Source organism: Oryctolagus cuniculus, chromosome 6, assembly GCF_051225735.1.
Source record: "Oryctolagus cuniculus isolate XC-2025 breed Fujian yellow rabbit chromosome 6, ASM5122573v1, whole genome shotgun sequence".
NCBI classification, from domain to species: Eukaryota; Metazoa; Chordata; class Mammalia; order Lagomorpha; family Leporidae; genus Oryctolagus; species Oryctolagus cuniculus.
Window position 1 is genome coordinate 115,773,964 of NC_142872.1, and position 60,948 is coordinate 115,834,911.

A 60,948-nucleotide genomic window follows, 5' to 3' on the forward strand; every position below is an offset into this window, starting at 1 on the left:
CTGGGAAAAAACTCCAGAGGCACAGGCAGTCAAAGCCAAAATTAACAACTGGGATTACATCAAATTGAGAAGTTCCTGTACTGCAAAAGAAACAGGAAAGTAAAGAGACAACTGACAGAATGGGAGAAAATATTTGCAAATTATGCAACTGATAAAGGCTTAATAACCAGAATCTACAAAGAAACCCCACAACAACAAAGCTAACAATCCACTTATCTCTGCTCATCCCAAATGAGCACAGATTTTTGTCCCGGCTGATGCAGCTGCCTGCTAATGTACCTGAGAAAGCAGCAGAAAATGGCCCAAAACCTTGGGCACCTGCACCCACAGGGGAGAACCAGATGGAAATCCAGGCTCGTGGTTTTGGCCTGGCCCAGTCATTTGGGGAAAAACAGCAGATGAAGATTTTTCTTTTTCTCTTCCTTTCAAATATAAAAATCTTTTAAAAAAATGACAAAAAGGCCTGCAGCAGAGCTCAGCACCCTTTAGCTCCAGCCCCTCTCACTGACAATACTGGGGTTTTCTGTGCCCTCCCCATCCAGAGAATTACTCTGGGCTCTTGCCCCTCCCAAGAACAACTGCTTGAGCTTTAGGCTTTGTTGCTGTCTTGCTCTGGGCTCTGTCCTGGGCTATCTATGCTCCACCTAGCCCATCAAGTAGCATGCTCACTTGGGGCTCCAGCCAGGACTTGTGTCAGGACCAGCACAGCAAGCACACTGCTAGCTCACTCAGGGTTCTAGCCCAGGTATTCTGTGCTCTTACCAGTCCAGCACACCATTGACTTGCTAGGGAGTCCAGTCCAGAGTTGCTATGCCCCACTCAGGTCCAGCTTTGGTCTAAGGGATCCAGCCTTTCCCACAGAAATAGGCAGGTTTCTATATCCCTCCAAGGCTACTACTTGTTTGGAGCTCCAGGCTGGGATTCCTGTACCCACTGCCTACCTTTGATCTGTAACGTGCCCACACCACCCCTTACCCCTACAGCTCAGCACATGGGCGTGGTCTGGGAGTACTTGCTCTTCTGTCCCAGGGCCAAAGTCACTCTCACAGATCCAGCCACTCAGAAAGCATCTTGGGGAACCCACCTCCCCTAACCGCCATTAGTGCTGTTCTTGGGGCTCTGTAATCAGTCAGTGGCTGGGAGTATGTGAGCTCAACCTACTCCTGGAGCCACAGCTGATCTCATAACACCAGATCCTGACTTTGGTGTTTGCTAGGAGTCTGTATGCCAGGCCCACTTCCTGTAGAGCAGGACCTGCTCACAATACCTGGGAAGCTCCTGACTCCAGTCCCTCCCCCAGGAAATTACAGGAGACCCATATGACAGGGATCTCAGCAACTATACTGGGCCGCAGGATCACTCCAGATCTCTAATACTATTATCAATTGTAGCATAAAAAGATAGAAGGACATTATACTATAAAGTCCAGCTGGAACTAAAGCCAAAATAGTCTACAAAACTGATACCCTAAGGCATATGTTAAGGCAAATCTTCAATCCATGAAAACCATGTTAAAAAATGCTACAAACTGGTCCCCCAGAAGTACAAAAATCAATATAGGCACACAAGAAATACAAATAAACAAGGCACTATGATGCCCAAAAGGGAACAAATTAACACTTTAGCTAATGAAAACATGAAGGGAGACTAGTTCCTGGCTCCTGGCTTCAGCCTGTCCCAGCCCTGGCTATTGTGGCCATTTGGGGAGTGAATCAGTGAATGGAAAATCAGTCTCTATCATCTCTCTATCTCTATCTCTGCCTTTTAATTAAATGAATTAATCTTAAAAGAAAATCAAATGTTACTCAAAGAGACAAGAGAATACAGATAAACAAAATAATGAAATCTGTGCATGATATGAATAAGAAATTTGGCAGGGAGAAACTGAAAAAGAACCAACAGAAATATTAGAAACAACTCAGTGAATCAAAAAAATACAAATGTTGGGGCTGCTGTTGTGGTGTAGGGGATTATACTGCCACCCACAATGCCAGTAGTTCAAGTCCTGCTTACTCTCTCTCTGTAACTCTTTCAAATAAATAAATCAATCTTTAAAAATATAGTTTTAATGATAAAAAGGTTGGAGGCTGAGGGTATGCAATACCTAATATTCTTCTCCTCTTGAACACAATAAAGGCTGACACTCCACCAAGAGAGTATTAGAACTCATAAATGAATTCAGCAAAGTGGCAAGATACAAATCAACATACAGAAATCAGCAGCATTTTTATACACTAATAAGGATCTTGCTGAGAAAGAACTTGAGAGCAATCCTATTCACAGTAGCAACAAAAATATACACATATACATGTACCTTGAGATAAATTCAAGGATGTGAAAGACATCTACAATGAACATTACAAAACACTGATGAAAGAAATTGAAGAAGACATAGAACAAAAAATATGGAAAAAACTCCCATTTTCATGGGATTGGAAGAATTCATATTATCAAAATGTCGATACTACCCAAAGTGGTTTACAGAGTCAGTGTAACTCCCATCAGAATACCAAGGATATTCTTCATAGAATTAGAAAATAAATCCTGAAATTCACATGTAAACAAAAAAGACCCCTATAGCCAAAGCAATCTTGAACAATAAACACAAAGCTGGAGGCATCAAAATACCAGATTTGAAGACATACTTTAGGTCTACTGTAACCAAAGCAGAATGGTAGTGGCACAAAAATAGACACATGGAACAATGGAATAGAAGCTTCAGAAATAAATTTATGTATCTATAATCAACTTATCTTTTTTCCCCCAGAAGTCTATTTAAGGTATACAAACTTCATGCATTTCAAAAATACAACTTTAGGAACACAGTGATTCTTCCCACTGTACCCACTCTCCCATACTTCTTCCTCCTCCCTCTCCTATTCCCACTCTTATTTTTTACTAAAATCTATTTTCAAGTAACTTTATGCACAGAAGATTAATTCTATACTAAGAGGTCAACAAGTAATATATATACATATACATATATATACATATATATGCATATATACATATATATATAATAAAAACTGTTCCTCAACAGTTTTTTTGATTTCTTCTTTGACCCACTGTTCATTCAGGAGCATGTTGTTCAGTCTCCATGTGTTTGCAAATGTTCTAGACATTCTTGAGTTGTTGATTTCCAGCTTGGTCCGAGAAGATTCATGGCATGATTTCAATTTTTTTTTTAAGTTTTCTGAGGCTTGCTTGATGGCCTAGCATGTGGTGTATCCTAAAGAAAATTTCATGCACTGGTGAGAAGAATGTGTATTCTGCAACTGAACTGTAGGATGAAAAGTTCAGTAGATATCCATTAGGTTTATTTTGACTACAATGTCGATTTACTGTTGTTTATCTTGCTGATTTTCCGTCTGGTTGATTTGTCCATTGCTGAAAGTAGGGTATTAAAGTTCCCCATTACTATTGTATGGGAGTCTGTGTCTCCCTTTAGATCCATTAACATTTCTTATAAATAGTCAGGTGCCCTGTAACTAGGTGCATATACATTTATTATAGTCACATCTTCATATTGAATTGATCCCTTAATCATTGCATAGAGCCCTTCCTTGTCTCTTTTAACAGTTTTTGTGTTGAAGTCTATTTTGTCTGATATTAGGGTGGCCACAACAGCTCCTTTTTGGTTTCTGTTAGCATGGAGTATCTTTTTCCATCCTTTCACTTTCACTCTGTGTGTATCTTTGTTGGTGAGATGTGCTTCTTGTGGGCAGCAAATAGATGTGTTTTGTTTTTTAATCCATTCAGCCAAGTCTGTAACTTTTAAATGGAGAGTTGAGGTCAATATCATTCAAGGTAACTATTGATAAGTAATGACTTGGCCCTGACATTTATCCATAAATATTCCTATTGTTTACTTTGGATTTCCTTTATACTTTTACTGGGAGATTTTCTGCCTTCACCTTTTCCCATCATGATGTTTCTGTATGTATGTAGCACATTCTTGAGCATCTTTTGTAAGGCTGGATGAGTGGTGACAAATTCTTTCAATTTCTATTTGTCATGGAATGTCTTTATTTCACCGTCATTCATAAATGAGAGCTTTGCAGGGTACAGTATTCTAGGTTGACAGTTTTTTTCTCTTAAGAATTGGAATATTTTTCGGCATTCTTTCCTAGCTTGTAGGGTTTCTGATAAGTCAGCCTTGAGTCTAATTGGAGATCCTCTGAAAGTAATCTGGCACATTTTAGAATCTTTTCTTTATGTTTTAATGTGGCGAGTTTGACTACAATGTGTTGTGGTAAAGATCTTTTCTGGTCATATCTATTAGGAGCTCTGTGTACTTCCTGTACTTGGACGTCCCTTTCTTTCTCCAAATTAGGAAAGTTTTCTGTAATTATTTCACTAAAAATGCATTCTAATTCATTCTCTTTCCACGGCTTCAGTAATTCCTAAAACCCATATATTGGGTCATTTGATAGCATCCCATAAATCTCCAACACTGTTTTTAGCTTTCTTTCTTTTTTGGTCTGACTGTAAAATTTCCAGAGATATGTCGTCTAACTTGGATATTCTTTCTTCTGTCTCACCAAATATGTCATTCAGGCTTTCCACTGCATTTCTTTATTTGATCTATTGAATTCTTCATTTCCAATATTTCACTTTGATTTCTCTTGAAAATCTCAATTTCATGGGAAAAATGTTCATTCATGTCATGTATGAATTTCTTTAATTCATGGATTTGCTTTTCATTACTTCTAAGTAATCCTACAGTTTTCTGAATTCCTTTTCTGGCATTTCATCAATCTCTTCATTTTAATGAACATTCCAGTATTGAAGTATTGTTGTTCCTGTGGTGGCATCATGTTGTCTTCCTTATTCTTGTTCCATGAGTTGCTGCATCTATTTTTTGGGCATTTGTGGATATTTTTTGGCCTTTCTTTTTTTTCCCCCTGAGATGGACTATGCCTCTGTGGATGAGTAGAGTGCTCTTTCTATGAATACCCTGAAGCATATACTGGGTGTTGCCAGGGAGCTCTCTTTAGTGCTCCAGTATGAGGGGCGTGTCCAAGGTCACACCTAAATTGGGTATGATAATATCTTTTTAATCAGAAGGGAGGTTTGTTAAGCTCTGATGGCATAGTCTCACGCTCACCCCCTCTCCTCCAAGGAGACCAATGCCTGTTTCCTAGCCCCAGTGGCTATAATATCCATTCAGTCGTCTGCCACCAGAACCACACAAAGGATCCCTGTAGTTCTCAGTGTGCACACAGATCCTGCAACAATGACTCTCACCAGGGAATCAGGGAGCCCCAAGCATGTGGAGCCACACACAGTGACTACCCAAAGACCCAGCCACACCCTGTGCCCTCACATGCAGCCATAGTGTTTTCACAGTCCCAGCACACAAGACTCCCACAGTGATGAGCACCCAGAACCCTGTCAATTCTTAGCCAGACTCGGGCATCTCTACTCAGCTGGTTGCTAGGAGAGTGGACAGGAGCTAGCACAGCTGTTATGTATGTCCCAAATGTCACCCACCTTCTCGTGGCTAGTTACAGGACACTGATGCCAGGCGATTTGGGAAGAAAACTGCCCCCCCCTTTTTTTCCCTCTAGGTTGGCAGGTACACTGTCCCCCACAGGACTCCCAACCAACTCACACCAGGCTATTCCCGCAGCTTTCTCACCAATGACTTGGGCTGCTACAGTCTGAACTCACCTCACTCTCCAAAGCTGGTGCAGAGGCTCTCAGCTGCTGGGGTCCTGAGTTGTGCGTGTCCACACCCTCCACACAGATCCACAGTGTCTCTCTAATGTGTGGAGTTTCCTCTGCCAATTCCTCCTTAACTCTTCCCTGAGATTACACTCCCTACACACTTTTTTTTTAATGATCTTTCCCTAAACTAGAGCACTAAGCTCCCTCCCTTTTATGCCATCTTGATGTCTCTCTGTTCTTGAGTTTTATGTAACCAACTTATCTTTACCAAAGATGTTTAAAAAATTCCCTGGAGAAAAGACAGTCTAGTCAATAAATGGTTTTTTTGAAAACTGGATTTTAAGATGAAATTTTTTGGAAGTCTCATTTACAAAATAAAAAAAATTAAATGTCTAAAGGATAAATTAAAATTTATGTAAGCTTGTACACTGAAACTCTAATGCTGAAGAAGAGCTGAGAGCACAGATCAACAGGACACAAAGTCCAGAAGTAAGACACACCCATTATAGTTAACTGACTTTTCACAAAGTTACCAAGGTAACTTAATGAGGATATTATTTATTTATTTATTTATTTATTTTGGACAGGCAGAGTGGACAGTGAGAGAGAGACAGAGAGAAAGGTCTTCCTTTGCCGTTGGTTCACCCCACAAAGGCCGCTGATCCGAAGCCAGGAGCCAGGTGCTTCTCCTGGTCTCCCATGCCAGCACGGGGCCCAAGGACTTGGGCAATCCTCTACTGCACTCCCGGGCCACAGCAGAGAGCTGGACTGGAAGGGGAGCAACCAGGACAGAATCCGGGGCCCCAACTGGGACTAGAACCCGGGGTGCTGGCGCCACAGGTGGAGGATTAGCCTAGTGAGTGGCGGCGCCGGCCACAATTTTTTTTTTTTTTTTTTTTTTTGACAGGCAGAGTGGACAGTGAGAGAGAGAGAGAGACAGAGAGAAAGGTCTTCCTTTTGCCGTTGGTTCACCCTCCAATGGCCGCCACGGCCGGCTCGCTGCGGCCGGCGCACCGCGCTGATCCGATGGCAGGAGCCAGGAGCCAGGTGCTTTTCCTGGTCTCCCATGGGGTGCAGGGCCCAAGCACCTGGGCCATCCTCCACTGCACTCCCTGGCCACAGCAGAGGGCTGGCCTGGAAGAGGGGCAACCGGGCACAATTATTTTAATAAGTGATATTAGAATGACTGGATATTCTTATGAAAAAAAAATGAACCCTGACCCATACTTCACATCATACTCAAAAATTAATTCAAGATGGGTCATAGACATAAAACTTTAGACAGTAAAACATACAATATGAAATTTTGAAGTTAAATATCTTAGGATAAAAAAGATACCAAGCTGATTAATTTGCCTATCAAAATTTCATTGTCAAATCATAGACAATACTCTCAACATAGGTATTGATAAAAGAATTGTACAATTATAGAACTGTAACTCAATTACAGTATTTTTTTAAGATTTATTTATTTATTTGAAAGTCAGAGTTACACAGAGAGAGGAGAGGCAGAGAGAGAGGTCTTCCATCCGATGGTTCACTCCCTAATTGGCTGCAACAGCTGGAGCTGTGCCAATCCAAAGCCAGGAGCCAGGAACTTCTTCCAGGTCTCCCACGTGGGTGCAGGGACCCAAGCATTTGGGCCAATTTTTACTGCTTTCCCAGGCCATAGCAGAGAACTGGATGGGAAGTGGAGCAGCTGGGACTAGAACCGGCACCCATATGGGATGCCGACGCTTCAGGCCAGGGCGTTAACCCACTGTACCACAGTGCCGGCCCCTCAATTATACTTATTAGTGCAAGGTGTCTGGCACATAACACATCTTCCCAGGCAGAATCAATTAATTCACAAGCTTTTATTGGGATTCCGCTCCCGGGCGAGGTTCCCTGGTTCCAACAGAGCAGGGGCCGGGGAAGTTGCGCGTCAGAGGTTGTGAGGGCTCCTTTTATAGATACAGGGTGTGGGGGTTAAAGGTTGAGGCAGGTCTGATCCTCACTGGTTGACCTTTAGGCACCCGTGGGGACCTTGACAAGGACTGTTCTTCCCCACAAGTACAGGTAGGGACTCTCCATTTCCAGAAGTATAGGCCTTCTCTCCCTGCAGATCTCAAAGCTACCGATTAGGTAAATGCAAATTAAAACCAAAATGAGATATCACCACATACTCTTTGAAATAGTTAAAATGGAAAAACACTTACAGTACTGATGTTTGTAAAGATAGGAGTTACCAGAACTCTCATTCATTACATTTATACACTGATAAACATCAAAACTAGTGTAGGTACGTAGTCTTGAGAGGAACTATGGGCCTAACAGAGACCAATATTAACCTGTCCATTATATTCCTAACCTGTAAAAAGGTGACCATACACAAGGGTCTTAAGTTCATGAAAAATATATATTATAGAAAAACTATGCAAGATTCTAAAAAATTTTTCACAAGAGAAATGTTTTAATTCCATTTTCCATGAATTTCTTATAGCTCCCTTCTTTGTTCCATCAGTTTACTGGATAATTATGAAGCAACAGTATTAAGAGATTCAAATTATTCCATTTCACCAATTAAGTCCTGTCAATTTTATTTCTAAGGTGTTCCATGTTCTTTCTGTGGTCATGCCACTATCATAAATTGTTTATATTATTTCAATGTATTAACTGAGCTTGATGCCTGAAGTAGGAACTGTAAATTAGCTCACATCATCCCCACTTCCCAGGAAGGCTGAGAATACTTAATTAACTGTATTTCCTTAACTCACCCATGATTTATAGGGTGACTGTGAGACTGGAAGCCAGCTTCCTCTCCCCTTTGCTGTTTCGGTTTACCAGGTAAGTAATAGAAATACGGTTCCCTGCTGTACTGTTCCATTCCTCATTCTCCAGACAAATGAGTAGCTACAGCGATTCATGACTGCTCTTTGGCCCATAGGTATATAAATGTATTTGTGAGCACAGAGCTCCCAGGAGGTCTTACAGGCAGGAGCTACTTCAGCAGGTCTGTTAAAAATGCTCTGGGACTTTTTGAAGGCCCACATTAGCACCTGCTCCTAGTCTAACAATTTTAAGCATCTAAATCCTTGAATTAAGTCCTGTCGCTCAAAATATGGGTTTCTCTATTTCTGCTTCAACTAGAGTTCAAAGTAGAAATGTCTTAGGCCTCCATTTCCTTATATACCTTGAACAGAATTAACATTGATTTGGAAGTGTTCTGTCAGAAACTGCCAACTCCCCTACTGCCTGCAGAATAAACTTCATATCTTGTGGGTTGGCATTTAAAGTAGCTCAATTTGCTAACAAAGCTCATGCTGCTCCATTCTAAAGTACTGCCCCCCTCGTTTTTGGAATCAGCCTCTACACTGATAAAAAAAAGAGATTCAACTCCATGTTTTGGGCAGTGAAATCCCTCCCATTGTCTTATTAATGAAAACAGGTTGATTCAAGTTTTATGGTCATTAATTTAGATACTAGCCTGACAAAAAGAATAGAAATGTTCAAAAGGAAGTTATACAAACAGCCTGGTTCAACTCGAGAGAAGATCAGATTTTACCCAAGTCTCAACTTGCTGCAATCTCTTAACAAGGAAATTTGAGTCATGACCATAATTCTGATAACCAGACCTACATTAAGTGGACCAACCAAAAGGATTCAATTATGGCATTAGGAAGAAGTGTGAGACAAAGATACTCCCAAGTATTTTTACTAATAAATTAAAGAGGATGTGATCCAGAAAGGCTGCTGGGGAATGGGCAGCTGTGATTATCACTAAAGGGAAGGGCACCTGTTCCTTGACATCAGGAAGGTGGGCTGACCCATGGCTAAAGCCCTAGACTAGTAAAGGGGGCATAGTTCCTCTAATGAAGCAAGAGACAAGGCAGGATATTCCTCCTCTTCTTTCTCCAAAACCATACAAGATTAGGAAAAGAACTCACATTAGAGCCAGAGGAAAAGGCATATAATGCTATTCAAGTAGGTCTGTGACTGAGTTGTTCAGGACACAGTTAACAGCCTGGTAAAGACTGAGCAGTGCTGAAAGATCCACGCACAATGATAAAAAAATTCCATCTACTGAACAGTACCTTTTTTTTTTTATTTGCCAGATAGAGTTAGACAGTGAGAGAGAGAGAGAGAGAGGTCTTTCTTCCATTGGTTCACCCCCAAAATGGCCACTATGGCCAGAGCTATGCCAATCCGAAGCCAGGAGCCAGGTTCTTCCTCCTGGTCTCCCATGTGGTTGCAGGCGCCCAAGCACTTGGGCCATCCTCCACTACCTTCCCAGGCCACAGCAGAGAGCTGGACTGGAAGAGGAGCAACCGGGACTAGAACCTGGTGCTCATATGGGATGCTGGTGCCGCAGGTGGAGGATTAACCTAGAGAGCCATGGCGCCAGCCCCTGAATAGTACCTTTTATGCTAAGTAAAACTTAGAGGGTTTGTATTAACTCACGCTGTCAGTTCCCATGGAGATGAGATTTTTTTCTGATTAATCATTATATTCTTTCAGTGTTATGGAGGGCAATGCTTTGTATGTACCTTCAGCAACTTTTTCCTAAACAAAATATTTGAAAAGATAATGAAGGGTGAGAATATGACAAAGAAAAAAAAGAGCTACCATTTTATAAACCATCTTCATAAACAGAGAATTCTCTGAGGATTGGTCAAAGGTAGAAGGTATTTTAGCCAGATACTACATGTGGTGACCTGCCTTGATTGCATATGGAGGAACACCAAGATCAAGCAACAATATATATTAATTTATGCTCTAATTTTCCATGCTTGGTCTAACGACCTAAAAAGGTAAAATTATTAGAGTGGTAGAACATGTAAGACCAGGAAGCTTTAAGTTTAAATGACTTTTTTTTCAAGCCTCAGAGTTGATTAAAACTTCATCCAAATTCTAATGTTCGGGGATGAAAGTCACTTGTATATGCAAGAAAATTTGAAAGAAGACACTGATTTTTTTTCTTACCATATCCCTTTAAGGTTTAACAACAACAGAGTCTCATTACTTCTACTTTATAGGCAGGAAAACCAGGACTCAAGAATCTCTACTAGGGTATGCTCAGCCCATTTAACACCACCAGAGGGATATACAAAGTCTTTTCGTTCTCATGACAGTAGTCACAAGCTTGATGAAGTCTTCCATATATTCTTCAGTTTCTAATACTAGAACAGTATGTGGCCGACATCTCAACTACTGAAGCATTTCAGCTGGGTCCCTTCAGTTTGAGATGACAACATAATACAAGAAAAAAATAAAAGTAAAAATTATGTTGATATGCCTATGATCTTACAATTATTAAATGAAAAATCACAAAGTGCAGAATACTGTATATGTTATCCTATTACTTGTACAAGAAATTACTGAAAAATTACATGCATAGGAATTTGAATAGGTACTAAAAATCTCTGGAAACACTCACAGGAAATAGGTACCATGGATTTCTTTTTTTCTGAGGGGTATCAAATAACTAGGACTGTAGTGGTAGGGAAATTTTGGTCTTTAACTGTGCATACTTTTAGACTTTTGAACTGTGACTATATTAACAATTCAATAAATAAAAAGCACATTTAAAAGTGAGAAAAAATTGGGGCCAGTGCTGTGGTGTAACAGGTAGAGCTGCTGCCTTCAGTGCTGGCATCCTATATGGGCGCCAAGTCCCGGCTGCTCCATTTCCAATCCAGCTCTCTGCTAATGCACTTGGGAAAGCAGTGGACAATGGCTTTGTCCTTGGGTCCTGCACTCATATGGGAGACCGGGAAGAAGCTCCTGGCTTCTGGCTTCAGATTAACCCAGCTCCAGCTGTTGAGGCCATTTGGAGTGAACCACTGGATGGAAGATCTCTCTCTGTCTCTCTCAGTACTCTCTGTAACTCTTTCAAATAAATAAATAAATCTCAAAAAAAAAAAAAAAAAAACCAAAAACAAAAAAAGAAAGAAAGAAAGAAAAGCTTAATTAGATGGTATGATAGCCTGAAAACAGAAGAATATTCAAAGTCACACAAGAAAGGAACAGAGTTTTGTGCATTTTATTTAACAAATTTAGGTCACAAAATGTTTGCAACTTAAAAATCTCTTCTATATACTATATTTATATATCCCAGTTAGCCTGAAGTAAATACTTGCTGGAAATATTTTTCAATAGCTTCCTTTTAAAACCTTCAGTTATCTTCTCCTTTTTGCATTAGGATTATATCTGTTAAGGAAAGAAATTAAATTGAAGGATATTTAGATAGGGATGGTCACTCACTTTTAAAGCTAAGGGCTTTCAAACTATAGCCACACTTTAGCCAATAGGATGAAAATAACAATTTTATCCTTAGGATCTGATATTAAGTACTGACATTATGTTTTTATTTATTCCTTTGATGTTGCTTGTATGACTATTTTTAAGACTGGAACATCATCAATATTTTAAAAAAATCCTACAAAGCATTAAAATTAATGAAAGCAACAGTTTAAAAATCAGGACGGGTTTATAATTCTTACAACATAGCTTGAAACAGATCCCACATACTTCTACCCCCAGCTGCAAAAAAAAAGTATACCATTTGCACAAAAGAGCACAATGAACCTAAAATATAATTATTGGTTTAAAAATTTTCTCCAGCATCAATTAAACAAATATAATTGGGCAACATGACAATCTCATTTACTACTTAAGAAAATCATTACTAAGCCATAATAATTGTCATCTTAAAAAAATCCATATTGTCTGTCAGTATTTTCAAAATCAGAGAATCAACCAAACTGGCTGCAGAAGGTATAGTATTTTGTTCTGTCTTAAGTAAGTTTAGGAAAATGTTACTTTCAGATAGTCTCTCCCTCCTATGTTTTATTAATATCTGAGTGTCAATAATTGTCAGATTTGTTAGACCTACAAGAATGTTGAAAATGTGCTAAATCAGAATTAAATTTTAATCACCCATTACAACTCCTCTAAAACCTCCCACAAAAATCTGCTTTGAAACTCTAATCCAGCCTTCTGTTTTTCTGCATGAGCCAATTAAAATTAAACAAATGGTCTGGCATTTTATTTGTCTTAATTCAAAACCCATTCATTCATAATGCTTCTGAGAGCTGAAAAAACCTCACAAGTTTATAAGCCAAGTTCACCAAGCTCAGTAACCTGCCTTTTGCCTGAATGACCCCACACAAATTTTAAGTACTTTGTGATACAGAACAATTGCATCAACCCCAAACTGCAATGCTATATCCAGTGAACCCAGTTATGAGGTACTCAAGTAATACAAGGAAATAGCTATGTTAAAAATAAAACATTCCTCTGGTGAAGGACTAGGTATCTACATGGAGAGAAGGAAAAAAATTTAATCTCTATGAATAGCAATGAATCTACATACATTTTTGAAAGCAGAAAAGCATACGAGAAAGCTGAAATCAAACTTTACCTAAAGAGATCATCAGCAAGAGATTCTTCTTTTGCCTGCTGAATTTGTACCTGTCGAAATTAACAGAATTTCAGAATTTGCTCAAGAGTGAATATAAAGTTCATGAACATCTAGATTGATAGGTCACAGTTATCTTTGAGATTTCCACACCAGCAGGTCATCATGTCTTCCAGCTCTTGCCTCCATCCTGTCTCCACCTTCAACAGATCCTTTCTGTTTTCACTTCATGCTAAGATTATTGCACAAGTGCTTTAACCAAACAACTCTCATTATCCTGTCTCCTCTTACAGGTAACCAACACAGATTGCTAGCTCGTTGAATTTCTAATCAATGTTTCAGCAGAACCCTTTTACTAAATGAAACGTCAGTGCTTTGGAGTAAGACCACTGATGACTTGAGAAGGCAGTATTTTCCCACTGGCAAATGGGCTCCCTTCTGTTTGGTCCCAAATTGGGATGTTGAAGCCGCTGCTGAATTACCCCAGCCAGACAGTAACTGTAAACACAAAGTCATCAAGCCACTAGCATCTTAGAAAGTTGGGACTGGAAAAACCGTGTGCTGAGGACATTTTCCTCAAACCCAGCTGTGATGCCATCATTTGCCATCCAAAACCCTTCAATGACTTCACCACCCCCCTACTAAAGAAAACAAACTTTGGAGTCTGACCCTTAAAATGTAAAAGTCTCCTTATAATCTAGCACCAAGTCACTTTTTCACTTCTCATCTGACTCTTCACAAACCTGTATGTCTTTAAAACTGAACCACAAACCAAAAGCAACAAAACCCCAGAATCACCATGATTTCTTTATGACTCTTTCTCTTCTTTCGTTCATGTTTCCATCTCTGCCCAGATTGCCTTCTTTTTCCTCCATTCCACATTTTACCATCTCACAATGTGCATTTATTCAGTAATGATGTAGTGGCTACTATGTGTCAAGGAACATGTTCATCACTTCTTTAAAAAAGGAATCCTGATCTCTTTCATTTAAAAATAATGCCTGCTATGAAGAACTTACCCCCAAATTCAGCTACAGAATTCTTACTTCTACTTCTACTCCTAATTCTACTTAAAAAACCTTGTTTCTTAAATGCAGGTGCTGTTTATTTTCATTATTAATAATTTACACTTATACTTCCAGATATTATTTTAAGTTTTTATCTAAGAAAATCATTTAATCTTCATGTAAGTTCATTCCTATTTTTACACTATTTTCCCAAAGGAACAGAAGCTGTAGGTTAATTAATTTGCCAAAGGCTAAAGAACTCAAATGGAATATATGAGATTTGACAATGTCAGCTGTTAAACTGCTGCTGAGTCTTTTTAAAGAGCCTACAAGGGTACCTGTAGGAACTAGATCTATTCATATAGTGAAACATCAAAATGAAATTACATCTTTTCACTTTTTTCTAACAAGGATCACAAAATATGAATGGAAAGACACATGATTTCCATAAAGCAGCTGTGAAAAAAGCTGCTGGTATCATTATTCTGCATATTTTTAGAAGCTTTCTGGATGCTAATTTTAAATATGTAGAACAGTATAAGAAAAAAAGTAAAAAGTCTTATTTCATATACTTTAGAAAAACATTAAGCAAAACAGCATTAAGAAATAGAACTACCTCATATTACTAGCATTTTTCAATGGTGTGAGAGAACCCAATTCAGAGAGACTTTTAAAATGCAAACCAGTTTTGTACAGAGTTCAGATAATTACTATGTCTGATACGCAGAATGGAAAAATCCTAAATTGAATGAAACTTCAGGAATTGACTCCATCAGTAATGAAAACCAACACTGGTTTGCAATGGAAGTAGAGCAAGAATGACTCAAAAAGAACAAAAGATAGGGAATACAGAAAAGGAGTGTGTGTGTAGGGCATGGGTGAGGGCGTCTTGGGAAACGAGCAGTCAATACAGTAATTCCTTCATGTATGCAAGCAATAGCTAGGCAGCAAAAGTCAAGTCTTAGGGTAAATTTCACTTAGAGCACCTAAAATCATTCTGGCAAAAAGAGATTAGGTAGAATAAATCTAGAACACAGCCCTTTTTCTTTAATTCCTAATGAAATAAATAAAAATAGAAAAAAATAGCTGCAGCACTATCATTCTCTTAACTCCCCCCTTTCCAAAACCATTCAATCAAACAATATCTAGCAGTGGAGATCAATTAAGGAGAATATGACCCTATACCAAAGACTTTAAAAACATGGCTATGTAAATTAAAGAACCCAAAGATTCTGATACAAGTGATTCCTCACATTGTGCCAAACCACTGAATAGTGCTCTAGAACTGGTCAAAACTTAGAATTCTTACTAGTGCCTCAAATTTCAGGAAAAAGTAACCTGAGCAGGGAAAGTAACTACTGTCAGGCTGCTGAGCCATGACCAATGGCATGGGGAGGTAAGCAAACAGGTTGTTGACCAAAAGCAGAGGCCCGGGGACACCTGACAAATTGGGTCAATTGCCTAAATACTAAAATGCGAGGTTATTCTTTTTGTGGGATAGAGAATACTGCCTGGTACAGGAGACAGCTAGCTCACCCTTTCAGTAAGAGCTTCACACAGCACAAGCTGAGCCTCCTTTCCCCAGTTCCATGCATTCAGGCAACAGAAACTGGATGGGACACACCGTGTGCCTTGCACTGAGCAGGTGGTCATACTGATGGTGGGGCAGCAGAGTAATTCTATTCTTCAAGGACAAGCTAAGAGAGTTGAGAGTAATTCTGATTACATTCAATGTCTGCCCCTACCCTCCCCCCAAAAAAAACTGACTTTAGAATGTAACCCCTGCATAAAATGTCACACGGTGTTTTACACAACAGATTCTTTACACAGCAAAAAGAATGATGGAACAGGGACATAAGCCTCAGCCATTTTAACTCCTTGCCTGAAAGTAGATAAAATCCCATTTTACCCCTTATTTCTGCCTTCTATCAAGAGACCAGCTCAGCCTCATGCCCTGTACTGTTCCCTACCCTACCCCCTGCATTTTTTTCCAAGTTCGAAAGCCTAGGAAAAACCTGTATGGAGAAACTCACCTCTGCCTATTAACCCCTCCCTCCGGACCCTAGAGGATTGCGCTCTCTGCCTTGTGTTCAGTGTGGGTGCACCTCAGCAGTTTTCCACCTCTGTGAGTTTATTATTCTTGAATAAATTAATTTTGGCTGTGAGTTATTATCCTGCCTTCTCTCTGTTCTGTTTCCCTTTTCCTTACACATAATTTCTGGATAGGATATTTCACTTTAAAAAACTGAAGATGAAAGCAAACTGCAAAGCTACTCCACATACTAGAAGGGAAAAAAGAGATACTGGAACAGAACATGCAAAAGATAGATTAAGAACCTAGTCTGTAAGAAATAACAGCTCAAGAACAATAAATAAATAAAATTAATGAAATTGTGAAACAAGAAAAAATGTTAGGTTAGAAAAACCCCAATTAAAAAAGGAGAAATGCTAAGTAAACAAACTGAACCATAATAACATCCTTTCGGAACTAAATAAAATTATGAATAGTTAACATTGTTTCCACTGATAAAAATGCTTTGTTTAAACTTTTTTATTTTTTAATTTATTTGACAGATAGAGTTAGACAGTGAGAGAGACAGAGAGAAAGATCTTCCTTCCGTTGGTTCACCCCTCAAATGGCCACTACAGCTGGAGCTACGCTGATCCAAAGCCAGGAGCCAGGTGCTTCCTCCTGGTCTCCCATGTGGGTGCAGGGGCCCAAGCACTTGGGCCATCCTCCACTGCCTTCCCGGGCCACATGAGAGAGCTGGAGTGGAAGAGGAGCAACCAGGACTAGAACCCGGTGCCCATATGGGATGCCGGTGCCATAGGCAGAGGATTAACCAAGTGAGCCATGGCGCCAGCCCAATGCTTTGTGAATAGTATGTTATTTAATCCTTAGAGCAAGTATATGAAATAGAGGTACTATTATTTTTCTCACTCTGTACATGAGGAAATAGATGCACAAAGTTAGATATTTTGTCCTAGGCCACACATTTGGTAAGGAACAGAATACATCTGAAATCTGAATGTAGTAAAATAGCTTAAGAAAACCAGTGAATACAAAAGAAACAGAAGTTATGCCTTAAACGTAGAAAGCCCAGCAAATATAAACAATATTGTAAAAGATACAATAGAGAAGTTCTTAAAATGAAGAAGAACTATACTTGAAAATCAAAGTACTATATGGTACTCCAGGAGAAACTAATGAACTATACTTGAAAATCAAAATACTATATGGTATTCCAGGAGAAACTAATGGAGAACAATCATCACTGAGCAATTAATAGATTGCTATTAATTTTCAATCTTAAGAAGGAATACTGCAGACATGCAAGTCACCTGGAAAGTGGAAAAAGGACTATTATAAGGTAGAGGATGGGAGGCAGACAGTACAAATAACGTCTTCCCTCTTTATGGCAGGAAGCCAACAGTGCCTAAAACTGAAGCATACAGTTTGAAATCAAATATTGAGTACAACCTCCCAGTGTTTCTCCTATTTCCTTCCCTAGTCTTAGAGGGACCTCAGTAGACAGAATACATGTACACAAAATCAGCAAAGCCTACCATTTAACTTCTTTCTACCAAGCTCCCTCCCTTCTTAGTCCTCTGCCTCTCATCCCTCATCAATAAAGAGATGTCTAGAATATTGTTTCAGTTTTAATTCTTCATTCAGTCTTTTGTGTACTATCGTAATTCTTTAGTATGTACATTTATGAAATAATAAAGTCAACTGTTCTTTCAAAAGAGGAAAGGAGAATGTGACTTCCACTCTGATTTTTGGACATTAAATCCAAGTAACCTTCCTAACAACACTACTTTTATAAGCGAATTTTCCAAGAACATTTATTAAAAAAAACCAATTATAAAAGCATTTTAAGAAATGAATTCTTAAAGGATACACTACACTCACAACAAAGCAAAATAAGGAAACTTAAGAGGTTAGCCAGTACGATAGCCAGCTTCTGTCTTGCCCTGTAGATAGCTGAAAACCATGAAAAACCTGTGCTCTCTTGGGTGCCTGTAAGGTGTAGAAGTGACAAAGAAGAAAATCCAAGGAGAGGACTCTAACAAAGACTCAGCACCAGAGTGGGGGAAAAACAAACAAACAAACAAACAAAAAAACAAACAAACAAAAAAACCCTTAAAGCACAACAGAGAAACAGAGAGCAAAGAAACTTGCCTGTTGACTCTAGCACTTGGTAAAGGAAAGAAAGAAAAATCTCACTTCAGGCTTCTGCTCCCAAATACACACTAACCTACCTAAGTGATCCCAAAAATAATCACAACAGACTGTGAAGTAGACTCAAGACCGGCAGTCAGAAACACAGCTTTTCTGGATGAAATAAACCTGAACTCAGAATTCAAGAAAATACCACAGATAAAATTCCAAGGAAAATGATCAATTCACAGTGTAAAGAAAAGGGGACATAAACAAAGAGGAGACAGGATACTAATTCACAGCCAGATCAAATTTATTCAAAGAAAATACAATCAGAGGTTGACCAGCTGCCAGCATGCACACAGACCGAACATGTGGCAGAGGGCCCAGACCCCAGGGCCTGGGCTTTTTTATATCTCAGGTGAGCTAGGGATGGGGGCAAGGGGCAGTAGGCAATGAACTGCTTCATACAGGACTGCTTCCAAACCTGGGGAAGAACAGCAGGATGTGAGACTGAACTCATCTCTTGAAAGATGGCAGGCCTAGCAAGAACCTAAAATGGCTGAGACTTATATTTTTGATCCCTCACACAGAGATTACAAAATAGATACCCAGAAACAAGGCAGCCTAAGAGCAGAAAATAGAGCCACAAATACTTTAGGTATTGGTCTTATAAAGCAAAGAAAACAGTAACTTAAAAAAATCAGCAAGGAACCAGAAAATTTAGAAAGAATGTAACAGACTTTCAGTAATACAAAAAAATACATAGGCTAAACGATGACTCAATGGATTGAGGAAATAGCAACCAGAGTTGAAGACAGAAGTTGTACACTGATGACAACCTGAAGATACTACCAAAAATAAAATGCAGTGAAATAAGGAGATGAAATATATAGAAAACAGGTCAGGATACATGGGAGTGAACAAGTGAGAAAACTTAACTGATGCCAAATTGGAATTCCAGAAGATCACAGAAACAACAAAACATGAACTCTTGGGGTTCTAGTAATGTTTTGTTTCAGTTTGGATGTTGGTTATGTGTGTGATCAGATGACATAAAAGCCCTCACTCATCTGTATGCTCATGCGCATTTCTCAGTAGGTATGCTGCACAATATACAGGAAAACTGTAAATGAGATATCTTCAGATTTGTTTAATGAAATTCCTAGATTTAGAAGCAACAGTCTATCTATATTATCACCAATTTACCTGTAATAACCTACATACCTTGAGGAGTCAAGTGGGTCCATAGACAGGCTGGTCCCCTAAGATGGTGCCAATGCTTGCTTTTCTCAAAAGTTATCTTTAGCAAGATCAAACTGCTGAATCCCTCTGCATGTTTCCCCCCTAAAAATAACAAAAGCACCTATCCCACTCCTTGGGAGCTTCCAGTTTTATCATGAGAATAGTAAGCGAATGGTGATTTCACCCTTCTGAGTTCCCAATTGTGAAAACGGAGGTTAGCAATCCCCCTTCTGATTTGTTTGTTTGTCTTATCATGTGCAAGCCAGACAGGACAGACAATTTTACATATCCAGCCTTTTGATGGGTTTTGTCCCTACCTTCTATCTGATTGTTAGCTACTGTTCTCGTTTTTTTTACCCCCAAAGTGTGCTTAAAAAGACTAAGACCCTCAACAAATAGTATGAAGGAAAAAGAAAAACACAAAAAACACTGTTCCTCAACAGTCAAGACAGGGCTGTTTAGTATAGGGTTAATCTTATGAGTATAAAGTTAACTGCAAAAAGAGCTTTGTAAAAAATAAGAATGGAATGGGAGAGGGAGGAGGAAGAAGGGTAGGAGTATGAACGGGAGGGAGAAAGGGTGGGAATAATCACTATGTTCCTAAATTTGTATATATGAAACATATGAAGTTCGTATTAATAAAATAAAATAAAAAATAAGGTAAAATAAATAAAATAAAAACAGGCTATGCAACATATTAAAAAAAGGCTCAGACCCTCTCAGTTCAGAGGGTTTCTGAGTCTCTTGGAACCCCTCTCCAGGCTGCTTCAGCAGGAGGTCTCTGACTTACACAAATCCCGTTTTTCTCTCTGCCTTGTCCTCCTGGAAATTCTTCTTTCACACAAGACAAAGCACTGAGGTCATCTCTCTTCACTGCCATTTCAGCCCTAACAATATGACTACATGCCCATACTTTTTTATTATTCTTTAGTTTGCTTTTAAACTTTTGTGGTTCAGGTTTTTTCCCCTGTTTATATTAGAATGTAAACTAATCTACTTGTTTAGGTCCCACTTTTTTAATTTAATAAAAATAAATCTAAAATTTCCTTAAAGAAGTGTTATGAAAAGTACAGATTAATCTGAATACTTCATATATCAAGGAGTTTCCTGAATGATATCAGTTCAATTATCTTTTTTGGCCTGGGTTTAAGAATTTATTCTTAAGAAACCGTAAACATGCAATTTAAACCAGTTTCTGCGCTTCACTTGCAACTAACCTCCATTTCCTGCCTTAACCACTCTTCTAATTCTGTGTTCTTTCGAGCATTATGAGCTATTAGATCTGATCCTCCGATGATGTGTGGCAGTTTTCCTGCTCCAGGAAATGTGACCTGTTAAACAGTAAAAGTAGTAAGGTTAAACATATTAACAAATTATGATCTATTTTTTAAAAAAGCTTAAAAAGCGGAGATTGCAAATCTTACATGTCAGATATTTATAGTCTATAAACAAAAGTCAGAAAGAGGTAACTCTGAGCTAAGTGCATCTATTTTCACCCTTATCTTTTCTAGCAATTACTGTTATCTAAATTGAGGTATGTCACTAGGATTTATGTGCAAAGAAGATTCTAAGATTTTTTTTTAAAGATGTATTCTATTTATTTGAAAGGCAGAGTTAGAGAGAGAGAGAGAGAGAGAGAGAGGGAGGGAAAGAGAGACCTTCCACTCGCTGGTTCACTCCTCAAATGGCTATAATGGCCACGGCTGGCCAGGCCAAAGCCAGGAGCTTCATCTGGGTCTCCCATGTGGGTGCAGGGGCCCAAAGACTTGGGCCACCTTCCACTGCTTTCCCAAGTGCATCACCAAGGAGCTGGATCAGAGGTAGAGCAGCCAAATCGGCATCCATATGGGATGCTGGTACTGCAGGTAGAAGTTTAACCCAGTATGCCACTATGCTACTGCTCTAGCCCCGATTATAAGTTTTAAGTGTGGAGTATTTAATTCAAGAATGGCTTTAGCTTACCACTTAGCAATTAAAGCAACTCTAAGTAAACACATATACTGTAATACAAAGCACCATACTTTTTTTTTCTTTTTTTTATTTTTTTTATTTTTTACAGGCAGAGTGGACAGTGAGAGAGAGAGAGAGAGAGAGAAAGGTCTTCCTTTGGCGTTGGTTCACCCTCCAATGGCCGCCGCGGCCGGCGGCCTGCGGCCGGCCCACCATGCTGATCCGATGGCAGGAGCCAGGTACTTCTCCTGGTCTCCCATGGGGTGCAGGACCCAAGTACTTGGGCCATCCTCCACTGCACTCCCTGGCCACAGCAGAGAGCTGACCTGGAAGAGGGGCAACCGGGACAGAATCTGGCGCCCCGACCGGGACTAGAACCCGGTGTGCCGGCGCCGCAAGGCGGAGGATTAGCCTAGTGAGCTGCGGCACCGGCCCATACTTTGTTTTAAAGATTCTAAAGTTTATGCTTTCTAGTACTGATAAAAAATACAAGTCTTTTCAGAAACCTTCCAGTTTTGTTTTTTTAGGCAAAAGATATCAGAGATGGAATTAATTTATACTTTAATTGACATTTTTACTGTTTACAAATAAATAGCTCACATTAAAAATGAATGACAAAAATGAAAATGTATTTTATTTACTTGGAGACTTAAAGGAAAACTCGAATTCCTTTATTAGCGGCAATCCAGTAAAATATCTTTCTATAAATTTTGTTTGACCCCTTTCTTTAAAAATATTAAGGATATCATACTGTTTATGTTTTTTTTTTACATTTTCAAACTACTTACCAGGTTATTTGGACTATTTTATACTTTTTCAGAGTTATTAATATACAGATAGTGAATAATACCGCTTTTCCTTTGGTAACTTAATCAGTACTAAACCACCACATCTTTTGAGTTTTGATTACTTTATGATATTTTATAAAACAATATTAAACATGGAATAAGCATGAATAGGAATGTCACAGTGCTATTCATGACCCACAATTGTGAGGTGGGAAAGAGTAGGTACACAAATAAAAAGGTGTCATGGTGACACGTAAGGGGGAGACATTTTCATCTTTTCTGCTCGAAGCAAAAGAGTTTCTTCCTCTCAAATGGAGTTCCAAACCCTTTAGATACCATCATAAAAGGTAGAAACCACCTGAACCGGGAAATGACAGTAGTAAATACTCACATTAGAGAAAAAAGCTGCACCACGTCATAGTCATGGCAAGAACTGCCTATGACTGAGAAAAGCAGTTTCCTACAAAGACTGCTTCTGAAATAATTACTGTTCTCTGACCAAATGTACAGGCAAAGACCAGCAATTAGTATTCAGTCTGGATCAAGAAATAAATGTCTCAAATAGATAACAAAATACTCATCAGAGATATTCCTTTAGCCATACTAATAAAATCAGTATGTCAGTTCCCTAACAAGGAGGAATACTCAGGTCTGATGTAATATTCAGTGTCCACAAAGTAACGTGTCCTACAACAATATTTACGTCAACAATGTACTACACATACAACAGTGGTTCCATGTGATTATAATATAGCCTAGGTATGTAGTAGGCTATACCCCTGTGTTATATACTACTATATCGCACAATGACAAAACTGTCTTTTCAGGGCATTCTCCATTGTTAAGTGGCACATGACTGTATTTGTATTTTGTTTTATAAAGGCATGTAATAATAAAATGCCTATACTTGTCATTACTGGATGTGCTCTGTTATTTAAGCAGAAGAAATAGATCAGTTTTGAACATAAACTGCTTTTATAACAGTTAGCACTAATGGTATTTCTGAAAACATTTCAAATACTGCCCTCTTGTGATACAGTTTAAAAAAATACCTACCTTTTTGAATTTCTTGAAATTCTTTAGTTGACCATAATCATTATTTACATCAGACAGATTTCTGGAAGTGGAGATAACCACCAATGATCTAAATTCAGTCAGTAATACATTACTTGGAAGCACCTCGCTCTTTTCCTGAAGTTCATCATTGTTCTCAAATGGAATTAAAATGGGTAGGAAAGGAAAAGAAGGAAAATTACTTGTTATTTAGGGATTTACAGAGGAAGTTCCAATGCCTGAGAAGACAGAAAGAAGTTTATTTCTGGTATCTGCACTTTATATTTGGAATTAAATCATACCTATTTCAAAAGCAGAAAATTATTTATTCAATTGCTTTATAACTTTGCAAACATTTATAACATCTGTAGCAGAAGACTAAAAAATAGACAGTATTTTAAATTTAGTATCCTGTCCTAATAAACAAGCAATTTACCTTCTCTTATAGCTTCTCTTTATAGAAAATCTCACCATTGTCTGCTTTCGTTAAAATTGTTCACAAAGATTATTATACAATCCATTCTATAGGTCTTCATCTAGTATATTTAAGCTTTTGTGGATTCACAATTTGTATTTTTAAAACCTCAAAAAAAATCAATTTTAAATTCTAGACACTATCTCATTAACTGACAAGCCACTTCTTTCTTTTCTTCCTTTCTTTTCTTCCTCCCTCCCTCCCTCTCCCTCCCTCCCTCTCTCTCTCTCTCTCTTTCTTTCTTTCTTTCTCTAAAGATTTGTTTATTTGAAAGTCAGAGTTACAGAGAAGTACAGGCAGAGAGAGAGAGAGAGAGAGAGAAGTCTTCCATGCACTGGTTCACTCCCAAATGGCCACAGCAGCCAGAGCTGCACTGATCCAAACCCAGGAGCCAGGAGCTTCTTCTGGGTCTCCCATATGGGTGCAGGGGCCCGAGCACTTGGGCCATCTTCCACTGCTTTCCTAGTCTATAGCAGAGAGCCGGAATGGAAGTGGAACAGCCAGTGCCCATATGAGATGCTGGTTCTGCAGGCAGTGGCTTTACCTGCCATCCCACAGCGCCAACCCTGACAAGGCATTTGTTACTCCAAATGAAGAATTATAAAATCAGCTTAAAGACTCCTTTGTGTTATGCTTCAATTGCTAAAAGAGATTCTTCCTTTTATCATTTACTATTAGCTATAGTTTGTTACATACTGTCATTGTTATAGCCACCCTAGGCTGACCATCTTGGCTCCTTTAACTCCTTAACTATAAAATTCATAGGGAAAGTTCTAACAGATCAAGATGAAAGGCAGGCAGGAAAGAAAGGAAAAAAAGGAAAAGCCAAAAAAGTTCCACCTAAGACAGGATGCAATCAGGAGATCTTAATATTAAAACACAATGGTGGCCAGCTCCACGGCTCACTAGGCTAATCCTCCGCCTAGCGGTGCCGGCACACCGGGTTCTAGTCCCGGTCGGGGCGCCGGATTCTGTCCCGCTTGCCCCTCTTTCAGGCCAGCTCTCTGCTGTGGCCAGGGAGTGCAGTGGAGGATGGCCCAAGTACTTGGGTCCTGCACCCCATGGGAGACCAGGAGAAGTACCTGGCTCCTGCCATCGGATCAGCGTGGTGGGCTGGCCGCAGCGCGCCGGCCGCGGCGGCCATTGGAGGGTGAACCAACGGCAAAGGAAGACCTTTCTTTCTGTCTCTCTCTCTCTCACTGTCCACTCTGCCTGTCAAAAAATAAAAAAAAATTAAATTAAATTAAAAAAAAGGTCTAATATTTCTAAAATTTACAAATATCTCAATATCCACCATTTCCTGTTTCAATCTCATTTTATTTTTTTTTAAATTTTTTATTTATTTATTTAAAAGTCAGAGTTACACAGAGAGAAGAGAGGCAGAGAGAGAGAAGTCTTCCATGCGATGGTTCACTCCCTAATTGGCTGCAACAGCCAGAACTGCACCAATCTGAAACCAGGAGCCAGGAACTTCTTCCAGGTCTCCCATGTGGGTGCAGGGGCCCAAGGACTTGGGCCATCTTCTTCTGTTTTCCCAGGCCATAGCAGAGAGCTGGATCAGAAGAGGAGTAGCTGGGACTAGAACCGGCGCCCATATGGGATGCCGGCACTTCAGGCCAGGGTGTTAACCCGCTGTGCCAAAGCGCCGGCCCCTCAACTTCATTTTATAAAGGACCTGAAGTTTACAAATATGAAAATTACTTGTTCAAGGTCATATATCTACCGCTGAAATAAGGAAGAGAATTACTGTAGACTTTCTATTGTCATGGTTACAATGGTATCTATCCATTTCCAGAGGAGGCACATCAAAATTGTAAAAAGTTGGGGCTGGTGCTGTGGCACAGCGGGTTACAGCCCCAGCCTGCATCGTCAGCTCTAGTTCGAGTTTCGGCTGCTCCACTTTCAGTCTAGCTCTCTGCTCTCTGCTCTAGCCTGGGAAAGCAGTGGAAGATGGCCCAAGTCCTTGGGCCCTTACACCCATGTGGGAGACCCAGAAGAAGCTCCTGGTTCCTGGCTTTGGATTGGTGCAGCACTGGCCATTGCAGCCATCTCTCTGCTTCTCTCTAACTCTGTCTTTCAGATAAATAAATTAATCTTTTAAAAAAATTGTAGAAAAAGAAATAATTAATTCTAAGAATGTAAAATGAAATAAACTGATAAGGTAATTGGTCCTTATAGGTCATATATTTATGAAAATATGATAAAAATTTCCTCACAGATACTTCTTCTTTAGTTGACCATACTGACTCTTTGTTGAGAACACACTTCTTCCCAATTTCGTTTTCTTCCTAAAATAATAAAATTAAAAAATACTGTTCATAGGAGTTATATATATTTTCACATACACACACACAATTTATTTGTTTGAAAGGCAGACTTACACAGAGAGAGGGAGAGATAAGAGAAAAAAAGATCTTTTATTTGCTGGTTCATTCTCTATAATTGGCCACAATAACCAGGGTTGAGCCAGGCCAAAGCCAGGAGCCAGGAACCAGGAGAAAGGAGCTTCATTCAGGTCTCCCAAGTGGGTGGCAGAGGCCCAAGCACTTGGACCATCTTCTGCTGCTTTCCCAGGCACATCAGCAGGGAGCTAGATCAGAAGTGGAGCGGCAGCAACTCAAACTGGTGATCATATGGAATGCCAGTGGATTAATCTGATACACCACAGCACCAGCTCCCCAAAAAAGGACTTTTCTAAAAATCTTAGATATTCGTGCTCTAACCTAGCTATCTGACTTCAAGTATATTTCCTAAAGAAATTTTAGGATGAAAATAAAAATAAATATAGAAAGATCTACTGTGATGTAAGAGTACAGAACTTGGGGCCGGCACTGTGGTGTAGTGGATAAAGCTGCTGCTTGTAGTGCCAGCATCCCATATGGGCGCTGCGCCGATCCGGAGCCAGGAGCCAGGTGCTTCTTCCCAGTCTCCCATGCGGGTGCAGCGACCCAAGCACTTGGGCCATCCTCCACTGCCTTCCCAGGTCACAGCAGAGAGCTGGACTGGAAGAGGAGCAGCCAGGACTAGAACCCAACGCCCATATGGGATGCTGGCACCACAGGCGGAGGATGAGCCAAGTGAGCCAGGGCGTTGGCCCCTAAAATAAGATTTAAAAAGAAAACATCAAAATGCTAACTATGGTTGGTTGTCTGTAGAAGGTAGTAGTGAAGCTCAGAAAACAACACCCCAAAGACTGCAGCTCTCACCTGCTGAAAGGCCTTAGAATCACCCTCACAATCAAGGTCCTTCTCATCTTTCCTTGTTCCCTGGCTTCCCAAAGCAAGTTGTGGTTTCTGCCAAGGTCCCTTATCTTTTGAATGTCTGGCTGACAAAGGAGGAGGAAGTACCTCTGCTCTCTTCATGAGCTTTATTAACCAATTTATATCAGGGAGAAACTGAAATCTGTCAACAGATTTTGGCAGACTTTTGTGGCACACTAGTGTCTTCTGTTTTTGTTTCACTCAATGTTTCAAAGAGAATCATATACAAACCACTGTTCAGAGGCCAGCATTGTGGTGTAGCAGGTAGCGCCAGTATCCTATATGGGCTCTGGTTTGCATCCTGGCTACTCCACTACCAATCCAGCTCCCTGCTAATCTTCTGGGAGGGCAACAGAAGATGGCCCAAGGGGTCCCCGGCATCCACATGGGAGACGCAGAAGACACTCCTGGCTTCAGTCTGGCCCATACCTAGTAGCTGTAGCCATTTAGGGAGTGAATCAAGTGATGGAAGCTCTTTCTCTCTCTGCCTCTTTGTAGCTGTGACTTTCAAATAAATAAATAAATCTTAAAAGAAAGAAACCACTGTTCATTGTGTAAGCCAAACAGACTCTGTCCAGGCCTATATAAGTTCTCCAAGCCCTCCGAGTTCCCCTAAAAATCATTTGCCATTGCATCGATGCTCCCTACTCCTCCCCTTTCCTGTGGAAAGGAGTATATAAATTTCTGAATAACTAGGTTTGTGGTAAACACTCCTGTGGCCTTGCCCTGGGATGCGAATTTTTCCCCTTTTGCAATGAATATATTTATATGCCCTTTTAAAAATTTCTGTCAGTTATTCCAGCAAACTTTCATAAGGCAGAGCCAAACTGTTCCTTCATTCCTAGAGCAGGATTATCAGTAAATTGTCAATTTTTTTTCCTTTATCTTCCACATTTCTATATGGTCATGGATTACTTTTATAATCAAAAGGAAAAACAAACACTTTAAAAGAATTCTATTTAAATTTAAGTTACAATGGAACCTTAAGCCACACTTATAATAAGAAATAATTAAGTCACTTTAACTGTTCAAGATATTTGTTTGCAATGAAAGTGGAGATTGACTTGTATATAATTATAGTATTTTTCATATTCATATATCCAGATCATATTCTAGACAAAACCGTATTACATAGTTTTTTAATACTTTCAGTAAAAACTATAATCCCCTTGGATACAATGGGGGCATATCATTTTACATAAAATTTTCAATGTTACAGCAATGAAAATTCACAAAAATTTTTAAAAAGAGATTGAAAAGTGCTTGCTTAGGAACTAGAGAATTAATGTTTTACTACTCAATAATTAAGAGTAAATATGTACATTCCAAGCCTACTATGTGTATTTTCACATACATCAAGTAGTTACCACCATCAGAATATTTTTTTCCCTCTATACACAACCATAACATAAACCCCATTTAGGCACCTTCTCTAACCTCCTCTGCTATACTCTCTCAAATGTGCTCACTCTCCTAAGTTTTTTATTTTATTTATTTATTTTTTAATTTTAAAGATTTATTTGCTTGAAAGGCACAGTTACAGAGAGAGATGGAGAGATAGGGAGAGAGAGAGACCTATCTGCTGGTTCACTTCCCGGATGGCTGTAATGGCCAGGGCTGGGCCAGGCTGTAACCAGAAGCTTCATCTGGGTTTCCCACATGGATAACAGGGGTCTAAACAGTTGGGCCATCTTCTGTTGCTTCTCCCAGGGCATTAGCAGGGAGCTGGATTGGAAGTGGACCAGCTGGGCCACAACCTGGCATCCATATGGGATGCCAGTGTTGCAGGCATAAGTCTTATGTACTATGCCATAATGCCAGCCCCAAAGTTTTTATTTCCTAATTCAGAGAATCACATCATAACCTATGCAGATACTCAGACTGTAGGCTTGGGAATTATTCTATATGTTTTCCCATTTCTCATATAACTCAATCACCAAGTCAGAGATTTTTTTTTTCTCCTCAAGGCCTATCTCATATTGCCTTTCATGTTTGCATGCTCAATGCCTAATGTAACTAAGTAAGTGAATAAATGACATTTTGAGAAAGCTGACAAAAGCAATAACCAATAGAACAGGGTAGACACCTATGTTTTTGTCCCAGTTGTCAAAACCTAGCTATGAGGCCAGCGCCGCGGCTCAATAGGCTAATCCTCCACCTAGCGGCGCCGGCACAACGGGTTCTAGTCCCGGTCGGGGCGCCAGACTCTTTCCCAGTTGCCCCTCTTCCAGGCCAGCTCTCTGCTGTGGCCCGGGAAGGCAGTGGAGGATGGCCCAAGTGCTTGGGCCCTGCACCCCATGGGAGACCAGGATAAGCACCTGGCTCCTGCCATCAGATCAGCGTGGTGCGCAGGCTGCAGTGCGCCAGCCGCGGTGGCCATTGGAGGGTGAACCAACAGCAAAAAGGAAGACCTTTCTCTCTGTCTCTCTCTCTCACTATCCACTCTGCCTGTCAAAAAAAAAAAAAAAAAAAAAAAAAAACAAACCCACACAAACACAAAAACCTAGCTATGAGACATTTTTGAGTAACTTGATACCTTCCATTGTTAAGTTTCCTCATGTGTTCAATGGGTATTTACTACTTCATTGCAGGATTATTATAAATATAATGATGATATCCCATGAGTAGCAGCATTATGACTGGGCATTGGAGAATTAAGTGAGAAGGAAATTTTAATTTGGGACAAGATAGTGGAATGAGGTGAGGAGGAAATACACCACAGACACAGTGGATGATGCTAAGAAGAATATTAACAAGGATCCCAAGTCACATCTGCATTCTATGGAGACTGGAAAATTGTTAAGTACAGCCATGACTCAGGAACAGCTATCATTTTATATAAGGATAAACTCCTGGCAGGAATATCACATAGTTTTCAGTTTCAGCTTACGGTAAATCTTACAGACACACTATAATCTACATTTAGATCCCGAAGTAGAAAATAACAGTTCTAGGGGCGGACATTGTGGCGCAGTGGATTAAGCTGCAGCTTGTGACACCAGCATTCCATATCTGAGTACCAGTTGTTCAAATATTGTCTCCTCCGATTCCGATCCAGCTTCCTGCAAACGTGCCTGGGAAGGCAGCAGAGTTAAGCCCCTGCCACCCATGTGGGAAACCAGGATGGAATTCCTGGCTTCAGGCTTTAGCCTGGCTGTTGGAACCATCTGGGGAGTGAGCTAGCAGTTAGAAGATCTCTCTTTTAATCTCCCTGCCTTTCAAATAAATACATAGATCTTAAAAACAAACAAACAAAAAACCAGAATAGTTTTACCATCACCATATATTAGAAATTGCCTTTCTGAAATGTAGCTAAGGAAGTCAACATGCCACCCATGAGGGAGACCTGGATAGAATTCTTGGCTGTGGGTTTCAGCTTGCCTAGCCCTGGCTTTTGCAGCCATTTGGAGAATGAACCAGAAGTTAGAAAATCTCTCTCAATCTCCCTTTCTGTCACACAAACATAAATCAATCAATGAAAAATTTTTTAAAGGTACTTACAGATACTTTGTCACTTTCTGGTGCTGTTTCATCATTAAAAGTGCTGCTTGTTTCTAAGTCTAACCTGGGTCTTTTTCTGATATTGACATTTTCCTCTTGCTTTTGAACTTTCACCTCAATTTCTAACTCTGGTTTTGTGTTCTTGAATAACTCTTCCAATACTTCATCTTCTATGGCGAAATCATCAATTTCTTTTCTTTTTTTTGTTATTACCTTTTCTGTGCAAAGAGATTTATCAGCAGAATTTTTCATATCAGTTTTTAAATCTTTGTCTGTAATTAGGTTATCTGTTTTTTGGTCAAGAGTCTCATTCTGAGTTAGAGGCTGCTCTGTATTTTTCGATACTGAAAGTGTAGCAGGTTGGGTTTGTTCTAAAAGAGAATAAGACATTTCTATTCTTGCTGATTTGGATAAAGACATTTCTTGACTTTCTTCATCTCTTTCCCTTAGATTTAAACAAAGAAAAGAACAAATCAGAACATGAACACAGCTAAGTAATTTTTCAGCCTGGCAATATTCACTGTTCCCTCCACCTAATTTGCAATGTACTCTTGATTTTAGTAATTTACATTATCACTGGAAATCAACCAGACACTTGAAAGCAGTTCACCATTCACATACATTTCTACAGTTGTGATAGGATTAATGGACCCTGTGGCTTAAGTAATATGGAGATCTGTATTTTCTCTACTGAAGCAGAATTAGTAGATAAATCAACATGGAGGAAAAGGTAAAAAAGTATAAAAATACTTTGTTGCCAGGAGACAGCAGCTTATGTGTAATGTAGGGAACTGTGGTCAGGGAACAATTACCCCAGGAATATAATTTGACAGGTGAATGAGAACTGGATTCAAGATAACAAACCAGAATGACTAAATCTAGAATATGGTACTGACTGTACAGTGCAAATATTAAAAGGCTTCTGTAAACACTGAGGTTCATGGAGAACACAAGACTCAGGTCTCTGCTCCTCTAGTTCTTATTGGGTTTATGTTGAACAGGAAGAGTCAAGGTGATATTCCGTTAACACTAAAGTTAGGATACAGGACAGGCAGACTAAATATGAGGCTTTTATAATACTGTAGGTGGTCAGAATTTGAACCAGGGAGCTGTAACACAAATAGGAAGGAATGGACTGAAAAGATACTGAAAATAAGAATCAACAAATTCAACTCGTGATGCAGAGAAGTCAAAGATGACAAGGTAAACTACCAAAAAATAAATAAATAAATAAATAAAAGCAAACAGCCAAACATTCAATGAAAGGACCAAAAAAGTTTTAGGTCTATTATTTGTAGACTTGTCCCTGTGCACTTGTCCCTGTGGACAAAGTGGTCATGAAGCTTGAAGGAGAAATTAGGGCCAAATATACAGATCATTTATGAGAGTCATGACCCTGAAGGTAGAGCATTCAGTTTATCGGACAGTAGGAAGAAGTAAACCAGTCCTCACAAAGGGAAGCTACAGAGGCAAAAGAACCAGGAGAGGTCACTACCACAAAAACCAAGAGGAGACTACCACAAGGAGAAAGACTCACCAGTTGAATGTTAGCAAAAGGCCATTCAAATGGCAACTGTGTCAATATTAATTTCAAGGATGTCATTTGAATATGACAAGTCATGGGGCTGGCACTGAAGCACAGCACATAAAACTACCACCACTTGCAGTGTCAGCATCCCATATGGATGCAGGTTTGAGTCCCAGCTGCTCCACTTCTGATCTAAAGCCCTGCTAATGCACCTGGGAAAGCAGCAGAAGATGGCCAAAGTCCTTGGGCCCCTGTGTCCATGTGGGAGACCCAGAAGAAGCTCCTGGCTCCTGGTTTCAGTTTGGCCCAGCCCTGGCTGCCACAGCCATTTGGAGAACAAACCAGCCAATGGAAGATCTCTCTATATCTCTCTCCCTCTCTCTATAACTCTGCCTTTCAAATAAATAAATCATAAAATAAAAAATAGAGAGACAGGTTATCCAGAATGTTAGAAACAGCAATAATTTTTTTTTAGAAAAGATATATTTGTTTGTTTATCTGAAAGGCAGAGACACTTAGGGATGGAGAGACAAGACAGAGCTCTTCCATCCAGTAGTTCACTCCCCAAATGGCTGTAATGACCAAAGTCAGAAGCTTGGAATGCTATCTAATTCTCCCATGTGAGTGGATGGTGGCTAAGCACTTGGGTCATCTTCTACTGCCTCTTCAGGCACACTAGCAGGTAGCAGGATTGAAAGCAGAGCAGTCAGGACTTGATCCAGTGCTCTGACAGGGGATGCTGGTGTTGCAAGCAGCACCTGAGAGTACTGCACAATGCTGGCCCAATAATAATATTTTTGACAAGCTTAACAGTGACTTTAAAAACAAAAGGCAATAGCTTAAAGAGGATACTAAGTCAAGGGAATGTTTTCAAAAATAAAGGAATGACTGAATTTTGAAAACAGAAGAAAGAGACCTAGGACATATTAAAGATACTAGAAATTGAGAAAACAATTGCTGGAGCATGATCCCAGGAGGAGAGAGGTGATCAGCGTTCGCAAGCAGAATGGTGATTATGAAACTCAGGTATTAGTTAGTAAGCCAAAGAAGAAAGGTGAAGGAAAAATCTGTCTCATGGCCCTAGCGGAGGAGCAGATTAGGACATTTCGGAGAGGGAACCTGGTTCAGGAGCAGCAGTATCACAGAAGCACACATAAGCAACACAAGACTAAAGACAATGCCACTGTACAATAATATAAAAATAGCAATATATTTTTCAGAGACACAAGATGAATTATTTAAAAATATACCTTTTTATAGGAAGTGGCTGAAAGTAGTTTTTGATGGAGTTGGTCTGCTGCTGAGAGGCCCAATTTCTACTTTTATTTTCATTCAGAAATTTTGATGGTGAAAGCTGATAGTCTAAGATTTTCATCCTTCCCAGGGTATTTGATACAATATTATGAGAGTTTGTTTGGGGAGGTTCCTTTCCAGTGGATGTTTCTTGTCGAGCCATTATGAATTTTTGTTCCATTCTGGAGATTTTGATTTCTTTTGGCCTTTCACTCAAATCCATACTGAAGTATAGGAGGAAAAAAAACACAATCAAGTTTATAGCAACTTTTATCCAGAAATAATGATGTTGACACAGATCTAATGTAAGATAACTTTAGAAGCAAATTCTTGACAGACAATATTTCAATGAATATATGTTACCATCCCAAGAGGTCAGCTCCTGGGTCAGCCAAGCCCCTGAGGAAAGGCAATGCCTTACAAGTACTGTCAGACGTGCACTAGTTCAGACACTGCCCCCACCCATGGAAAACCAACCTGTCTCTTATTATAAAGTAAAGCAGGCAATAATCCTAGGTAATTCTTATTTTTTTAAAATTTAGAATTATTTCTATTGTAAATATGCCATAATGAAAAATAAAAACTGAAAATCAGAATAATCTGTCATTTCAGTATCACATATAAAGAGGTATTTATATCACTCTAGATGAGTTGATATGTTTATATTGTAGCCAGATGGCAGTCTCTAGAATAGAACACAACTCCACACGCTGCCAGAAAATATTTTAAACACACTGTTTTACAACGTATGGTTGAATAGATACTGCCACTGCTATTTCTTTCACACACACACACACACACACACACACACAATAAGAGGTAAAGTTGTCATTCAAGCAACTTCCCAAACAGTTTTTCTCTTTAAAAAGTTAAATTTGCCCTCAATATAAATGTGGGTATAGCAACAATTAAATATAGACCAATATATGAGTAGTGATATCACAAATATCTTAATATGAATACTTCATTGTGAGATATTTAAAATAAACTGTTTTAAATTTAAAAATAATCAAGAATACAAACAAGTAACCTTTTGCATTTCAAAAAACACCGCAAAAAAAAAAAAAAAAAAAACTCACAAACCCATATTCAATTAAAAGCACTAAAAAAAAAACTTCATAGGGAAATATCTAATGGTTAGACAGCTAAAATTACAAGTAATGTTCACAGACAATACCATACAACACAAATATATTTCTAGAGGTACCCTCTCCCCATTATGTGCAAGGGATACATTCCAAGACCTCCAGTGGATACCTAAAACTGTGTATAGTAACAAAACCTATATATGTCTTTTTCTTATCTGTACCTATCTATGATAAAGTTTAATGTATAAATTAAGTGCAGCATGAGATTAGCAGCAACAAATAATAAAACAGAAGAATACAAAGCTATGTGAATGTGGTCAGTCTCTCTCCTCTCTTCCCTCTAAACACCTTATTGTGTTATACGCACTGTTACTGTCTAGATATGGTTTATCCTTCAAGGCTTCATGTGTTGAAAGTCTGGTTCCCAGAGTGGCAATGTTAAGAGGCGGTGGGACCTGTAAGAGGTGGCACCCACTTGGAGGTAATTATGTCAGTGGAGCATCACCCTTGAAAGAATGGGATCCTTGGTTGGTTCTTGCAAGAGAGTTGTTACAAGAGAGTGAGTGTGACTGCTGATTGCTCTCTGCCTTCCTATCTTGCCATGTAATTGATTCCCCCTGCGAGCTGTCCTGCCACTGTGGTGCCATCTGCTGTGAGTCCCTCACAAGAGCAGATGATGCTGGTGCTGTGCCTCAAAACTTCCAGCATTTTGAGCTAAATACACTTCTTTTCTTTATAAAGTATGCAGCCTCAGGTATTTTATTAGAGTAGTGGAATATAGACTAACACATCAACCTTTTTATTTTTTGCAATGATTTGAAATGACACAATACTTATGTGAAGTGAGGTGAAAAACAGAGACATTGTGATGTAGTGTTAGTCTACAGTGTAAGGTTTACTGAAAAACAAATACCACAAGACATGATAGTTGATTTGATAACACCAAGATAGCTACCGAATGACTAATGGGTGGGTGGCATCAACAGTGTGAACCCCCTGGATGGAGGAATAACATGTATCTTGGATAGGGTAGAGTTGGAAGGAAAAAAATTCATCACACTGAGAATGGCACCAAAATTTAAAACTTACAAATTGCTTGTTTCTGGAATTTTCAATGACATATTTTTGGATCATGGTTGATTGTGGGTAACTGAAACCCAAAACACAAAACTATGGACAAAGGGAAACCACTATGTGTCAAACCTACTTCACAAGTGTCAAATGAAGTTATATAATTCTTTTCAGTCTTCCAGTTACATTTGAAGGAAATGAAGAAAACTATCCCTGATAAGACAAGCATTGGGAACCTACAATCTGCAGGCCAAACCTAGCCTGCCACTTATTTTTATAAATTCTATAAAGTTTTATTGGAACATAGCCACACTGATTCAATTTTACGTTGTCTATGGTGGCTGCTTTCAAGCGATAATGGCCAAACTGAGTAGATAAAACAAAAAATCAACAGTCAAAAAGCCAAATTATTTTCTTGCTGGTCCCTTAGAGAAAATGTACTGATCCCTATTCTAAGATGTCATTTTCCCTGCCATCCTACTCTTCCATGCTTTACCTCAGAAGAGATAACATGATAAAGGCACTAACTGTACTTCTTGATTACACTATTTATCTACTGACAGCATACTAACAATAGTTTATTACCATAGAAGCCTTACCATGTATCTGCTTGCTGTGATTCTGTGTCAGCTACATATGTTGTAGTGTTCACTGGGATACTTGGCCTCAGCTTTTCATCAATCGATAAGGCCTGTGAAAGGCTTGGCCCTGGAGTTGTTGTCTTTAATCCTGTAAATCACATAAGTGAACAAGCGGGGGGTTAAAAAAAGAATCATAACTGCTGGAAACAAAATGGACATTTGGTCACTGCATTTCCACTACCACCACACTGGTCCAAAGCACCAGGCTCTTTCTCACCTGGGCCTGCACAGGAGCTTTCTACTTATATCCACACTTCCATTTTGGACCCCAAGAATCCATCCTCCATACAAATGCCAGACTCATCATTCCCTTCTATCTAGAACCCAATATGTCACACAGATCCTCACAAGGCTGCCTCTTCCCATCATTCAGGACGCACAAGGCTGATGCTTCAGTGAAACTCTCCATGACTGCCTATGTAAAAGAGCTTGCTCTCAGTCACTTTTACACCACTCGTTTTACCTTCCTCTTTCTTTGTACTTGGCCCTGCCGAAAGTGAACCATTAGTCTGCCTGTTTACTTCCTGATTCTTGACCTTTAAAAATTAAAATTCATATGAGAACTGGCTTACTTTATTCATCAATGAGTCCGCAATGCCTAGAAGAGTGCTTAGTATCTGGCAGCCACAAATACTTATTGAATGCATAAATAAATAAATGTATGCATGTATAAATAGATGAGTTTTAAAAGATGATAAATATGGTTACCCCTGGTAAGTACAACATATATAATATACACACAGCCTATCATTAATTTATAAAATAGTTACTAAAGAAATCAATAAAATTACTTTTAAATTACCTGAACTGGGCTGGCCCCGAGGATCACAATAATTCTCTGTAGTCATGAAAATAACTGCCAATCCAATTTCTGCTTCAGGAATAGGTCGAAGACCTTGTCTATTAGAATAAAACAGTTTTTTGTGATACTACATTAAAACTAACAATTTTATTAAGATAATGTCAAGCTAAATCAACCTTATTTCCCTCCCAAACAGATACTATAATTTTATGGTATGAATAGAATTTCAAATACACAGATCCTAGCTTACACTAATAAAAATGCTGGGGCAATGTTATATTAGGCAAGTCTACCACCTTTTAGTAACTCAGATAACTTCATCTGTTAAAAAAAGGTCAGAATAAAGGATATAGATTTTTTTCTACAGTTTTCAGAATGAGGAGAAAACAGTATTATAAGCTAATCTATGATGAATAAGATATGATGGTAAAACTTAAAAAGAAGAAAGAAGGGAAGGAGGGAGAAAAGTATAAAGACCTAAATTTAAGGTATAGGTATACATGTATTAGAACTACAGTACCTCAAATTCCTTTACCAAAATTACATGTATTAAGGTATCTTCTTATTAGAAGAACCTTATAGAAAGGTAAACCAATTTTCTGTTATTCTATAATGTGAATGAATGATTCTGCAAAACAAAGACAATTATGAACTGAATTGAATCTTAAAGAGAGTTCAACTACAGGTGCGATTGTAACTATTACACTGAAGCTTTTTTTAGACATTACAATCAAGTGATAACATATACCTATGTATAATTCAGGCAATCAAAAACCAGTTTTTAAATACCCTAACTTTCTGAAACTGTAAATTATATTATGTAAATTAGTTCTGAAGATTGGTTACCTCAAATATTGTAAATACTAATTTAATAATGCTATACAGAAACTGTATCACTAATTAGGGAGACATAAGAAGCATCTTTTATATTATTGTAAAAAGGTCTTTATTTATTTATTTGAGTGGCAGAGACAGAGAGCTCCCCTCTACTGGATCACTCCTCAAATGAGTGCAGTGTTGGGGGCTGGGCCAGTTTGAAGCTGGCTAGCTGGGAAAGCAATTCAGGTCTCCCATGGTTATGACAGGAACCCAATTACTTGATCCATCACTGCTGCGTCCCATGATCTGTACTGCTGGGAAGATGGAATCAGGAACCAGAGCTGGGAACTGAATCCAGGCTCTCTGATGTGGGATGCAACATCTTAATTAAACATTAGGCTGAATGTCTGCTCCATTTCTTTTAAAATCAATAATGAGATTAATGTGGCTACTTTTACTACATCTATTCAACACTGATCTGGTAGTCCCAGTTAGTATAAAACAAAGTGAGAGAAAAGGAGAAAAAAAAAAACAAAAAAGAGATATCACGGACATAAGGATTAGAAGAGAGGACAGAAATGTAATTATTGATAGATACAATTTTTACAAAAAAGGATAAAATTAATAAGAATGAAAGAGAAGTGTAAGGTGATGGATGGATACAAGATGAATATTTAAATGTAGGCAATTTATATACATTAGTAGCAAACAACCAGAAAATGTAATTAAAGAGACAATAACATTCATTAGTAATAGTATCAGAGAAATATGTACTGTCTAGGAATGAATCTAATAAAAGATATTAAATATTTCCACACAGAAAGCATATTTAGGGATTTTAAAAGACCTAAGTAAATGGAGAGAGATACCACATTCACAGATACAAATGACTAAAATTATAAAAACTGTTATTTCCAAAGCTGATTTGCATATTCGACGGAATTCCTTACAAAAACTCCAATGTGGTTTTTGGGATGATGATTCTATATATATATGGAAAATTAAGAGTCCGGGAATAGCTGGAATGCTTCAGAAGAAGACAAGAAAGATTATCCCACCAGAGAGGAGCTCACTGAAATTCCAGTAATTAAGACAATGTGGTAAATGTGGTACTGATACAAAGAAAGATTAATCAATGAAACAGAATAAAGCCAAAAAAGCACAGCCACACATGTAAGGAACTTTGGTATAAAACAGAATCAATTCCAGGCAGATTAAAAACAACTTTCAAAAACAAAATAAGAGAATACTAGTAAAATCAATAAAACATATCATATTATCGTTTTGATATATGAAAAAATTTCTTACACGATACACAAAAATCACTGACTATAAAGGAAAAAGTTGTCAACCTTAATATATTAAAATTAAAGGGTTTTATTTATCAACACACCAAAAACACAAGTTACAGGGTTGGCGTCCTGGCATCACGATGCCACCTATAACACTGGCATCCTATATGGGCACCAGCTGGACTCCCAGCTGCTCCACTTCCGATCCAGCTCCATGCTAGTCCACCTGGGAAAACAGTGGCAGATGGTCCAATTCCTTGGTCCCCCGCACCCATATGAGAGACCCAGTGAAGTTCCTAGCTTCAGCTTCAGCATGAGCATTCCTGGCCTAGTCCTGGGCACTGCAGACATTTAGGGAGTAAACCAGCAGATGGAAGATGTCTCTCTCCCTCTCTGTGTAACTCTGCCTTTCAAATAAATAAAAATAGATCTTTTTAAAAAAGCTATAAAGTTATGTTATAAAAACTAAAGTAACAAATTCGCAATGTGCCTAAGTAAAAAAAAAGGATTACTAGAAAGGATATATAGAAAGCTCCTACAAATGAACAAGAGTATAGAAACATGTAAATATCAAAATGTCCTAGCATGTGTACTGGTGGAAATTTATCACGAGAAATAAAAACTTACATTCACCTGTATATGAATGTTTATAACTGCATATTTACTAACAAAAACTGTAAAGAATGCAAATGTCCTTTGATAGGTCAATGACTTAAGAAACAGTTAAGATTTATTTATTTATTTTCTTTTATTTGAGAGGCAGAGAGAGAGGGAGAGAAATAACCATCTTCTATTCACTGGTTCATTCTCTAAATGGTCACACAGCCAAGTCTGTACCAGGCCAAAGTCAGGAGCAGAACCTAGAACTCCATCCGGTCTTCCACATGGGTAGCAAGGGCCCAAGTACTTAGACCATCTTCTGCTGCCTTCCCAGGCACTTTAGAAGGAAGCTGAATCTGAAGCAGAGCAGCCAGGACTGGAACAAGAACTTCCATATGGGATGCTGTGGTGTTGTACGCAGTAGCTTAACCTGCTGTGCCACAACACCAGCCCTAACAGCCTTTTTCAAACTATAAGACTGCCCTGTCCACCACCACTACTCCTCCACCCTACTCTGACCCAAAACAAATTCTAATAGGGGCCAAAGACTATAGAACCAAATGTCATCTTATGATCAAACTACCAGAGTCTGAGCAACTTTGTACTCCAGCGACTTTCTTTCTTCTCGGTATGTATATACGCTGAAAATAGAAACATGTAGCAGTGAGGAGCTCAGACGAGAGAACCAGACTACCTGGGTCCATATCCTGGCTGCTCACTATATGTGTTTTATTCAAATCCCTTTATGCCTCAGTTTATGTCATCTACACAATGGGGCCATAACAGCAAATACTTACAGCTACATGAAGATTAAATATTTGTACATATCTATACTCTTAGAACGATTTCTAAAAATTAAGTTCTCCATATGATTATGAATTTTTAAATTATAAACACTTTTGCTGCTTTTCTGCCTGGCACATTCTCTGTCTGGCTCCTTGAAAGACTGGTCACAGGTAAAATGTTGCCTGAAAGGGACCTTATAATTTAGAATAAGTTTCTCCACCTAGCCCTGTTACTCAGTCTCCTTGATGCACCTGCATAATTATCTGCTTTCTTGTCTTTATATATCTCTGTCTCTCTCTCTGGACAGTAGGCTCTAACGGTGGAAGGGACCATGACTGTCTTGCTCACTATCATATTCCCAATGCATAAAACATAATGAAACAGGGACTGGTACTGTGGCATAGCAGGCTTAGCCTCTGCCTGCAGCACCAGCATCCCAGATGGGTACTGTTTCTCGTCTTGGCTGCTCCTCTTCCAATCCAGCTCTCTGCTTATGGTCTGGGAAAGCAATGAAGATGGCCCAAGTCCTTGGGCCCCTGTACTCATGTGGGAGACCTGGAAGGAGCTCCTGGCTTCTGGCTTCAGATCAGCTCACCTCCAGCTATTGTGGCTATTTGGGAAGTGAACCAGTGGATGGAAGACCTTTCTTTCTGTCTCTCCCTTTCTCTGTAACTCTACCTCTCAAAGAAATAAATAACCACTCTTAAAAAAAAAAGCATAATGAAACAACAGTAAATTTTTGTTATAGTAGTAATATAGTAATTTTCTCTTCTAAAGCAGTTAATATAACTCTGTAGAATATTTATGGGTCAAGTGACTGCAGTTTATTTTTTATTTTAGCAAACCCGTAAGAGGAAAGGTAATCTCCATCATCAGGACTCCTGGGACAGGAAAACAATCTTTTATAGGAAGCTAGCAATGAACTTTGCAGGCAATATCTGTAATCAAGGCCCCAACTATGCATCTTGCCAGGTGGACAGAAATTCAGTCAACAGACTAGCAAGCCTGATATTTTATTGCAGGAAGTGACTGATTGAGGCTGACATCACAGGTGGTAAGAACACCTCACAAGAGGGGCCAATGCCATGGCTCAATTGGTTAATCCTCCACCTGCAGCGCTGCCATCCCATATGGACACTGGTTTCTATCCCTGTTGCTCCTCTTCCAGTCCAGCTCTCTGCTGTAGCCCAGGAGGGCAGTGGAGGATGGCCCAGGTGCTTGGGCCCCTGCATTCGCATGGGAGACCAGAAGGAAGCATCTGGCTCCTGGCTTCGGATTGGCGCAGCACTGGCCATAGCAACCATTAGGAGAGTGAACCAACAGAAGGAAAACCTTTCTCTCTGTGTCTCTCTCACTGTCTGTGATTCTACCTGTCAAACAAACAAACAAAAACACACCTCACTAGGGGAGAGAGTGAGCAGAGCTAGATTTTCTGAACACACACTGCAAGGAAGTAACAGGCAGGCAGGGCAGGTAAGGGGCTGACAATTGCTACAATGCAGATGAGGGGTATACCTGCAGCACCAATTCCTTTTTACTTAGGGTGACTGTTGCCATGTGTTTGTAAAGGAGCAGTGGGCAGGAGAGCCAAAGGCTGTCTATTAGAATATGCACTACAATCAAAGAAGCATACCTATAACTGCAATAGATCCTTAGATAGGATGAGTTTTCTGTGACCCATGAGGTTTTCCCAGGTAAGGTAATCTGCATTTCTAGATATAGCTGGGGAGCCTATATCCTCCTTTGTCTTAAGGGACTCCACCAAATGCTCTGGGGACATTCTCCACAATTTCTCAAATCCTTTTTAGCTTCAATAATGCTAAAATTAATAGTTTATGGACATAAACCCTTGATTGGGCATATTTACAGAGTCCCTCCCCACTACAAGTACCATTCTAAGACAGCTGACCTATTTTTTACGCTGTCTCAAAATAGAGAGAAATTTTATATGCATTTTAATGTATAGTTATCATGGAGGTACAAATACATTTCAGCTCCAAGAAATTTCAGAAGGAAATCATCTTTGAATTTTAGCCTTCTCAACTGTGTCATATACTGTAGAAAAACTTAATATGACTTTAAGTCAGAAAGGTGAAGTCTACAAGTTCTATTAATATAAAAAAAGAGGTAGAAAATATTGAGCTAAAACTGTCATGGATAAAACATTATATTTCTAGCATACCAAGTCACAGTCAGTTTTCAGGTAAACCAGATGACAAAACTTTTATAATAATTCTTGTATCTAGGATAGGTCTTCAAAAGTTCATGGAAACTGCATACTATGAAAAAACTACACATGGACTTAAAAATGTTTTTGCCCCCAAATAAATGTATCTTTTAACACCATTTTCCCATGAACTTTATGAAGTATTTTAGTATTTTTCCACTGTTAAATGAAGTGCAACCAAACTATGTCATATAAAACTTTCTACTTGCATTTTCTTTACCTAACAAAGAATAATACTGTACCTCTGAAGCATATCCATAATTGAATGAATCCATTTTTTCTGAGGGTCAGGAATCATGATTTGTGTATTTGTTATTCCCACATCAACAACACAAATTCCAGGAGCTGAAAAGAAGCTATCTTTTTCTTCATTTTCTTCTGTTATCAACCTAGCTTCTCCACCTCCAAAAACAACTGCAGAACTTAATTTCTTATGCTAAAAAGTGAGAAGAATGTGTTTTATTAGCCACAATTAATTTTCTGAGATCATTTGTTATATAAGAATTGATTTGGAAACTAAAACAGAAGCAGAATTAAGGAAGAACTGGTTCTTCTCCTAGAGTGGACAATTTGAGATTTCATCTTGAGAAAATCCCTAGTTCAACAGGTCCCTCTGCAGCCCTGGAATCATTGCACTGTCTACAGTAACATCATCATCATCATCACCACACTTGGCACAATGTACTAACCATGGGCTTCCCTGCACCATTTTTCCACTGTAACAAAAACCGTTGGAACCCCAATTTTGGCATACAGAAGACATTCAACAGATGTTTACTAACTGAATAAGTTAGGAGAAAGTTTCCTGTTCTCCCCACTTACATATTTATATAAAATAGATCAGTTAACAGATATTAAGAAAGGTGATAATTATATACATGATCAAGACATGATCAATAGGCAGATGTTAGTGCCTGGGCTTCATACTTCTACACAAAATCCCAAAATCAAATACCTTAACAATGTAAGAATAATAATACATCTTAGTTTATAGTTTTATTTAGGAAAATATAGTTTCTAACATTACCTGCTTGGCATTTAAAAATACGAATGTTTTCCCTTTGAAAATCTGTTTTCTTTCCTGCCGTCCTGATAGATCAATATCTTTACTTCCAATAGCTGGCTCATCAATAGGTGGGTAAAAACTGTAAAATTAAAGTATATTGTAATTACATGCTACTCTGTATGTTTACTATTAAATTTGTAAATAGGGTCACTTTCTGATACAAGAAAGGCATAATTTCTATAATATCATTATAATTTATTTATGTATTTGAAAGGCAGAAATAGAGACAGGGAGAGATAGAAAGATCTTCCATTCACTGGTTCACTCCCCAGATGGCTGAAATGGCCAGGGCTGTGCCAGGCCACACCAGGAACCAGGAGCTTCTTCCAGGTCTCCCACATAAGTACAGGAGTCCAGGTACCTGAGCCATCTTCTGCTGCTTTCCCTGGTGCATTAGCAAGGAGCTAGATTCAATGTGGAGTAGCCAGGACTCAAACCAGCGCCCATATTGGATGCAGGCATTGCAGGCAGAGGTTTAACCTACTATACCACAGTGATGGCCCTAATTTGCTTTTTATGTAAGATTTCTATCTGGTACAAAATAACCAAAAACATCTAAATGCATTTTTGAGGAATATGGTGAATAGTAACACAAAATAACAGGATTGGTTTTCATTTCCTCAGAATAAATTATCCAAAGCAGACAATCATGACCAGACACATATGAAGCATACATGACTCAGTTTATGCAAATTACTAAGTATGAGAGATATCATCCTATAAACATCAAATACTATTAGCATCTTGTATTTACTTGGGAGCCAGCTTGTGTTAATAATTTTCTTGTTCTGTTCTGTGAACACTATCACAAGAGATGACTTTAGAAAAGTTCATAAAATTTTAAACCCACATCAAAGAAGATTAAAGAACATCCTTTTTAGCTCTTTAATATGATGCTATAATATTATCTTAATCATCCATGGAAATGAGGAGAAAGAAAAAAATAGGAAGTAAAATTCAACAGATAATTCTTATTACTTTCATCAGTCCACAGTTTCAATTTCCTGGATAATCAGATATTTTGTTACAGTTGTTCACAACCAATCAACCTTTTAATTTTTCTCTTTACCTTCTAGTAAAAATATTAACCCAAATATGATGGTAATAGAGGACAATTCACAACCTGGACAATCAGTTAATAAACATTCGTGTTAACTATCTTCAGAGAGCAGCAACCAATATAGTAAAAATAATGCAGTTTGAATGGTCATCAACCGACTGTAGAACTAATCTCCCTACATTCCTCACTCTGAGCCTCCCCCTACCTTGATTTCTCCTTGCCCACCTATAAGAATGTGTGTATCTCCTAAAGTAAAGCTGAACTTGATAGTTAACATTTCTTGATAATGAGAAACACAAATGCATTTGCTCCAATCCATTCCACGAATGCTCTAAGTCTATCCTGAAATAATGATTTCCAGAAATTGTTATCTCAAATTACCGGGTTTTCAGGAGGGATCACAGTAGACTTAATTGGCAGAATAGAATGGAAGTCACTGTGTTATTTCTCATTTTTCTAAATAACTGACTTTAAAATTATATAGTTTACTTTCAGAGATACATAGAAAAAAATCAGACAATTCCAAATGTTAATTAAAATTACAGCTACAATAAGAATGCTAAAAAATTAGTAGACATTCTAACACTTACAAAGGAAAACCTTTCAGTATCTCTCCAAATCTCTTTTATCTCTTTTAACAAAAAAAAAAAAAACCTCCAATATTTAACCTTCTAGTATAAAAAACTAGTACTTCACTATATACAAAAACACTTTACAAATTTGTCTATATAGTAATGTAACACAAAGGTAAGATTATAGAGCCAATCATAAACAAACATGGTAAGTATTTAACATACGTATGACTAAGTAGAAGTGAAATTCTTAACTGCTTTCTAAAGAAACTAGAATGACTTCAAAATTACCTACAGCTTTGTATTAATCTATCATTTTAAATTTTGCTATAGATAATAATTTACTGCACCCGAGAGAACAGTGTACTGAAGCTTAGTCAAAAAAGTTTGAGCATCTGTTCTACACTGAACTAGGTTCCCAAAAGAATATGCCTATAGGTCTCTCTAATGGATCTACCAGAGTCCTAACTTTATTTGTGAGAGTTTTGAGTATTTGGCTCCTCCACTAAGTACCAAGAGGGAAGAAATTGTAACTTTTAAAAAAAATTTTTTAAGGCTTTATTTTATCTGAAAGTCAGAATTATAGAGAAAGGATAGAGAAAGACAGACATTGATCCATCCACTGGGTCACTCCCCAAATGACCACTACGGGCAGGGCTAGGCCAGGATAAAGCAGGAGCCAAGAGCTTCTTTCAGGTCTCCCACATGGGTGGTATGGGCCCAAGTACTTGGGCAATCATATGCTGTTTTTCCCCAGGGCATTAGCAGGGAGTTGGGTTTGAAGTGGAGAAGCCAGGAAGCAAAGTGGTGCCCATATAGGATGTTGGTGTTGCTGGCAGAAGCTTAATCTGCTCCACCAAACCATCAGTCCCTATAACTTTTTTTGGCTAATTATTATTATCCTCAAGTGTATCTTGACTGATTTGTGGTAGACATTCAACAGACACTTGATAATAAAATTAGTTAACATTACAAAATATATATTAAAATTTTGCTAATAAAAGTAGAAAATATAAACATCCCTCAACTCCCTTAATTTAAACTTATGTATTAAAATTCTGGGGTTAGGCCGGTGCTGTGGCTCACTAGGCTAATCTCCGCCTGTGGCGCCAGCAACCCGGGTTCTAGTCCCGGTTGGGGTGCCAGATTCTGTCCCAGTTGCTCCTCTTCCAGTCCAGCTCTCTGCTGTGGCCCAGGAGCGCAGTGGAGGATGGCCCAGGTCCTTGGGCCCTGCACCTGCATGGGAAACCCGAAGGAAGAACCTGGCTCCTGGCTTCAGATCAGTGCAGTGCACCGGCTGCAGCGCGCCAGCCATAGCGACCACTTGGGGGTGAACCAACGGAAAAAGGAAGACCTTTCTCTCTGTCTCTCTCACTGTCTAACTCTGCCTGTCAAAAAAAAAAAAAAAAAAAAAAAAAAATTCTGGGATTAGAACAATGTAGCTGGGTTTACTTTAGAACATCATGCATACCATATTCTAGAACTTTATATACCTAGATAAGCCTTTTCATCTTATACAGCATACTGATAACAAGAAAGCATAGTGAGAACTGTGAAGATAATTAAAAGTCACTGTTTCTGGAGTATTACTTTCAAGAAGTTTCAAAGTGTTTCTGATGCTCTCCTGATTAGACAGCTAGTAAGAAAACTGGAAAACATGAAAATAACCTTGAAGAAATTTAGGTTAGAGGCAGACTGCTTCAATACAAGGCTGTCATATATGGGAAGAGATCCTCACTTCTCTCATAAAAATATTAAAATATACTTGACTTGTTTGTACATAAACTTTAAGAGCTACAAATAAAATGTTTAATTAGTAACCAGCATGTATTATTTACATCTCCTATAAAATGAATATCTAGAAATAGTTACTTTTTCCCACTCACATTATATGGCTTGTATATAATTCTTTATCTAATCTTCAATAAACTTCATCTAATCCTCAAAAAATCATTTTGCTTCTAAGATTTTTTTTTTTAAAGATTTATTTATTTATTTGAAAGGCAGTGTTACAGAGAGGGAGACAGGGAGAAAAGGAGAGAGAGACAGACAGACAGAACATCTTCCTTCTGCTGCTTCTCTTCAAATGGCCACAACGGCTGAAGCTGCGCTGATCCAAAGCTAGGACCCTGGAACTTCTTCCAGGTCTCCCACGTGGGTGCAGGGGCCCAAGGACTTGGGTCATTCCACTGCTTTCCCAGGCCATAACAGAGAACTTGATGAGAAGTGGAGCAGAAGGGACTCGAACTGGTGCCCATATGGGATGCCAGCACTGCAGCTGGCAGCTTTACACCACAGCACTGGACCCCTCAATATTTTTAAAATACAGAATTTTTCCAAACACAGGTGTAATTCTCACCATGGAAACTGTATTCCAAGCAACAATTATTTATTTCACTAGGATCTGCACAGCTACTTATTCCATCAGTCTTCTAAGCATATGTACAGGATTTCTAAAACCAGTTACTATACTGCTTTTTCAGGTGATCTGTAAAAGGTCAGACAAACTGGCATCCGCAACTTGCAAATATGAGGTTCTAAATCTAGGAGAAATATTTACTTACATGTGTCAGAATGCACTGCACAGGGTTTCAATTGATTACATATGCTAATCTCTACAAGTATAAACTTCCTAAATGTTCATTTACAGATTGTTTCTTATTAATGTGTCTATTGGGTCTGAAATCTGATTACCAGCTAGTTAAGTTAACCTTGTTCTAGTTTCACACATGCTGGCAGAAGACACAGACTCCTGTATGAGAAAAAGCAAGCAGCATGGGTATTACTAAAAGGTCACGCCCCTGATCAAGCCCCACGGGGCATGACTTAAGACAGTACAGTGTTTGTGTTACAGGAGAGGGGAACATTGACCTTGGGAATCCACCAGTTTTTTTTTGTTTGTTTGTTTGCTTTGTTTTTTCGTTTGTTTTTTTCCCACCAGTTGATAACAAGCTGTAAGTAAGCCTGCTCTTTGTCCCTCAAGGTTTCTCAGTGAGAACGTAACTAAGAAAAAGCCTGTGTAAAGCGCCATTAGGGCCATGCCTTCTTGGTATATCCAACAAGTTGTATATAAATGCAGAATACTCATAAAGGATCCTTCTCCTAAGGGTGCCTTCCAAAACAGTACTTGTTTGACATAAAATAATTGAAAGAACAACTCAGAGTATGAGAGATTCTAAAAATTCAAATAAAGGCAGATTCCTCTCTTTTCTAAGGGGTAATTTCCTTACACTTAAGATAACATTTTATGAACTTCCTCTATCAGAATACAGTTTATCAAAATTAAGAACTCTTTTTTAATGAAATCTTCTAAAACTGATTTCATCTACACTGGCACATTGATGACAATTCAGGAAAATTAAACATTGCAGATAATGTCAAGTACATGAAGCTGTAACTCTGGATTACACTGTTTCTTGGAAATACTGCAAAAGTACAGATGTAGCTGTATTAAACATGACTGTCATGGCTAAAAATATTACACTATGTTTCTTAATTTAAATGCAAGAGTAGTGATCATGTTTTTTTCTCAGAAATAAAATATTTATATAATCAAAAGTCACCACAATTTATTCTATATCTCTTTTATGTTTTTAAATTGGTAATTTTTATTAATAATTAAGTACTAAGTCAAATTAGTCTTCAACAAGCATATCAAAATGGATCTAAATAGGTACAGAATCTACTAAAGCAAATGATCACTTTTTATTGTTTTAATTTAATTTAGTAGTATTAAATTTAGTAATTTCATAATATTAAAAATTTGATTATCAGTTCCCATTATCAAATATGGGCTAATGTAAACATACCTGAAAATCTGAGTAAGAAAAGGTATCAACAAATAATTCTAAAAAAAATGCCAAGACCATAAAAACATATCACCAATAGTGAAAACTTACCAGACCACCCTACCGACAAGTAACCTAGAATTGACAATGGTTTACTACCTAGCAAGTCTTATTATTTAGAAAACTTGTGGACCCACTGAGAGGTTCATGGATAGGTTTCAGGGGAAATGTGAATCTGAAAATATTATGCAAGTTCATTTTATATAAGTGAAGTTTCTTGAGGAGAGACCAGTGTTCTCATATTTTCACAGGGGCTAGGACTCAAAAAGTTAAGAATCATCTGTTTTAAAATCTGAGGATCTTTTTCCAGAGTCTAAAATATTACATTATCTGTTATTCAGATTATAAAACAAACCTCTCAGATGAAAGCTATAGACAAAGAAAAAATCTGATTTCTTTTTTGGGTTACTTATAAAAGCAGACATATAGTATCAAGTATAAATAGTCCTTAAAAAATAAAAGTAGAATAGCTTATAACAGATAGTAATAGTTTAAAATTAGTAACATTACAATGTGTTAATAAAAAATAAAATTACTAGTAAAATCCTTAATTTGCATAACATTTTTATAAAGCCATCTCAAATATTTCAAACTTTTCCATAGAAACAACATAAGCTTTTAAACATACAACCTATTATGCCAGATAGACTATAAAATACTAACATGTATTTTGAGTAAACAACTGCTTGTGCTACATAATTGATTAAAGACATCTATCACTTTATAATCCCTAGCATTTTAATCATACAATCTGAAAAACAAGTCCAAATATATACCCTCTCAATCCTAATTTATATTGCTTTAAAGCATCATTAACAATACCCATAAATCGATCTCCAAGTCTGGTGGTTCATGTATCTGACAGAGCACTAACAAAATAAAATAAAGCAAAGTTACTATGAATCTTCCAGATGTCGTTGCAATTAGCAGCAATAAGCATTTCTTTTAACAAGCAACTATGATGATAGCAAGCCATGTGCTCGGATTTTATATATGCAATTATTAATTACTGAAGTCACTCAGCTATGTATTGGTATTAATTTCGTTTTTGAAATGAGGTAACAGAAGCTGAGAAGAAACAAGTTCCATTCCCAAGGTCACAGTGCCATCAATATTCTGGCCCAGAATTCTGTGGCTCTGGAAGTGGGTTGCTACACCACCCACTTCCAGGGGTATCTCTCACACAACCTTGGCACTAGCACATTAGCAATGCTTACCCTACCTCAGGGCCATTTACTGTCCTTCATTTGTTTTTCTTAATACATCAGCTCTTAACATTTGTTTCACAGACATAAGAAATAATCAATTAAGAATTTGGGATACTCTTTCTTTACATACTAACAGAAAAATTTTCATTAACAACACTGACCTATAACACAGCAACTATCACATCCTGAAACATTTATTAAAGAGAGAATTAACCTAAAGTCAATGCTATCATCTTTTGTATGTGATATCTTGTGAATGTGAAACATATACTATACCTTTCAATTTGTGGAGGCTGTTTCTTGGACTGAACTGCCTTAAGAAATTCAGTAAAATACTCTGGTTTTACAATAGGACGTCCACAGATGAGTGCACAAATCGTCTAAAAAGGAAGAAAACATGTGAATGTATATATTCATTTGATAGCTTTTTTCCAAAGAAAAATTTAAGTTATAAACTACAAGGACACCTTTCTATAATGGCTTTATTTCATTTTTCTAGATTCATAGAGGAGTTACAATCTATAAAATAGAAGTTCATATTTGGACATTGCTCAGTGTTACTACACAAACCTCAATCTAATCAATTATCAGAAGCCATTGATACAGTAATTTAAAAAACTACTTTTGGGTAGGTAGAATAACATAACAGAAGAAGATTTTAAACATAAAAAGATCTTAAGAAGATCTTAAAATTGTATTCCAATTTTTAAAACATTAAAATGCTAAGAGTATATTTTAGGATTGAAGAAATCTAACATATTTGTTGCAGAGATAAAAACTCTTATTAGGAGATAAACTTGGGTCGGTGCTATTGCGTGCTAGTGTCCCACATGGGAACCAGTTCATGTCCTGGCTGCTCCACTTCTGATCCAGCTCCCGGCATTTGACCTGGGAAAACATTGGAGGATGGCCCAAGTGCTTCGGCCCCTGTACTCACGTGGGAGATACAGAGAAAGCTCCTGGCTCCTGGCTTCAGATCAGCCCAACTCTGGCTATAGCGGGTATTTGGGGCGTGAACCAATAGATGGAAGACCTTTTTCTCTGACTCTTTCTCTCTCTGCCTGTAACTTTACCTCTCAAATAAAAAAATGATTTTTTTTTTTTTTAAACAGAGAGGTAGAGAGAGAAACGTGACAGAGAAGATCTTTACAGCCTAACTGCCTTTCTGAAAAAGATAAAGCCTTTTCAAGAAAGCAGATAAAGGAGTAACTGTTTAGGCTGAGTGAAAGTTCAAGGTGGGGCCGGCGCCGTGGCATAGTGGTGTCTGCAGTGCTGGCATCCCAAATGGGCACCGGTTTGAGTCCCGGCTGCTCCACTTCTGATCCAGCTCTCTGCTGTGGCCTGGGAAAGCAGTAGAAGATGGCCCAAGTCCTTGGGCCCCTGCACCCACGTGGGAGACCCGGAGGAAGCTCCTGGCTCCTGGTTTTGGATTGGTGTTGCTCCGGTTGTTGCAGCCGTCTGGGGAGTGAACCAGTGGATGGAATACCTCTCTTTCTCTCTCTCCTTCTCTCTCTGTGTAACTCTGACTTTCAAATACATAAATAAATCTTAAAAAAAAAAAAAAGAAAGTTGAAGGTAAATATATATAAAGAGGAGAAAAATACATCCACAAAATTTGAAAAAGATTAGAAGATACTATTGTGGGCAATGAAAATGAAAATAAGAAAGATCTAGCATATTCTAGGAAATAATCCAACTACAGAGTTTATATACATATGCTTTTAATAACACAGAGTATTGCCTAAATAGGAGCAATCAGAGTTAGGGTATCTATAGAGTCTGAAAGATACCAACTTCCTACGTGAATGAGGTAACTAACTTCCAACACGAAGCAGTGAAGTGCAATTCAACATAGGACTGAGTAAACTCCAACACATGTGTCTCTGGGCAAAGCATTAATTGCTTCAAGCCTCAATTTGCTCATCAAAAAATAAAAGTTGAACTAAATACTCTTTTATGTTTTCTTCTAGTTGTAACAATCAATAACCTAAAAAAAAACAAAACAAAAACAAAACTCATAAGCCTAACTATACTTTTGAATAGTCTACCAAAAAATAATGTAACAACGCATTTCTTTTTTGGCACACAACTGATCAGAAATACTGAAAAAGAATGCTCCACACTCCCTGCTGTTGTCTCTAATGGTGGTTATTAGCTTACCAGTTACTAGAATAGTGCCCAGTTCTGTCACAAACTTGGCAAAATCAAACCACCTCTGACCTTATTTCAGACCCTCCAAGCACATGTATGATTACCTATTCCATTTAAGTAACTTAATATTTTAAAGGAGATTATGCTAACACTTAAATATTCTGGTAACAATAATGGGGCATAACTACTGTAAATGGACACTCTCATTTATGAATTTACTACATGCGAGTTTATTGGCATAAATTAGTCCAGAAGCTAGTCATGCTGCAGAAGCTCTAAAATCAAATTCACAAACTTGCCAAGATGGATATATTCTTGTTCAGAGGTAACTTCACCAAGGTACAAGTTTAACTTCAGGCTCAATCTAATGTTAATATTCTAATTTAATTATTTTAAATACTAAAAGACTTTTGCATCATCAAATAAAGAGATCCAAGTATTTGCTGCTTTTCACTACAGCTCTCAGCCTAAAACATATCTTTTGCATAGTCAACTTGTTTAAAATGAGAGGAAATCGAAGCCTGCACTATAGCGCAGCGGGTTAATGCCCTGGCCTGAAGTGCCAGCATCCCATATGGACACTGGTTCGAGACCCGGCTGCTCCACTTCCAATCCAGATCTCTGCTATGGCCCCGGAAAGCAATGGATGGCCCAAGCCCTTGGGCCCCTGCACCTACATGGGAGACCCGGAAGAAACTCCTGGCTCCTAGCTTTGGATTGGCACAGCTCCAGCTGTTGCGACCAATTGGGGAGTGAACCATCGGATGGAAGACCTCTCTCTCTCTACCTCTCCTCTCTCTGTGTAACTCTTTCAAATAAATAAATAAATCTTTAAAAAAAAGAGAGAGGAAATCATTTCTCAATGCCATTCTTCAATTTCCTTTAGATATACCAAATCTGATGAAGATGCAAAATCTGAAAACATATCAAAATATATCACTGCTTTAATGAATAGTCAACATCTTTGAAAGGTACATATCTATGTATCTCAGGACTGTAAGGCCGGCGCCGCGGCTCACTAGGTTAATCCTCCACCTGAGGTGTCAGCACACCGGGTTCTAGTCCCGATTGGGGCGCCGGATTCTGTCCCGGTTGCTCCTCTTCCAGTCCAGCTCTCAGCTGTGGCCCGGGAGTGCAGTGGAGGATGGCCCAAGTGCTTGGGCCCTGCACCTCCATGGGAGGCCAGGAGGAAGCACCTGGCTCCTGGCTTCGGATTGGTGCAGCACGCCGGCCGTGGCAGCCATTTAGGGGGTGAAACAACGGAAGGAAGACCTTTCTCTCTGTCTCTCTCTCTCACTGTCTAACTCTGCCCGTCCAAAAAATAAAAATAAAAAAAATAAAAAAGGACTATAAGGATATATTAAATTAATATTAAACTACAAGAACTTAAAAAGTCTTTGTGATTAGGGCCTGAAGAAGAGAGCATGAGATTATGAGACAGTGTCAGAGACTGGAGGAAGACAATCTTACAGAAGATATAGGAAATGCTAACTTTGAGGATTGGCAGTGAATTAAGTCACTTAGCTCTTAGAAAACAAAAATGCTGTGTGTAAGGAAGTACTTGATTAAAAGATAATGATCTTTCAGAATGCCAAATTGAAATCTGAAGTCTAACTGTGCTTTTGCTTTTCTCAGATAATAAACCAGTTATCTGAAAAGCCATTTAAGACTAAATAGTAAATAAAAGGCTTGGGGCACATATATGTAAATGTGCCACTAATAGTTCTGATAGCAGCAAAGTGAATTTTTTATAGTCTGTATATAGTGGGTGATTATGCTTAGGTTCATAGAAATTATTTTAACATAGTAACAAGGCATTCAACCTACTTTAATGGTAACTTTAACTGATATCATGACAAGGTGAGTGCATTCTTCTGTCCAGTTGTTTACAGTGAGTCCTCCAAGTTGCAATACAGCTTGATTTAAAGCAGTTTTCCCAGAAACATCTAAACAAGAAGAACATGCAACCAAAGGCTCATACTCTACCCTGTGAATGAGAATAAAGTTATATCATCACAGTTACAGACAGGACAACTTACAATACTTTAAAACTTTAAGATTACATCATACACAGATATTTTAATTTTAACACGTTACTAACTTTCTAACTTATGAAATTCTTACTCCCTAAGTCTTGTGTCCCAATGAAGAAAAAGCAATGAGAACATTAACATTATATTTTAACTTATGAGGCATCAAGCGAATGTAGCTCCTATCATGACTTACAGGAACTACTCAAACTTTCACTCACTTGACACCACCCATTATTGACAAAATGCACTAACCATATGTTGCACAGAGTTGACTACTGCGCTAAGTAGGAATTATATTGCTTTCTTATAATCCTTTAATCTCTTTCCTTTAAAATTTGACTAGTGTTAAATAAAGTTATCCATTTTAATACCATTTAAAAAGTCCGTACCTGAATTTACTTTCAAACACTCCAAAGGTGACTCTATCTCCTGTCTTCAAAGTTCGGGGAAGGTTATTCTGCATTTTCTCCTCATTAACAAAGGTACCATATTTAGAATTATCTTTGATTGTCAATACAGGTATTTCATCCGTTTGACTCTGCAAATTTGACAAATAATTTAAAGTCTTTTACCGCTCAGTACATACAATTTCCATGGAGGAAGGTTCATAAGAAAAGCCTGGTAACTTTCAAATAGGACAAAAGGAACAGACAGCTGGCTACCCTGCCACCACTGTAGATGGTAGTGCCTTCAGAGAATGAGCACTCAACCATCAATTAACTTAAAGATTTTCCCTTAAGGAAGTCTCTTAATCCCAGGATTACGTCTCTTAGAACACATATTTTGTTTATTTCTGTAAGGCAGTTATGATTTTCCCAATTCTTCCATTTCACATATCTGAGAATTTACTGGTTTGAAACTGTTTGCTTCAAATATAACATGACAGTTTCATTCCTTATTTTTTTTATTATGAAAAGCACACGGTAACCACTGGTCCACTGAGAATAAGGGATCAAAACCTAGAGTTTCTGACGTAGATTAATAATTTTACTTTTTCTGAAAGAATTTCCATAATAAAGTTTTTCTACACCAAAAATATATGACACAAAACCTAACTATCACTATACAACCACACCATTTCAACAAAATAATGGTTTACTTGCTTATTAGTATCAGCATTATCCTAAGCACATTTATATATTTTTATCACTTTTACCACCCATAAAATGATTAAAGCTAACAAACACATTTGAAGCCATTCAAAAGCGCTGTGGGACAGAAGCAACAGCTATCTTCCCTAGTATCACCTATCAATTCCCACTGTGGAAGCTCATTATATATCCAACATTTGTGTCCATCAGCCACATAACCTCTTTAAGAGTAGGAGCCATGAAGGTCTATCACTGCCGCACTCCCAGGCTGGGCCCAGGGACTCTCACACAGTAAACATTCACTACATGTTTGTTACTACATGTTTGTTAAGTAAATAAATATAAATATGTCCTACTTCCTCTAAGTTTCTAAATCACCAAAACAAAAAATAAATACTGAAACAGCTCTCTCTCACATCAAGACAGTACTTTGTGATTTCAACTCCCTAACCACAAGCTAGCAAAATAAAATTAGTAACATACCAGGTTGGTCACAGGAAAGTTAGCAATTAACACTGCATGATTTCGACTGATTGACTGATCATCTTCAATTAGTATGGCACAGTTTTTCCTTCCAACAATGTACTCAACACCAGTCAAAAGTCTGTACGGTTCTCCTAAAAGAAATAAAATAATGAAAGACACACACACATACATGTATGTGTACAGTATATATAATAAAACCATAACAAATATTTAAATATTTATTTTGCTATTTAAATGTTAATCAACCTATCATGTTTTCCCTGATCCCAGGTAACTAACAGTACCTGAAATGTCATGTATTGGGATGAAATAGACATTTGGAGATTTGATGATTGTTTATAGCCCTTGGCTCTTCCATTGAGAAACAGGGGGTTTTTTTGTTTTTTTGTTTTTTGTTTTTTTTTTCCACACTATTTGTTGAACTCTTTCACTAAGTGTAAGGTTAGCTATACAATCAGTAAGCAAACTGAAAATAGATCTTTGTGAAAATTAAGAAAAGGAATGTGAGAGGGAGGAGGAAGAGACGGAGCATGGGCAGGAGGGAGGGTGAGAGAGGGAAGTATCAGTATGTTCCTCAAGCTATATATATGAAATACATGAAACTTGTATAACTTATACAACAGTTTTTAAAAATCAAAAATGCTAATCAACCTCATAAATTAAACTCATGTTTTCTATTAAAGCCTTACTGAAGCATACAAAAGATTATCAAAATAAATGGAAAGCTATACCATTTCTTTTAAAGGGAAAACAACACTGAAAGGAGTCAGTGCCTTCCCAAATTAATATAATGTGTTATTAAGCAAAGTGAAAATACTATGTTTGAAACTTGCTTAGGCCGGCACCGCGGCTCACTAAGCTAATCCTCTACCTTGCAGCGCTGGCACACCGGGTTCTAGTCCCGGTCGGGGCACCGGGTTCTGTCCCGGTTGCCCCTCTTCCAGGCCAGCTCTCTGCTGTGGCCAGGGAGTGCAGTGGAGGATGGCCCAAGTGCTTGGGCCCTGCACCCCATGGGAGACCAGGATAAGTACCTGGCTCCTGGCTCCTGCCATCGGATCAGCGCGGTGCGCCGGCTGCAGAGCGCTGGCCGCGGCGGCCATTGGAGGGTGAACCAACGGCAAAGGAAGACCTTTCTCTCTGTCTCTCTCACTGTCCACTCTGCCTGCCAAAAAAAAAAAAAAAAAAAGAAAGAAAGAAAGAAAGAAACTTGCTTAAACAAATTTTCATCAGGAAAATATGTGAAAATGTTAAAAAAAAAAAAAGTCAAAGGGCTACTAGCTCTGTACTAGCTCTGTGGCATAGGTTGAACCTCTGCCTGCAGTGTTGGCAGCCCATAAGGGTGCGGATTCGAGCCCCAGCAGCTCTACTTCTGTGCCAGCTTCCTGCTAGTGTGCCTGGGAAAGCAGCTGAAGAGAGCTCAAGTACTTAGGCTCCTGCACCTACAAGGGAGACCTGGAAGAAGCTCCTGGCTCCTGGCTTCGGATAGGCTCAGCTCCAGCTGTTGAGGCCATTTGGAGAGTGAACCAGCAGATGGAAGATCTCATTCTGTCTCTCTGGCTCTCTTTCTCTAACTCTCTGCCCTTCAAATAAATAAATAAATCTTAAAATAAAAAATTATATTGGACCAGAGTAAACAATGCAAGATAGTCAAGATCAGCTGCTAGTTTATTACTGTTATTTTTAAAGATTTTGTTTATTTATATGAAAGGCAGTTACAGAGAGATGAAGGCAGAGAGAGAGAAAGAGAGAGTTCTTCCAACTGCTGGTTCACTCTCCAAATGGCTGCAATGGCCAGAGCTGGGCCGATCTCTGGGTTTCCCATGCGGATGCAGGGGCCCAAGGATTTGGGCCATCTTCTACTGCTTTCCCAGCCCACAGAGCTGGATTGGAAATGGAGAAGCCGGTATTCAAACAGGTGCCCATATGGGATGTCGGCATGGCTGGTGGTGGCCTTACCCTATACCACAGCACTGGCCCTTGCTCGTTTATTATTTTTCAGAATTTTGTTTTTATGTTACTAGTAGTATTTTAAATCAGTAAAGGGTTATTAGCTTTTAAAAAATGGTGTAACACAAGTTATTGCAGTAACAGCATTTATGTTTCAGACTTGTGGAGTTTAGTCTGAGAGCACAGTATTCCATTAAAATAGTGGTAGGGTGCTTAAGGCAGACAGGGGAAGTAGGAAGGAGTCCAAGAAAGTGCTGAGCTCCATTCTAAGCAGTCACAGAAGTACCATGTTCATTACAGATTCTTAACCAAGCATGGGTTTCAAGGAAATTTTGTTTCCATTCACCCATATTTTCACTGGGTGTATAGCTTCTATTTGATTCTGGAAGAGTTCATGAGACACCCCCAAACTAAGAATGCCTGCCACTGGTGCTACATGCATATTCTTTCAGTTACCATTGGCTAAAATACAATAAATTATGCTTAACCCTGCCTATGTGGTAGACTGCAAACTAACTGAAGAGCATATTTTTATTTTGTATTTTTAATAATAATTTATTTTATTTTACCTATTTGGAAGACAGAAGGACACACACACACACACACACACACCTGTTGGTTCATTCCCCAAATGCCTGCAACAGCCAGGGCTGAGCCACACAAAAGCCAGGAGCCCAGAACAGAAACTGGATCTCCCACATTGGTGGCAGTTACCCAACTCTCTGAGCCACCACCTGCTACCTCTCCATAGGCACATTAGCAAGAAGCTGGAATGGTGAGTGGAGCGAGGGCTCCAATGCAAGCCCTCCCATATGAGAAGCAGGTATTCCAGTGGCAGCGTGCCCACTGTACAAAATGTCTTGCCCCCAGGAGTATATTCCTGTAACAGATGGCTGAGTCTCAGCCGATCATAGGCCAGCAACTCATCAGACCATGTACACAGAAGGCAAAGGCTTCATCACAGCTGGCCCAAAGGCAGCAAACACTGAGCTGTAACCCTTCAAGCTGTTTCTGCACCTCTCCTCCTCTTTCTGTCTACACATACTGCCTGGCTGAGTTGTTGGGTAGTGTTCTCTGAACCTCCACTGCTCAGGGTGCTGCCTGATTCACGAATCCTAATTTTCTCCAGTACACTGTGCCAAACTGAATTTGTCTCAAGTCTGTTTTCCTGTAACATGTCTAAAGGAACCCTGAGAGCCAGCTTCAGGTTACCATTTCTTGAGCTAAACTAAATCCTTTATGTTCTATCTTTGCGTTGGCTCAAGTTCAGTGTTTATGGTGTTTCTTCATACTCCCTTATAAAGCCAGTCAATATTTAAACTCTTCACAGACCCTTTTCTCCACAGTATAAACTTCCTGAGGACAACAGGCAATCTTGGGCACACCGGCTAACCCTTACATCAACCAATACAGCAGGCAGTCAATCAACAACTTCTATTACAGAAAGTGTAGAAATGGAGACGAGAAAGTGGGGTTGGCATTTGGTGCAGCCCCTAGGATGCTTCCTGGGAGACCAGCAGCCCACCTGAGAGCCTGTATTCAGTCCAGGCTCCACCCCCAATCCAGCTTGCTGCTAAGGCAGCACATGAGGGCTCAAGTGCTTGGTTCCCTGAGTTCCTGGCTTCAGCCTGGCCAGTTCTGGGTGTTGCAGGTGGGGAGTGAACCACTAGATGGAAGAGTCCTCTGCCTTTTTCAAAAACTTTTTCTGTTGTTTTTCTTAGTTTTAGCCTCTGAGACAAAGCCGGAAGTAACCCTCCCCCTGCACGTGCTTCTTCACAAAGGGGCGTTGCCACCTCAGTGTCTGAGCGTCTGATCTGGGATAAATCAGTTATTTGTCACCCTGAAAGCTTAAAAGCCCAGATGTTGCGTCAGGCACGCGGCCACGGCTCACTTCCGGGGTCTCTAAGCCAAGGACGGCTCCGGACACCGAGAACCGGTCCGTGGACGAGGGAGGGCCGTCTGCAGTCGCCGCCCCACGCCTCCGCCACAGGGCCATATAAAGCCGGTTTCAAAGTCGCTGTGCAGCCCGGTTCCCAGACACCAAGCTCCCGCCTTTCCTTCCCGCTTCCGCAGCCCGAAGAGGCGGCGCCGGAAGGCTAGGAGAACGGACCGGAAGCAACGTTCCCACAGCTTATTCCCCCGGGAGCCGCGCCCCAGAAAAGGGGCCCCTGTCGTCTCCTTTCCGCCCTTACCTCGGGCTGAGCCCGCAGCTGGGAGTAGCTTCCACATGGACCCGACCCCTCTCGGCTCCCAGGAGCCGACCGGCGGCCGCGTGGCCGACGTGCACGGCCTCAGCGCCTGGCAATCCGCACGAGCTCTGGGACGTGCGCGCTCCCGGGAGCCGCGCTAACCCCTTCGGAAACGGAGGGAAGAAGAGGCGACTGAGGCGCCTCGTCGCCACCTGGTGGTTGGGAAGGAACAGCGCACTCTATATTAAATGCGTGTATTAAAACGTTATGAAGTACAAATCGCATTTTGAGTGCTCTTGGACTGTAAAATTATCTGCTTTTTATGAGTACGAATGGACAGATTTTCTTTCTTTCTTCCTTTCTTTCCTGTTCTTTTCTTTTCTATTCTTTTATCTCTCCCCTCCCCTCCCCTCCCCTCCCCTCCTCTCCTCTCCCCTCCCCTCCCCTCTCCTCCCCTCCCCTCCTCTCCTCTCCCCTCCTCTCCTCTCCCCTCCCCTCCCTTTCCCTCCCCTCCCTCCTCCCCTCCCCCCTCCCCTCTCCTCTCCTCCTCTCCTCTCCTCTCCTCCTCTCCTCTCCTCTCCTCTCTTCTCTCCTCCCCTCCTCTCCCCTCCCCTCCCCTCTCCTCCCCTCCCCTCCTCTC

At 39.1% G+C, this 60,948-nt stretch overlaps 1 protein-coding gene across 6 annotated transcripts; it reads right to left on the reverse strand.

Annotated features, from left to right (window-relative positions):
* Positions 1-11,676: 11,676 nt before the first annotated feature.
* NBN (nibrin) lies at positions 11,677-60,507 on the reverse strand. 6 transcript variants are annotated; one of them, XM_051844619.2, is made up of 16 exons: positions 60,312-60,507; positions 56,170-56,303; positions 54,985-55,133; positions 54,390-54,549; positions 50,688-50,791; positions 43,685-43,802; positions 42,900-43,093; positions 36,934-37,031; positions 36,090-36,219; positions 33,289-33,555; positions 30,511-30,955; positions 25,966-26,037; positions 23,278-23,412; positions 20,701-20,814; positions 13,073-13,122; positions 11,677-11,859 (listed from the first exon to the last, which is right to left on the reverse strand). In XM_051844619.2, the coding sequence occupies exons 1-16, from the start codon at positions 60,346-60,348 to the stop codon at positions 11,829-11,831; spliced, it is 2,238 nt and encodes a 745-aa protein (XP_051700579.1). In that variant the 5' UTR covers positions 60,349-60,507; the 3' UTR covers positions 11,677-11,828. The 6 variants fall into 6 exon arrangements, with proteins under 6 accessions (XP_051700579.1, XP_008253936.1, XP_008253938.1 ...); XM_008255714.4 differs by having other exon boundaries at positions 23,278-23,430; XM_008255716.4 differs by lacking the exon at positions 25,966-26,037 and having other exon boundaries at positions 23,278-23,430.
* Between the last annotated feature and the right edge of the window lie 441 nt (positions 60,508-60,948).

Excerpts from the sequence above, each read along its gene's own strand:
- NBN (XM_008255714.4), bottom strand. The coding sequence starts at position 60,348 with ATGTGGAAGCTACTCCCAGCTGCGGGCTCAGCCCGAG. Across the intron at positions 33,556-36,089 it reads TCACAGCAAGCAGATACATG|TATGGATTTGAGTGAAAGGC; the intron begins GTAAGGCTTCTA and ends CCTATACTTCAG. Across the intron at positions 20,815-23,277 it reads ATTTCAAGAAATTCAAAAAG|GTCACATTTCCTGGAGCAGG; the intron begins GTAGGTATTTTT and ends ACTGTTTAACAG.